The 72,089-nt window shown below is 37.1% G+C and overlaps 1 protein-coding gene across 2 annotated transcripts; it reads right to left on the bottom strand.

Moving 5' to 3' along the window:
* Window positions 1–15,272: 15,272 nt before the first annotated feature.
* Window positions 15,273–50,625, bottom strand: LYPLAL1 (lysophospholipase like 1). 2 transcript variants are annotated; one of them, XM_044266817.1, is made up of 5 exons: window positions 50,514–50,625; window positions 45,450–45,549; window positions 28,141–28,310; window positions 16,425–16,540; window positions 15,273–15,632 (listed from the first exon to the last, which is right to left on the bottom strand). In XM_044266817.1, exons 1-5 carry the CDS (start codon window positions 50,605–50,607, stop codon window positions 15,393–15,395), a joined length of 720 nt encoding a protein of 239 aa, XP_044122752.1. In that variant the 5' UTR covers window positions 50,608–50,625; the 3' UTR covers window positions 15,273–15,392. The 2 variants fall into 2 exon arrangements, with proteins under 2 accessions (XP_044122752.1, XP_044122751.1); XM_044266816.1 differs by lacking the exons at window positions 45,450–45,549; window positions 50,514–50,625 and adding an exon at window positions 42,178–42,670.
* Window positions 50,626–72,089: the final 21,464 nt, after the last annotated feature.

Below are 72,089 nucleotides of genomic sequence, written 5' to 3' on the forward strand. Positions count from 1 at the left end.
ACTATATTGCTCGAAAAAAGATGGACAAATGAGGATACTTTCTTGTGCCGTGGTTTCTCTGTGGTGTGAGGATGCACGTGTTCTGGTAGCCATTTTGTGACCACAGAATGAAAATGTCAGGAAAAAGGCCAATATTCTGGGCATGACAGAGTGAATAGACAAAAAAGGCTGGGTCTTTAATGATAGCATTGGACAGCTATACCAAACCTGCTCCTCCAACTCTCCTCTGTGAGGTTAGCAACTGTTCTTACCCTTTAAGTCATAGTTGCTCAGGTTTCCTGCAAATCTGATACAGGTTTCCTGTATCACTCTGTCCTGACAGACTCCTCCAACTCTCCTCCAACTCTCCTCTGTGAGGTTAGCAACTGTTCTTACCCTTTAAGTCATAGTTGCTCAGGTTTCCTGCAAATCTGATACAGGTTTCCTGTATCACTCTGTCCTGACAACTTGTACTTTGAATATGTTTCAGACAAGTGAGAAGCTATTTCATTATCATACCTATTTCTCCTTCAACATAAGAAACTAATGAAAGATAAACATTCAATTGAGCAGGCAAGCAAAAACAAAAGCTAAATGAATAATGGGATTTTAAAGAAGGGGTCATAAGAAACAGGTCAGAGATGCACTCAACAGAACCTGGGGGCTAGATTTAGGCAGATTAAGGTGAAGGGGAAATAAAAAAATGATTCTGTTATTCCTTGGTTGTAGGACTGGGAGGAAAGCTGCCCTCTTAGCTGTAGGAAGATGAACATTAGGAATAAGAGCAGAAACAACAACAACAACAAAAAGGAATAAGAGCAGAGTTAGGGGAAGTGATGATCAGGTTATCTGGCCTGGAGTTGGTGTTCATGGGATCATATCAACAATATCAGTGAGAAGACATCCAGCAAGTCACTGGAAGATTTGGTCTGGTTTTCAAAAATAAGATTGGGTGTCACAGTTGTAAATATGTGAATCAGAAACATAGATGGGAGAGTTTGACAATTTCCATGGGGTAAAGATTCCCACCATGGCCATTTCAAGCTAGTGGTTTAACAACCAATTTGCAAAATTTCTGAAAAATGTTACAATTGGGAGTCAGTAAAAGCTGGCTCTAAGACAACTCAGGAGTAGAACAATCACTATTATTAGAATTGGAGGTAAAGTATAAACTCATTACGTATATATGTATATATATATGTATATATTCTCTGTTATATATATATATTCCAAAATTTATGTATGTATATATGGATTCAAACAATATAAATATATGGACACAATATAGACAATATAGGGATAATATATAACAGCATATATGTGTAACAGTATGTAATAGTATACATAAATATACATATACATAAATATGCTTGTAAAGTTATGTATATGAATATTCACACATTTATCCCCATTTTTTTCCACTGATGGCCTGGGAACTACAATACCTCAAAAGAGTAAGTCTACCTAGTGTTTTGTTAATTGGAGTCAGAAGTCCTTGGAGAAATGATTGATTTAGGGATTGGGCAACAAAAGATAAGCCTGATAATTTTTTTGAGCTATAAAATAATGCAATTTTCAAGGAATGAAAAGGACATGTAAAAATGACACCAAAGCTAACTCAGAGAGGCTCTAAATAGTCAATTCTGGGATCATGTCGGTATCAAAAAATTTACAACATATTTCTGTGATATATTACAACCCACTGAATAAAATATGAAGCCATGAGTTGATTCTGATATAAGTAAATAAATTAAAACTTTCATGAAGAATTAGAACCATAGGAGACTCTTAATCATAGGAAAAAAAAAACTGAGTATTCCTGGAGGGAGAATTGGGGGATGGGTTAACTGGGTGATGGACATTAAGGAGGGCATATGATATAATGAGCACTGGGTGTTACATAAGATTGATGAATCACTGACCTCTACCTCTGAAACCAACAATGCTTTATATGTTAATTTAATATACATCACACTTAAAAAGATGTTGTATATTAACTTTATAAAATAATGCTGACATTGTTCTTCAAAAAATTAATTAAAAAAAGAATTAGATACTGCCATAGTCATCACAAAATACTTATTCATTAATTGCAAAAAGGAAAAGGATAACTTTATAATGAATAATCCTTTATAGTGAGGTCACCATACTAATAAAATGGTCAAAGTGAATATTTTTAGCAATGAGATAAATTGAAACCATGACTCACTTGATAAGACACAATAAAAAGTATATATCATCACTTCTATATTTCTGCATGAGAGGAATTTAATATAATCATAAGGAAATATCAGAAAAATCCAGTTTACAAAAATAACTGGCCTTTGAGTGTTAAGGTAATACAACTCCAAGAAAGACTGAAGAATTGCTCCAGACCAAAGGCAACTAAAGAAACAACAACTTAATACAGTGTACAATCTGGCATGGACTCTTTGCTGTAAAGGATATAATCTAACATTTGGTGAAAGTTGAATGGGGATCTAATCTAATAGGATTAGATAGCAGTAATGCATTATTTTGAATTTCTTGATTATTATAGTTGTACCACAGAACTTTAGAATGTTCTTGTTTGTAGGAAATATACACCAAAGTATTATAGCATGATAAGGCATTTTGTTAGCAATTTTTCTGCAAATTGTTCAGAAAAGAAAGTTCTTAATACTATGCTTACAACTTTAATATATATTTGGAACTTTAAAAAGTATATACCAGTATATCCTACCTTTCTAGTCATTATAACTCACCAGTAAGTCCTAAATTAGTTTTACATGTTAACTACTTCATTGTACATATTACTTCAACTCAATGAAACTATTATTTCTATATGATTCTAAACTTTCTCCTAGTTATTTCACATCCCTTGTTACATTTATTCTTATGCCAACCATCAAAAGTAGCTTGGAAATTACCTTCCCTAATGTTTAGGTAGAGAAAATGAGGCAAAGAGCTCAGTAATCACCATTCACTAATAGACAATTAATTGCTGAGTATTTATGTCATGGAAGACACCACATAAAGTGCCATCACATGTATCTCAGAGCTGTCAACAATAAAGTTGGACCGGAATTTCAGGTCATCTGATATCCACCCTGTCTTTTCTAATGACCTGTTATCCCAGTGGGATTCCTCATTGGCCACCAACTTCATTCAGTCGATAGTGGCTCTTGGAGTCCTGCATTGAGAAGGAAGACTAGCTGACTTCTCAGAGAAGAATGCCTTGCTTGATACATCTGCCGGAGGCTGGGTTGGAAACAGAATGCATACTGTTGGGTTTTGTTGTTGTTTGTTTGCTGCCTTTCCCCCACATTTTGCTGCAAAATGTTGTCTTCCTAAGCATTAAATGTAACCTCAGGGGAAGCTAACATAGAAGACAGGGCCACATTCCTAAGTCTTATAAAATACATCCCAAAGAACACCAAAGAAATCTTAGTTAAGAAGTCATCAGGAAGTGATAATTATGTTGTCTAATTTGTTACATGTCTATTGTGTACCAATCACGGTACTAGGTATTGAAGAGGAAAACAAATATATAGTCCTTGCCTTTGAGATCAAAATTTGGAATGGGTAGAGGACCAACATGTAAAGGAGCCATACAGAAACAGGGGAACAGAGAAACTTCTTCTGCCGAAGATAATTCGATAAGACATTGAGTTGCCCAAAACCTGTGTCTTAAACGTTAGGAGCTTGTCAGTTGAGGGATGAGAGAGCTTTCCAAATGGTGGGAATAACATACTGCAGGCAAGGTCTTGACAAAGGGCATGTCAAGGGAATTTGGGTGCAGCAGAAGCATTGGGAGTGTGTGTGTATCTGTGTGTGTGTGTGTGTGTGTGTCTATATATGTGCACTGTGACATGAGAGAAAAGACGGGCAAAAGATGAAGCTGAAATAGGAGGGTAGGGACCAGACTATGAAGGGGTTAACTGCACAGTTAGAAAATTAAAATAATTTAATTCTGAAGACACTGGGAAGCCAGCAGGATGTTGTGAGATAGTGGGGCAGACCAATAACTCTGATGCCATGCTGGAGAAAAACAGAAGAAACCAGAGGCAAGGAGACCCATCCAAAGGCACGATAGGAGCAGAACTAAGACAGAGACATTGAGGATGGTTTAAGGCCAAAGTGGGAAGATGCTTCTTCGATAGAACATGAAAGCATTTGTGAATTGACACGATGGAAAATTGAGAGGTGGGGACCAGTGAAGTACAACCGAGGACATTATAACGTAGAGGAAAGTCCTTTAAAAGAGATCACAGTAGGAGAAGCGGTTCAGGAATGGACAACAAAGCAATACTTCTCAACGGCTGTGTTGGGTTCTTCACATTAAATTTTATAACAACTCCAATTTACAGCTGGGAGAACAGAAATTGGAGAGATGGTGTTTCTTTTTTAACCCAAATCATACATTTGATCAATGTGAACATTTTGCATGGTTTTGAATATATTCAAGGTATAGTCCTATGAAGATATCAAATAAGATAAGGACTGAACCAGGCTATAAGATTCAGAAATTAGAACTCTGATAAAAACAGTTAATAATCTGAAAAAAAAAAAAAAACCTCTTAAATCTATACAATGACTTAAAAATTAGGTTGGACTTGCTATTACATTGGGGCAGAGGGAGAGACCGTTGCATTCTTCTAGCAAAACGGGAAAACTGGAACCCAAAGCAGCAGGCGTATGAAATATCTACAAAGGAAAGGAAATGGCTCTGGATCTAAGACATTTGAAATTTATGTGTATTTGTAGCTATACTTTCTGAACGCCAAAGCTGTAGCGTCGTGGCATGGTGAAAAGGGCATCAGAAAGAGGAATCACATTTGAGCCCTCTCAGTTCCTGTAAGTGTAAAATGATAATCTCTGAATTCCCTCCAGCAGTAAGGACTTTTTGATTCTATGGGAGAACTAAGACCATGTTCAGCAGCTGCCCTTGGGCACACTTCACATTTCACAGGATAATTAAGAAACCTTAAAACGAAACAAAACAAAACAAAAACACATTTCATCTACTATTTGAAATCGATATATTTTTTATTTGCCATTTTAAAACCCTGTTTTTAGACTTAACTAGAGATTTATTGCTATTGAAATGAAATTTTTAAAGGGAAGCATTTATTTGCTTCTGCCAGTCGCATGCCGTGAACTTTGGTTTTAACACTTCTCTGTTGTTACCTGATGGAGAAACTGGCTTCGTGCTTAATGCCCAGGGGAAAGACTTCCGTCTCTCATAGATACCCCCACCCAATTTTTCAATTTCAATAATTTCATTGGCAAAAGAAAGCATACCAGAAATGGCCAAAATTAATATGTCAAGTAACTAATATGTCAAGTGTATCTCTAGCTACAATTGGACAAGCCAACAACTCACTGGAAGAAATTAGGGTGGGAAGAAAGAGGGAAATAGAAAATGAAAACGGAGTGATTTTTAACTAAGGTAACACTACGCCCGTAAGAGTAGGTAGTGAAACACCAAACCAAACCAAACCAAAACCCCAGTTATTAATTAGTTATAACAAAAAATGAAGTAACAAGCTATGTTGATATCACTGTTAAAATGAATTTAAAATAAAATGCAAAGGCATTGAAATTTGCTCACCACTTTTTAAGACAGAGAGAAGAAAGAAAGAAAGAAGGAAAGGAAGGAAGGAAGGAAGGAAGAGGGAAGGAAGGAAGGGAGAGAGGGAGGGAAGGGAGGAAAGGAAAAAATATTCCAGATGCTGGGAACTAAATTATTGGCAAAAACATGTCTCTTATGGGCATTTTTCCCAAAATATTTCTTCAAAACAGGATGTGCACTATTTATCATAGAACCATCAACTCTAGTCTCCATATAAAAATCTTACATGGCTTTCACAACCAATCCAAAACAAAGGTCTATATAAACTCACAAAGGTAACGCACATAACAGCGTGAGGGCATCACAAAGAAAATATACTTTAAAATAATATTTTACATTTTTGTAAAAGTCCACTCAATATTTCAAATGAAATTTTACTCATTTTCTAAAATACTGGAGTGGTAGAAAGGAATGAAGGCTTTGCAGGGTGGTTAAACAGAACTTGAAGGAAGTCCATGGAAAGTGGTTGCAAACATATCAGCCAAATCCTGCGGTCAGTTGGGCAATAAGTAGTCTTCCATCTCTTTTCCTTTTAATGAGGAGAATTTAGGGAAGGGATTATAGGCTAAAGAGAGGGGTCGAAACAATGACCCAAATGCTGCCCTGTTTGTTGCTAATTCTCCTCCAAGTGGGAGGACAGCCTTGGGCCTACCCCTTCAGAATAACAAGTGCTAACAAGTGTTCTGAAGGGGCGGAAGGTTCTGTCCTTTTTCAGAAACAGTTACAGAGACACACACTTGCGTTGAATATGAAAGCAGGGAAATTCACCATCCCTACCTGCAGAGACACACACTTGCGTTGAGTATGAAAGCAGGGAAATTCACCATCCCTACCTGCAGAGACCAGGCCAATCTTTAGAACTATGGCCGATTCGCCTGGAACATGGAGGGCATTGGACAGGATGGTCGTTAAGGAGAAACAGAACAACGGGGCCATCTTATGGCTCAGCCTCTCCTTTAGTCTCTCATGCCAACCTAGATCCATTTGAAGATGGTGGTAAAAGGTCTCAGAGTTTTGTTTTTTTCTGCACTGGGTTCTACCTGCTTTAAGGAAGCTTTGGGCCTCTCAGAAAATTTCCCTGAAATAATTTCCCATGGGAAACCACAGAGAGGGCATTGGCTGGTATTAAAGCTCTTATTGTCCTGGATTTGGCTCACCATGATGATGAGGTTGATTCCATGAAGAGTGAGAACCTGAAAACTAAATAATTTTTTGCAAGCAACTGCCATGCCTCTCAAAACAGAGACGTGATTTGCTGTGTGGCGTCCTCTTCCTCTCTGCACCCCTGGGATCCATCCTGTCTCCTTTCACTGACCTCAGCTGGTTTAAGGAGAAAGGAGGCTAGGGTGACATCTCCTTGTTCCCAAAAGGGATGAAAGGCTACATTCTATCGAGTGTGCTGGGGAATGTTGGGAAAGAAAGGGATTCACACTAATGAGGCTCTGGTGGGTACCAACCTCTGAATTACCATTTTACTGGGTCCCATGTGGTGATGAGATGCCCAAATTCAACTGATGGGATTGGGGCAAGCTCACGGGGGGAAGGAAGTTAGTATGAACTTGGGGATGGAGACTCCATGTTAATGCATTGCTGTTCTGCTTTCCAGTGCTGAACGTAGAATTGGTATTGGTGTTTTACATGCTTATATGAAATACTCCTAAGTATGAAAGGGTCTTCTCCAGATTGGGAAGAGCCAGGTATAGAGAATACTAATACTTCTGGGGCCCTCCATCTTCAGCGATCGCTTTGAGCCACAAGTCTCCATGACTGACTATGTTGCCAACTGAAGCTTCTGGCAAAGGAGGGTAACCTCCCCCTCGGTGATGCCCCTTGGGGTTTGGACTCCTTGCCTCCTCAACATAGCTACCAGTTTTGTCCCTTTTGAGAAGCAGGTCTTAGTTTGAGAAGGGGCTATTGTTGAAGCCGAGTGCCTGACCCCTGAAAGAACTGTGACTACAACCTGACATTTCTATTTTGGGGTGGACTGACTCAACCTCAATGACTAACAGAGTCAAAAGGATCCAGTAATGGAAATGGTACATTCGAGAACGCAGCCGGCCTGGCCTCCGAGGCATCTTGGCTCCACACGAGCAAATGGCAGTTGTTCCGTGCCACCACCTGAAGCAAAATCACTGGCTCAGTGGGGCCCTGGGCTCCCAGCGTCTCCCTACAGTGCTGGGGCTTGCTTCACTGACGGTTTGGCTAAGCTGAAATCGGAGGGTGTCCACTGGGCAGCTCCAACCGTTCAGCCTCAGGGCCAACGGTTCAGACCTGACAATTCCACAGTCATTCCATTCAGTGGGCAGAACTCAAGTCTGTTCTTACAGCTCTGACAGATCCGACCCTCGGTAAACCTCATTGTATTTTTACGGACTCTGAGGTTGTTGCCATGGCCTATTTGGACTATCACTTGGAAAAGTATAGACTGGAAGATTAATGACACCCTCTTTGGCACTGCTCACTGAGGAAACACATAGTGACTGCTGATTGCATGCTCTGGGTCGCTCGTGTAGATGGACCTGTTGACACCGACTGGAATCCAACTGCTGGTTGAGTCTGCCCTACCCGGACTGCCACTGTTGCTTACCCGAACCATCATCACACCAGACGTGGTAACCCATCAACCATTCTACTGGGTACAGAGTAAAAGTTTCTGTTTGAAAAGCAGAGGCTACCATTACGTGCCCAATTCTGAGTCCTAACAAAATTTGATCCGGTTGCCTCAGGGCACGTAAACCACACAGCAGGGAGCATTGCCTGAACTTGCTCCCAACACATGAATTACAACTGATCTTTGACTTGTTCTTGGGGTAAGCGATGCCTTACTGCTATCAAGCCTTTTTCAGGTTGTGTTCCTGTTCCAGTCTGATAAGCCTATACTGGCTGTGCTATTGTGGCTTGTGAAAGTAATCTGAGTGATATTTTTGGTTTAGATTTCTGGACCACTTCCAACCTGACAATGGTGTGCCTTTTATCACAAAACAAGTCAACAATGGGCTGAAAGGTAAGTAGTTGATGGACTTTTCACATTCCCTGCAATTCACTGGGGTCTGGTCTTCCTGAGCATGGGACCTTCTCAAGAACTGACTGAAAAATGTCTGGCTCTACTTCTGTCACTTTCTTCCGTCCACACACCTTGGTAAGGCAGTTTGATAGATAAATGCAACAGTCCTCAAAAAGGGATAATCTCTTCTCTGCTGTTTTCTGAATTAGAGTCAAAATGAAAGTGTTGGGAGATTGTATAGAACAGTTTTGAAAATTCAGGATTCCTCCTGATCATTCCCGAGTATGATTCATTCTTCTTCTTTTCCCTAAAGACAACCTGAGGTTGACTTGTTTGGTCCACTCTCTGGGAGGCTGCTTAAACAAAGGGAGGCAAGGGATTCAAATTGATTTTGGCTCACAGATAGGATTTTTATTTGTTGCATTGATATGGTCTTAGATCAAAAAGATAATCACTAACTCTTTGAGTACAAGTGCTTACCAAGCCTTGCTACAGTGGTCCATGTGGGACCAGATTGGGGGTCTCTGTCAGTTTTATAAAAACGCCCTTGGGGGCGCCTGGGTGGCTCAGTGGGTTAAGCCGCTGCCTTCGGCTCGGGTCATGATCCCGGGGTCCTGGGATCGAGTCCCACATGGGGCTCTCTGCTCAGCGGGGGCCCTGCTTCCCTCTCTCTCTCTCTGCCTGCCTCTCTATCTGTGATCTCTGTCTGTCAAATAAACAAATAAAATCTTAAAACAAAAACAAAAACAAAAAAAACGCCCTTGTCCTTTTTGTACCCAGCCCTTCCAGATGAAAGGTCTGGGTATAAGGAGGGAACAACTGGCAAGTAGTGGAATTACAGCTACTGGAATAGGACATAGTTACATGTAAATGGAGGGAAAACAGCAATTCTGGAAACTGATAATACCTGACCCCAGAAGCTTCTACGGAAAAAAAAGATTTTGAGCACTGTCCTTCAGAACGGCTGGAGCTTTCCTGAAGATGGAGAACAAACTGTTACAAGCACCTTAAAATTTAACTGACTGCTGGTCCTGCCATTTCTCAACAGAGGACTCAAAATTTGATTGCCATTCTTCTTAAACATTACTAAGAAGACTCTGGAAACAGTAAAGGATGGCCCGGGTTCTAAATCCTTCCCTTACAAAAAATAAAAAACACCTATCAACACACCTTTCTTATTTCCCACACCCATTCCCATAGCTGTCTATGGTGTGGACAAATGAACCAAGCTGGTGATGTGCACAAACAGCACAGAGTGACTGCCCCCTGGGCATGGGCTATAAAGACAAGAACTAGACTCAGTTATTGAACAGAACTTGAAACTGTAAGGCTAGACAGCTAGACAGGAATTCACATTGGAGACACTGTCGCCTGTGCCCTTGACTGGTGGAGGTCCCATTTTAGGAGGGCTAACAATTGTAAAGTAGGTATTAACTCTTCTCTCTGGAACACATAGCAACTTTCATCCACGTAAGACATTTTCAAGAGTTTTCATGAGTAGCTCATATAGATCCCACATGACTGTAGAGATCGCTCCAAAATGAAGTTACCCCTGTTATTCGTGAAAGCTTTCTAGAGAGGATAACCAATTTTCTATTTATGTATAGCCTAAGGGATCTAATCTCTACAATGGGATCCACTCATCTAATTAAAAAATTGGGCAAGAAATTTGTTCCTATCTTTAGCTAAAATGCTCAAAGATTACTCCTCTTGTTTGGGGAAACATTCAGCGCCAATTCAAATCACGGCTATTGGGTTGTAGAGGACACGCTGTCCTAGATGATCTCCTTGTAGACCAAGATGGAGTCCGTGTAATTTTGCTCATGTATCCTGTGATGCCTTAATTCAGTGTTGTACGGAACAAATTTGGTTACAGCCAAATGGCAGAATTTAACAAATATGACAAGAGACAGCTCATGCAAGTTACCCTCAGTGTAGGAATATGCTAAGCTTACTTCAGAAGAGTTTACACACGTACACCCACAGAAACCTATTTTAAAGGAGCAAACTGGGACGGAAAATTAAAATATGTATGACAGCACATTTCTTCTCTGTAAATACAGTTCTAACTTTTCATGTGTTGGAATTACTCCAAGTCAGTCGTATGAACTAACTGACTTTATGTACCATATAATCTGAATTTTCTTGAAATATCTGCATGCTTTTGGCATTGAAATGTTTGCATGGCTTTGGTAATTCAGTCCTCATATCAAGAAATCCCTTTAATATGATAAAGACTTTTTGCCTAAATACATTCTGGCTAAACGATATCTGGACATTCTTTTTTACGTATCAAAGTACCACACATTATCCACAGCCAAATTGTCATTCTGCTTTATATTTTGCTCTCAGTTCATTTTGTTATACTTCAATTGAAATACTCAACTTCCTATAAAAAATACATTTAAGCTCCTTACCACTGATGATGATCTTTCTTACTCCAATTTCAGCTGAGAAAAAATACTACCAATAAATATTCGGCTTCACTTACAGATCATAAAAGTAATAAAGCACACTACAAAAATTCAAACAGAAGAGTAAAAAGTGCACGTTTCCCTCACTCCTTGCTTTCTCTCTCCTTCCTTGCAAAATTCCAGTCTCCCCAACATGAAGGTATATAATTTATTGTGGTGCTGATTTACATTTTCTTCTTCTTGCCATTTTTCTTCTCCCACCTAAGAAAGGACCACAGCTATTTCAATTCCTTTGCCTTCAACATGTTTCTGCGGGTAACGCAACAGCAAGGTTTGGGATGGGACAGGAAAGGAATGACTGAGTGGTTTCTTTAGGAGGACACCTTAAACCCTGGTGTTTCCAGCCTTAGCGTATTTTTCTCAGGCTCAAAAACCGGGCTTTAAGAGACCACTTGGATATGGACAACAGGGACCTCAAGATTAGTGAGTGAGAACTGGAACCTGGAGGACCTCCCCTGAACATACTGCTCAGGGTAACACAATGGGTATCTTACTGGCCCAATGGGGAGGGGACCAGAATTGGACTGAAAGTTATAGCCACATAAAATTTTAGATATATCCTCCATGCATGGATCTATTTGTGAAGCTGCATTTATAACCATACTAACCAGTACTAGTAATGCCTTGAATTTAATATATATATAATTTAATATATATTATATTTAATATAATATATATTTAATATAATTCATATTATATATATGTGTGTGTGTATATGTGTGTATATATATATATATATATATATATATATATATATGATATCATTTAGCCAGAATGTGTTTAGGCAAAAAGTCTTTATCATATAAAAGGGATTTCTTGAGGGGCGCCTGGGTGGCTCAGTGGGTTAAGCTGCTGCCTTCGGCTCAGGTCATGATCTCAGGGTCCTGGGATTGAGTCCCACATCGGGCTCTCTGCTCAGCAGGGAGCCTGCTTCTTCCTCTCTCTCTGCCTACTTGTGATTTCTCTCTGTCAAATAAATAAATAAAATCTTTAAAAAAAAAAAAAGGGATTTCTTGATATGAGGACAGAATTACCAAAGCCATGCAAACATTTCAATTCCAAAAGCATGCAGGTATTTCAAGAAAAAATATATATATAGCATGAAATATATTATATTTAATATATATATGTACATTATATATATATATATAATTTTATTTATTTGACAGAAAGAGACCCAGCAAGAGAGAGTACACAAACAGTGGGAGAGGGAGGGGGGAAAAGCAGGCTTTCCAATGAGCAGGACCCTGCGATCATGACCTGAGCTGAAGGCACACACTTATCTGACTGAGCCACCCAGGCGCCTCTGTTTAACTTATATTAAAGACTTTTACATAGACTATATAGCTTGATCTTCAGGCAATAATCTCAAAGAAGAGCATATTGTGGCAGAGGCTGAGGTTTATGCCAGAATACATGATTAGTAAGTTAACAGACTAAGTATTAAAAAAAAAAAAATCTGGATTTCTTTCCTTGCACTCTGTCTGGGATGTATACACTTGACACCTTTCTTTATGCCAGGTATATGTGGTACTCCCAGGGTAAATGCAGCCATAAGGGGTTTATGTGTGAGTCATACTGTGTATATTCAAGCCGAGGCATTTAGAAGTTCAAGGAGTTGAAGGTCATTAAAAGCTTGGGATAATTAAAACCCTGCACAGTCTTCTGTAAAGGGATTTTTGGATTTTGTTAAATTTTACCAGTCTCTTTCTCTCTCCCACCCTCCCTCTTCACATTTAGAGTTGATAACTTTAAATACAAAAGGAGTAAAGGGACTTTCTGCTTATGACCAAGATGGGGATATACAAGGACCAGATTTACTCCTCAACCTGAAACAGCTCAACAGCTAAACCACGTGTAGGCTTCCAGATCCCGGACACTGGCAGCACAGGGCGGTTCTTACGAAGCACAGGTGAGATGAGGTCTACAGATGCTCAGCTTACTGTGCGCAGGGAGCTTCTGGGCTGCAGTGTGAGGAGGGAGACCCAGAGGGAGCCAGGAGGGCCCGGAGCTTAGAGTTCACAGAGCAGAGTGTGAGAGAGCCACAGATCTGCAGAGGTTCAGCCCAACTCCAGCACTAACCATCAGAGAGAGGTGTGGGAGGGGAGGGCGAGCCCCTGGGAACAGAGGAAACAACCCCTGGGGCTCATGGAGGCCCGGGACATGTGTGTTCAACGAAACACACTGTGAAACCTCACAGTCCAGCAAGGGTCAGCTGGAGTACCCACAACACACTGCTTGAAGAGTGAGGCAAAGTCGGTTCTGGAAAAACAGGGCTCTGGAACCTCCTAAGAAAGCTTGAAGCCTGAAAGGATGAAACTATTTCTAAGTACTTTCCAGGTAATTTAATTGCACTCAGTGACAAAGCTCCTATTTATAGAAATGCAAATCGCCCACTCCGTAATGAGGCAGAACTTACAATGCTTGGGATCTAATAAAAAATCATGAGGCCTAGGAAGGAGGCAAGAAAATATCATCCTTAGTGGAAAAAGAGATCAATCAATAGAAACAAACTAACCAATGACCGAGATGACAGACTCAATAAAGAATAGAACCGTTGCTATTTATATCCCATATATATATATCCCATATATTCTAGGAGAATAAAGATATTAAATATAAAATGCAACTTCTCTTTTTTTAAATCTCAGATGCACAGTACCTTGGATAAAAAATAAAGTAGGTAGCACTAATGATAAATTAAACATTGCAGAAGATCAATGAACTTGATACACAGTAATAGAAACTATCTGAAATGAAATGCAGAGTGGAAGACCAAAAAAAAAAAAAAAAAAAAAAAGGAAAAGGTGGGGGGAAAAAGGAATAAGTACCAAAGCCTAAAGTCCCCTAAAAAAAAGAGAAGAGGAAGAGGCAGACAAATATTAGAAAATGCAGTGGCCAAAACGTCTCTAAATTTGATGAAAACTATAAATCCACAGATTTCAAAAGCAGAAACTCAACAAACACCTGGCACACACACACACACACACACACACACAAAAGGAGAAAACAACACCAAAGCACATCATAACCAAATTGCTTAAAACTAAAGACAGAAAAAATTGTAAATACAGTCACAGAAAAGAAAAAAAATGCAAACTAGAAGATGATAATGTAAGATCTTTATAGTAATGAAAGGAAAAAATACCCTGTGAACCTAGAATTCTATATATCGTTAAAAAATGAAGGCAAAATAAGACTTTTTCAGACATACAAAAGTCGAAAGAATTTAATAGCTGCGGACCTGCATTATCATAAATGTTGAAGTATTTCAGGCAGAAGGAAAATGATACTATATGGAAATCTGGCACTACCTTAAGGAATGAAGAGCACTGGAAAAAGCAGATATAAAATAATGTTAAAATAATAAACTTTAGGGCGCCTGGGTGGCTCAGTGGGTTAAGCCGCTGCCTTCGGCTCAGGTCATGATCTCAGGGTCCTGGGATCGAGGCCCGCATCGGGCTCTCTGCTCAGCGGGGAGCCTGCTTCCTCCTCCTTCTCTCTCTACCTGCCTCTCTGCCTACTTGTAATCTCTCTCTGTCAAATAAATAAATAAAATCTTTAAAAAAAAAAAAATTAAACTTTAAAGGATAATTTAGTGTCGCTTCCAGCCATTGATGTAACATAGGAAATGAATCTATTCTTTCATCTGAAAGAATAACAAAAAAAGGCAAAATACTGAAAACAAAGTTTTTCAAAGTACTGCACATCGGACAGTGAAGGACAATGGTCTCTGATGGAAGGAGCAGGGAGGGAACAAGGCGAGCCCTATGCCCCAGCTTACTGCCTTCAGAGACCTCCTAGGCCACAGAGCGGAGAGAAAACACTTCATGCAGAGCTCGGAGGACCATACTTATTACTCAGAAGGTCTCCAATCGGAGGGGGAGATGGACCTTGAGAGACTGTGGACTCTGAGGAACTAACTGAGGGTTCTGGAGGGGTGGCTGTGGGAGGCTGGGGGAGCCTGGTGGTGGGTATTGTGGAGGGCACGGATTGCGTGGAGCACTGGGTGTGGTGCATATACAATGGATTCTGGAACACTGAAAAGAAATAAAAAAAAAAATAAAAAAATTTTTAAAAGTCTCCAATTATTTACAAATGTATCTGAAAAACAATCCACAGATGTTTGTCTAAATTAATGTTTGCCATTGATAAGATGATGCTACTCTCTGTAGTGCTAAGCATTTCAGTGACTAGTAAATAAATCAGTACATGTGATATTTATTAATACTTTAATTATCATTTATCAAACTGTAATTTGGCAGTAAAAACCACTTTTCATGGAGAGACATGACATGTAGATGGGCAAATCTACCCTGACTCATTCACTTTGCGTTTCCACTTCTCCCGGAAGCTTTGTAAGAATCCATGACTTCAGTTTTTCGAGCTCGGCTCTGCTTAGCTCATGGTAAACACCCGGGAAACTGTGAAACTTCGCGTTCACTCCCAGGGACCTTAGCATCGAGTTTGTCTCCTCACCCCAAGAATGAAGAACTAACTCGTCTGCGGCACCGTGGCACTGAAATAATTCAGGGAGCACACCGTCGCTGTCCCGAAGAGCCTGACAACAGGATAAGGAAACGGAAATGTTTAAGAAATTCCCTAAAGGACATGATTCTGCGAAATCAGACAAGGCAGACAAAGGGCCACTCTACCCAAGCGTCACTATTCCAAGGGAGAAAAGAGGCGGGCGTGGTGCCGTCTGGGGCATCCAGCTGGCCGCAGGTACCACGGGAGCTACCGTTAGTTCTATGTGACCAGCACTGACCCCACAGAGGACTGTCTCAAACGTGGGCAGAGTATTTCCTGAAGAAACCGTGTAACTCGAGCAGACACACCTCTTCGCGCAGGGTGGCAGGACGGAGGAAGACGGGGACAATTAAGGGAAAAACTACATTGTAGGTTTCATTCCTGTATCTGCTGTTTCTGCAGTAGGTATGAAGTTACAGCGCTATGTACCGTATCCCTGTATTAGCCTGTTGCTATGAAACAGGCATCGGGGATGTGAGAGATTCTGTTTTGATTACATTCATGACATAAACAAACCTCGCTATAATCACCCATATTTTTATCATGGTGTAAGGGATACCTATGTATCATACATACAGATTCTTTTTATTCTTTCGCCTTTGACGCTGAGCTTAACAATAGTCTTTCTATGGCATTTCCTGAACATTGATGACCAGCTGGAATTACTATTTAATATAACTATATTAAAAAATATAATCGGGGATGGAGTCCCAACAGTGCTTTGTGCACTGATGGTTACTGCCTAATTATCAATTTCGTTTTAGTTTCAACACGTGAATATTTCATGCTTGTTTGTTTTTTGTTTTTAAAATCTGGAACTTACCTGGTAAACAGCAGATGTTTTATTCAGAAAACTAGAAAGAGCAAATACTCCTGCCACATCTTGATGATTTCTATATGCTAAGTGCATTGCCATGCACCCTCCCATAGAAAATCCTCCTAAAGGAAGCAAAAAGTTCACTTATCAGAAGAAGTTGAATAAATGCGACAATAATTTAAAACAAGATACATCTGTGTCAGGCTTCCATGCATATTGTAAAATATTTGGAGACCTTTACAGAGATACAGTGCTAAAAAGAAGTCTAGTCTACTTTCGAGCTCATTAAAAAAATACTTACAATGAGTAACACTGGTTCATCTAGGTCATCACTGGTAAAGAGACTTGTTAAAAGAGTTGGGGGGCACCTGGGTGGCTCAGTGAGTGAAAGCCTCTGCCTTTGGCTCAGGTCATGATCTCAGGGTCCTGGGATCGAGCCCTGCATCGGGCTCTCTGCTCAGTGGGGAGCCTGCTTCCCTTCCTCTCTCTCTACCTGCCTCTCTGCCTACTTGTGATCTCTGTCAAATAAATAAATAAAATCTTAAAAAAAAAGAGTTGGAATTAAACAAAGAAATCATGCTCATTGACTGAACATATTTATCATAATTCAAAATACGAGTCAGCACAAGTGTTAAACTTCTAATGTCCACTTACGTTTTGCTTATACTTGTATTAAAAGAGTCCTCCCACTGCCACCAGAATTAGTAACATGCACCTCTCTTACTTGCCAAGCTCCAAGCGCCATGAAGAGTTACATTTCTCATGCCTGCCTTATAAGAGATGTTTAGGTATCTTTTAGGGAAGATAATAAAAAATTTGGTGAGGGGCGCCTGGGTGGCTCAGTATGTTAAAGCCTCTGCCTTCGGCTTGGGTCATGATCCCAGGGTCCTGGGATCAAGCTATGGCTCGGGCTCTCTGCTCAGCACAGAGCCTGCCTCCCCCTCTCTCTCTGCCTTATGATCTCTATCTGTCAAATAAATAAATAAAATCTTAAAAAAAAATTCGGTGAGCTAGTTAAAACATCTCTGATTTACAACATTGTTTTGGAAACTGACTTATGATGGTATAATTAAAACGTACCTATACAAACTTTTTCAAAAGATTTAAAAAATAATTATTCAATTAACAAACTGTTACTGTCTTTCATGTGTCCGAACACTGTGCTAGCCACCGAAGATAGGCAGACTAAAATACACAGTCCCGTGCTCCCCTCGGCAGCACACGTACTAAATACACAGACCCTTGTCCTTGACGGGGCACCAGGGACATCACAGAATACGGAGATAAGTATAAGATGTGGGGGCCCAACTTCAGGCTCAAGACCTGGAACCTGGAACACTACTCCCTTGCTTGAGTGAGAGCTAAAAGATGTCTTATTTACATTTGTGAGAAATAAATATAGTAAGTAAATCACACAGCCACACACTTATGGAAATATAAAAATATATACTGGTGTGGAATCCAGATCTCCTCATTTCCAGCCTCCTGCTTTATTTCACTTAACAAAGTGTAAAGCTGAATGCTTAAAGAGACTATAAATTTAAATTTACTACAATCTCTTTTTATGGATGAAGTGAACCAAGGCCCAAGATTGGGCGACCTGTTTAAGGATGGCATCCCTAATTCTGGCTGTTAAGCTAGGACTTTTGGAATCCAGATTGTTTGTAACAGACCTTAATGTACTCTCCACTATCTTCTAGTATTTACTCAAATAGAACTGCTTTTAAATTTTGTTTTTATATTTTATTTATTTAATAACGTCTAATAATATTATTGGGCAGGGCAACAATATTATTTTGGACCCAGGATACAACGTATGAGTGAAGATTACTAAGGCTTGCGAAGTTTGGATTTTTAAGAAGTACATAATATGTAAATAATGGCAATGTACGATAAATATTACACCTGTGGTTTTCAACATACCAGAAAGAAATAATAGGGCCTCAACAGCAGAAGTTCACCATGGATGAGAACCACATGAAAGGCTCTTTCAAAATAACCCCCCACACCAGCCACAGATGCAGATACGTCTGAGAGATATGAATGGGCTTGGCAGGGGACAAGGCAGCACACACACCTTAAAATTGAGTGTGAAAGTTGCATATATGCATCAGATTCCCAAAAAGGTTAAAAACCACCGGACTGCATTACCTGTGGGTGTGTGCACTGATCAACAGGACAGGCCCTATTTGGATATGCAGAGCTTGCTGCAGACAAGATGAGTGTTTTCGGTAAACCCTCATTGTAAGTAAGCAGAGAGAATGCGAAACTTCCTGGGTTTTGCTACAGTTCTAGTTAGAGACTGTTCTTTTTCTTCTCAAGTTTTTCTATGTGATACAGTATGTGGGTTATAAAGCAAACGCTGTGAAAGAGAATTTTGGCCAAGTTTTAATTTAGCAACTTTAAGTTAGTTCTCTAGATTTTGAAATCCTTGAGGATAAGAACCGTTCTGCCTCCCATGATCACACTGTGTTGCGAGCTTATGAGGAGCTCAGCGAAGTGTCCTCGCCCCCTGGTGCGCATGTGCCCGGAGCTGCCTTCCTCATCTCCCGTGCCCAGTGGTGTGCACACTTCCTGGCACACAGTGGTAACTCAGCAAAAGTCTGTTTAGCTGAATTCTTAAAACCATATCTTACAGGATGAAAGTAACAAAAAGTTTATGAACGACTCTTAAATTTATCATATTTAAAGGCACATGAAATATTTTCTACTGTAAAGTCTGGTGGAAAGAGGACCCCAGGGAAATAAAGGGAAACTGAGTTTTAATCCTACCAGTGACACTCTAGGTGTTGCCTTGGGGTAAACTATTTAAGACCCAGAATCTCATTTCCAGTAAGATTAGATGGTTGGACTAGATGATCTTCATGGTTTCCACCAAGTTTTTATTTTTTTAAAGATGATTTTATTTATTTATCTGAGAGAAAGAGAGAGAGAGAGAGAATGAAAGAGCAAGAGAGAGCAAGAGCGAGCACAATTTGGGGGGGAGGGAGAGGCAGAGGGAGAAGCAGACACCCCACTGCGCAGAGAGCCTGATGTGGGGCTCAATCCAAGGACCCTGGGATCATGACCTGAGCCGAAGGCAGAGGCTTATCCCACTGAGCCACCTAGGTACCCCAGGGTTTCCAAAAAGTTTTTTAAACCTATTATATACAAATGCTTAATAATCACTTGTCAAAGTCAAACAGCAAGGACTTTCAAAGTTTAGAGCTATTGTAAATACAGAGTCTACTTTCAGTTTAAGATTAAGAATCTGTATCTCCCAGGATATGACCGCCGACCTCCTTCAAGCAAATCCTAGCAAACGATTACTTCCTTCATGGCTTCAGATCTCCCCTCTTTTTCCAATTTACTTACAAAATGAATTCCAGGTTGCTTATAAGCAAACACACTGTTCACAATAAAACTACAGCTTTAAAATGAGGGGAAAATGTGAGGGAGGGAGAGATGAGATTCCTGGTAGAATGAGAGGTAAAGAACGAAGGAGAGAGACACACACATAATATGGGGAGGCAGCAGCAATTACGGGTGCTTCTGGTCTTCCAACTGCTTCCTTGGAGCAAGGCAACATTCTTTAACAGAAGGAATCATGCCAAATCCTACTAGAAACTTCTACTGGCATTGAATTCCTGGGTGGAATTTATCAAGGAGATCTTTATTAAACATCAAACTCAAAATCAGACATCATACAGACCACCTCTTCTGCTTCTGACTTTTATGAAAGTCTGGGACATAAAGCCTTAGCATTTAGTAGTCTATAAGGTTCATGTGAAGAGGGATTTTTGTCTTATTCACTGATGTCCCCTCCCTATGCTTAGAACAAGTGCCTAGCACATAGCAGGCATCTAGTAAGTATCTCATCAAATAAATGAATAAATGTAGGTTGTGGTTCTATAAAATTATATCTAAAAGGGGACAAATTTGTATCATCAGGGAATGTGGCTCTTTGGCGATCTGATTGGCTATAAAAGTAAAGCTTAGAAAAAAGCAGGAGTGAATGGTTAGTGTCCCCCAGCCAGATTTCTAAATCTGGCTCCTTAAAATTAAAGATTCCTAGACTCAGCGCCAGACCATCTAACACAATCTCAAAGTACAAAAGCTCTTCTACCTACACATCAAATGTATGAGAATCACTGTCTTAGAAAAATACCAATGGCTGCAAGGGAGGCGATTCAGGATTAGGTATAATGGGGAAGAACAGAAAGTGAAAATATGGTCATGATTTAAAAGAAACCGTATGTTATAGATTCTAAGGCTATAGGAACCAAGTTTTTATTTTTTGGAGAAATTCAAGAGCTTGAATTATATTTTTGCCAAATGTACCCAAGGAATATATTAACTATGACCAGTGTGACTAAGGAACTACATGTTTAATTTTATTTAATTTCAGCGAGTTCAAATTTAAGCCTAAATAGTCACATGTGCTAAGGACTATCATAGCGGATGATGAAGTTTCCAGTAATCTAAGCTGCATCAATGATTGAAAAAAACCTCACAATTCATAATTGGAGCAAAAAGAAAACGTTTCATAAAGAGATGTGAAGGTAGGATCATTAAATGTGATCTTTTACTATGACAGATATTTAAAAATCACAAGATAAAAGGTGTATGAAACAGATGAGTAAGCAAAAACAACTTACAGTTATTTTAAAATCATCCATACTGGGAAAATTTTACAGATTAAATTTCCCCCTCCACCATTTCATTCTTACTGACCAGGGTAACCTAATCACTTTGTGTGGTTTCAGAGCCCCTTGAATGAAACCAGCCTAACAAGAACAAGACCAAAGGTAAGAAAACATTTCCCACATTTGAGACGTCATTATGAATAGATATGAGTGTGTCCTGCAGATACTGAACCTCAGGTTCGATACTCATAATTCACAGTAAAAATAAATGTACTCACTAAATCTTATTATTTAAAGATTTACTCTAAGCCCCTTACCCAATTATAATCTTGTGAGGTAATCTGCTATTTCTCACCAGTCATCTTTGACAATTCAATCACCTTTAGCATCACAACTTATTATGAAAAGGGACTTTGTGTATTTTTTTCTAATAGAAGGAAATTTAACACAAAAGACTAGTTATTTGAATTCAATTTCCATCTAAATGTCTAAAATGCAATATAAAATATACTGTTCAATAAGTAAATACCAAATAGTAAACTCATTGTAGGTAATGGTTACAATGTATATTTATAGTTGCTGGCAAAGTATTAAAACGTCAAGAGTTAACATTTCAACATACATTTAAGATTAACAAGCTGAATAAAACATGTTAAAAAATAATAAACCTAGCTTTTATGAACTCTTTAAATAAAATAAAACAGAAACAATGTATTAAAAAAAAAAAAAACCTATCCTGGGAAAACTAATCTATCTGAAAACAAAATCCAAAGGAAAAAAAATACTTACAAATTCAAGTTTGCCATCAATTAAACAGAACTTTTAGCATGTAATAAAATCTACCCTCCCTTCAAATTTCAACAACTCTTCCATTTAACTTATATATTATAGTTATTCAGACTAAACTGTGATAAAGTCTCAAAAGGTTTGGGAATATCTATTTGTCTATATTCTCTGATATTTACAGGGTAAACAAAATACTTATCATCTTCCAAAAAAAGCTATTGAAACAGGACTTCCAAGACTTTAAAGTTCTAATTGTTGTTGAAGAAACACAAGTTGTTTAATGAAGATATATATACATATATATATATATATATATATATATATGAAAAAGAAAGTAGAAGTCTGCTATCACTTCTCAAGTTTTAGCTCAAGAAAGAGCTAAAAGTTTCAAAAGAAACTTGTGTAAGGTCAGGACGAAGGGAGACAGGAAATTTTGGTGCTCATCTTCATCTTGGCTATTGCAATTGTCCCTTCATCTTTATTTTAAATATTATAAAATTAATACACTGATATATATCCAGTGTATAAAGTGTTTACACCATACAGGCAGAAATAAATGAGTCATCCAAAATTTCACTACTCATACATAATTCTGACATATTTTTAAAGTGAATTTTAATAGTTAAACACTCAATATATAATTTTTATACCTTTTCTTTCATATTATACTGACTTAAGTCTTTCAACAGAATTAAAAAAAAACATAACTTTATTCCTTGAACACACACTCATAATGTTCATTCTATGTGTACATCCAGTATTTAATAATTACATAATATTCAATTGTATTAAAAGACCATAATTCCCTTAACCATTTCTCTCATGATGGGTATTTAGAACATCCACATTAATTACTCAGGTGTAATTCCAGGATTACTTGATTCTCCCTGCTTCAAAATTCTGACAGTATGTTCATAGTATCAAAATTCTTGTAATCTGGTTATATCATTAGTCAGATTCTAGATGTCCTAGATCAAAGTTAAACCCTAAATTTTATCAGTTTTGTCTTAACAAATTGTCACCACCTAGTGGCCGAAAAAGGAATCCCATCCTGGTACAAAGGTGATGAAGTCAAAGGATCTGGGTTCTAGTCCCAACTAGATTTTATGTTAGCTAGAAAAACTCTTTGGATTTTAGTTTTTTTTGTTGTTGTTGTTGTTTTGTTTTGTTTTTAAATATCAGAAATTAGAGTAATAATTTCCTGTTTTACCTGTCACAAGGCTCAAAAGAGATACTGTGCATGAAAACAACCTTATAATTTAAACACTATCTGAAAATCAAACAATGTGTATAATAATGGCAATTTAAAAACTGTCAAGTGTAATATAAATGTGAATTATTTTAGTACTTTTACTACTACATGTACTTTTAAAGCACAGCAGTACACATGGGAAAAATTATATCCCTTTCTTCATTTTGATTTCTCACATTATACAGAAACATCCAAGAAGGAAATGAGTTTCAACGCTGCTATTAACGGAGAGGCAGAATGTAGTACTATGAATTTGCTTACATTCTGCACAATGGACACTCCCCACGTTAATAAAACAGGAAGACAGAATAAAATAACATTATTAATAATTTTCTCAGGCTACAAGATTGGAACCAACTGATTTATTATAGTAACTATATTACCAACAATCAGAAACTGATTTAAAGTCACTATTTTACTGCTCGTTTCCCCTAACTTTTATCTCACCCTCTGTAGAATCACGAGTGGTACAAATACATAAAATTAAATAAATAAGCTTTCTTATGCCCGATAGTCTTAATGTACAGAGTGAGGATTCACTAATGTCTCCAAGAACACACTGGTGTTCCTTGACCATCTCCTCTATCTGACCCCAGCACTAGGACAGTTAGTGAACTTTTTGTCTAGTTCTTCCTATCTAACCAAAGTTAATTTATTTTTTCCATTAAGAAAGCAATATAGTTCCACTGATGACTAGAAAATCAAGATTTGTTTTCACAGGTAATGCCTGCAGTGGACTATCCGGTCCTTCAGTAAAAACCTTATTCATCTTTGTGTTCCCTAAATCTGCAAACAGTGGGTGTGTTAATCACTGTCATTCTCTTGGACCTACTGCATTTGCCTCCAAGCTATGCTCCAGGCTTCAGACTGGCCTGCCCACCACCACACCACCACATTTCAGAATGCATTTCAGAAAGCTTGCCAGCATAAGCTTTCTGAAATGCACATTCCATCCCGTCATTCTCTGCATCTAATTCAATAATCCTTGGGGACTGGAGTGCATACTAAACTAGCATATCCTGAGAGATTCTGGTGTGCCCTTCCTTTCTTCCATGAATGTGCTTCCCTCTTTGTTCACCAGTCACTCAGCTGGTGAGTCCTCTCTTCTAAGAAACAGTGCCTAACTCTCCCAAAGATCATCTGTTTTTCCTGACTGCTCACAATGCACCTTGTAACACACTTTCACAATACATCGTATTAGAACACCTTACTTCTGCATCTCCCTCATTAGGCTGTACAATTTTTGAAGTTTTCTTGGTATTCCAAGACTTAACATTTTTATTAACAATTTGGAGATCAAATTTAGAATGAGAAGCACCATCTTTGACCTGATCAAGCTAGGTATACTATCCAAAAGCAGTTTGGCAAACATAAATTATTAAAACAGTTGTTTTTAAAACTAAGTTTTAAAATAATAATAAAAAAAAACACTCATCGAAATAAAACCACAGACAACGGATAGGCTCCCACCTACTCAAATAGTTGCTTTACAAAGCTACATCGGTTGCAGATATAATCTTAAAGTTAAGGGTTCCATGAGCATATACTGTATGATATTAAATCAGAAATTTTATCCCATATTAAACAAAATCAATAAGGATAACAATTTTTGTACCTATTATCTCCATGTTTTTTCTTTCTGATCCTAAAATTCTCTAGTTTTTCCTTTTACAATTTTTTTTTTTAAATTTTATTTATATATTTGACAAAGATCACAAGTAGGCAGAGAGGCAGGCAGAGAGAGAGGAGGAAGCTGGGTCCCTGCTGAGCAGAGAGCCTGATGCAGGACTCGATCCCAGGACTCCAGGATCATGACCTGAGCCGAAGGCAGAGGCTTTAACCCACTGAGCCACCCAGGCGCCCCTCCTCTTACAATTTTTAAAAAAATAACCCAACCTTACTGTGGTGCATGTGTGTGTGTGTAATAAAAATTGTTCAGCATCTTAAGCGCATTTTTCTTTGACTTCCCATTGAATCCCTCCTTCATTAACATGTCATGAATACCACTTAAATCTTACTTCACTTAAAATGTACCATAATAGACACACAAAAGTATAAAAACCAGTAGAAAAATATTACGCAGTAACTTCTGTTTAAGTAATCTGTGAAAAAGAAAGGGAAACACAGCGTGTCCACCATGGAGCAAAATGAAGACAGCTGATGGGGAAGGAGCAGTGAGAGCAGTGAGCTACCTGAGTCTCCGGGGCGGGCCTAACCCAGTAGGGCCTTTCCGCTGTTTGGAGTGACCCTGGCATACGGGTAAAAAGATTATTTAATAACAGCAAGAAACCTGTCTCAACATTATGTGCCAGACACGTTTCTAAGATGGTAGCAGTTGACTAGTTCAATCATCACAAGTCTGTCAGAGCTACTATTACTGTCATCCAAGCACAGAGGCTAAGGGGATTCTGTATCTACGACGTTGTGAGTCTAGGGTTGCAAACCTGCAGGCCGAGTCCAGAGCCCAAGCTCTTGCTTGTGGTATACCGCCATCAGCGGCAACTATGATTCACACAACGCAGGGATGCACGCACACACACTCGAACACAGCAGTGACACCGCTCCTTGTGCCACATTTTCAAATAGATGGGTGGTTCGGTTAGGTCCAGAAGACAAGCAAATAACAACCACAGCAAAAAGATCTCCGCAGGATTAGAATGGTACTTCCTCTCTGCATTAAGAGTTAACCCACGTGGGGCGCCTGGGTGGCTCAGTGGGTTAAAGCCTCTGCCTTCGGCTCAGGTCAGGTGCTGGGGTCAAGCCCTGCATCGGGCTCTCTGCTCAGCAGGGAGCCTGCTTCCCAACCCCATCCCTGCCTCTCTGCCTACTTGTGATCTCTCTCTGTCAAATAAGTAAATAAAATCTTAAAAAAAAAAAAAAGAGTTAACACACATAAAGAATCCTAGACACAAAAAAGGAGTTAATAACTAATATAAACATGTTTTATATATATATAGTTATGATAATATACCCTAAGTTTTATATAGATAACTATATGTGATATATAGTTATATTAATAACTAATATAAACATAACTAATGTTTTGTCATAGTGTAAGAGGTCAAGGATCATGTGAATTTGGGGGACATGTTTAATGCTACATAACCGTTCCTGAAGATTTATGTTCTTTGACTAGTGAAATGACAAACAATACAGGGAGCAAGAACAAACCGCCTTGCATCTGCACATTTGTGTCTCTTTCACATCTCAGTGTAGGAAAGAGGCTTTTTTATAAAAGTTAATCAGCTCAACTCACAAATTAAAAAAAATATCTTTTTTTCTTTCCCAGCTTTTTATAAAATAAAAATAAAATGTAATAATGTGTAAATATTTTAATATGGCTTTACCATAAATTTCAAGTTTTATCATTTTATAATGTAATCATCTACAAAGCTTTCAAAAATAAATATTGTTGTTATAAAGTCAATGGAGTTCTGAGAAAATACTGACTATATTACTGATCGCTTTATAAACAAGACTATTTTCTAATAAAGTTCTCTTGGTACTTCAGAAAATAACTAATACTTCCATGACATGGTAAAAAGAAAGCAAAATAAATTCCAGATGAATCAAAGAATTACATGTAAAAAAAAAATCACATTATAGAAAACCAGCAGAAAATTTATTTGAGTATTTACCAAGTTCCAGAGATTTTCTTAAACTGAGACCTTATTTGGAAAAGAAAAATCATAAGAGCAAAGAGTAACAGACAACTAAGAAAAGCTTTCCTGTGTAAAAATATAACAAAATTAGAAGGAAAATAACAAAGTAATCACAAATTAATTGCCTTATTTTTAGCAAATTTTTTTTCAAGACAATATTATTTCAATGAGGATATAATAAGACAGACATTCTAATAGGGGTGGCAGAAGTATCAATACGTACAATTTTTTCGTGAAAGGAATTTGACAACATGTATTAAAAGTCTTATACTGCCTCTCAACTCAATGACTGGTTTAGTACTTCAGTAATTTACAAAGGAAGTTTATTAATTTACCCAAATCTTGTCTATAAGGATCCCAATGTGCATTTTAACGTTATTTAGAATATGACAGAGATAGCTAATTTGCTTTATATTTTCATCACTAAATACAACTCGCTATAAATTGAATAGTTACATTTGAAAATAAAACTCCTTCACCAAAATATGTCCTGTACCATCTACATTTTTCTATGTATTACAGAAATAGAGATTTTAATAGCTTATGTATTTAATATTTTTATATTTGTATTTAATTATTATAAAATTTATATTATATTATATTATATATAAATATTAAAATATTTATAATATTTTAATTTATAATATTAAAATATTATAATATTTCTTTACAGAAAAAAGTAAAGGGCATTAAGTAGAAAAAACAATTTATGTAAAGGTACTTTATATCTCCTTGGAAACAGAAATTGCTGAAGGTATTTTTTTGTTTGTTTTTTGTTTTTTTTTAAAGATTTTATTTTTTTATTTATTTGACAGACAGAGATCACAAGTAGGCAGAGAGGCAGGCAGAGAGAGAGGAAGGGAAGCAGGCTCCCTACTGAGCAGAGAGCCCAGTGCGAAGCCAGGCTGGATCCCAGGACCCTGGGATCATGACCAGAGTTGAAGGCAGAGGCTTTAACCCACTGAGCCACCCGGGCGCCCCTGAAGGTATGTTTAACAGGAGTTTACAAACACCCTACTCCTCTGATACTAACCCCGAAGAGTTTACTTTTCATGAATTTGATATTTTGACGGCATATGCTACCTTAATCATGGCAATAGTTTAAACATATTTATAAAACTTAAGCTAACTAAAATATTTTAAAAACTAAAATGAATAATCTCTTAATTGAAAATTAAGCATGGAATTTGCAAATTATGTTATTATCAGAAAGAAAATAAAGTTTCATGAGCTGTCGTTTAATATTTTTGAAACCCTTAATATGTAAACTCTATTTGAAACTATAAACAGGTCAAATGATATACAAGTGTTTCTAAATAATATTCCAAGTAAAGTTTAATGTACAAGAATAGAGCAAATTGAAGGAAATTTAAATTACCAACATTTAACGGTCTTACCTACTAATATTCTACTCTTCTTGATGCCACTTTTTACTTCATCATCAATCAAATCTGTAAGCACTTGACACATTACATTGATTGACTCAAGGTGTTCTGGGCAGTCATTAGATATTTTAAATCTGTCAAACCATACATTGGAGATTCCTCCTTTCATAGGAGTATATGGCCTGTTTAAAACCAAAACAAACAAAATAAAAAGGAGAAGAAAATGAAGGGAAAGGGGATGTTATTAAAATGAATGTTTCAATTTCTAAAACACTGATGCGTTGAATAATTTCAATTTCCTCCAAGTTTTATCAGTTAAAGAGTTCATACTGAAAGCAGCCTCTTGCATATTGGATTAACTTGCCTATACTTACACTGATCCCATTAACATTTCCTAATGCCAACTCAGAATCCTTCCCTATTCACCCCATCTTTTCGGATTCATAAATTCTCCATAGAATTTCCATGAAAAAAGGAGTTATCTATGTAACACATAATTATAGTTATATAATTAATATATATAGGGTGCATGTGTTTGTTTGTTTTTTTTTTCCTGCTCGATTTGAATGACTACTGATCAGGTCTACTTTTTTTTTTCCTTTCAATTTGTTTTGATTTTATAGTCCCTTCACCCTCTTTAATGTAAGATCAATATTTTAGTATTCATAACTAATTGAATAATGTTTAATATCTCAAGAGTGGGAAAAAATGATTCACCACGATGTTTTTAAAAGGTGGTTAATTTGTAGCACTTAAGTATGGAAACATGAGTTGATAATTTAAGAGCTTTCTTAATCACATCCAGATCATCCTTAGAATGAGGCCTCAATTTTTTTTCTTAAGAACTTTTTTTTTTTTTGTCTTTTTAGGAACTTTCAAATGAGAATTTAATGGGGTACAAATAATCTTTGGAAGCACTCATCAAACAGCTCTTCCATACTGTTTGCATCACTGGGGTCCCAAACTGGGTGCATCATTGGACTTACATTTTATCAGATCAGATGCTCTGAACTGGGTGCTCTGTTGAACAAGACTGATCTTACAAGATGCTTTATATCTACATTTGAGGTGAAATGGTTATAGTATTAGTGACTCTTAACCCATTCGTTGTCTGTTTCTACTCTGGAAAGCTCTGATAGTGAGTAAGTGTGTGTCTGTGGCAAGGTATTCAAAATGTTCTGTTTTAACCAATTACAATGGGGTTAAGCGTTCCTGTGTTTATACACTATGTCAGTAAAGGTAAATGAAGGGGAACAAAAACAATCTTAGACATTCCTGTAAGCAAATACAGAAGTACAGCAGGATACAGAAGATAAACATGGAGAACGAAGGTTTTCCAAAGATGAGGGAAAGGAGGGTTCAATCAAAGAAACTGTTTTCCACGTGGCAAAGTGTGTTTTCCCCTTACGTGACAGTGAAAACAGGATTTACGTCCAATGCAAAAAAGACCTAGAAAACACAACCAGTGCTAAAAGCACCTATCATAATTTCAAAGAAATCTAAACCAATGATGACCACAGATGCAGAATTCCTCCTGTATTTCCTACTCTGACCAAATCAGAGCTGGATGTATTCTCTCACCATCCAAAGTCAGTGAAATAGGAGTATGAAATGTACAGATAGAAGGGGAAATAAGGGCTGAAAGACATCAAGTGAGATCTCACAGTGCCTCCCTGTACATGCTCTAGTGAGAAACATGTTTCCTGGGGAAAGACTAAGTGTAACTTCTGCAAAGCCAAAGAGCTAGTAGTCAATCCTACTCTCTCAACCACTGTTATCAAAAGGGACTCCACAGTCTGTGCAGATCTGCCCTTGAGCACCATCCACTCTAGGGGACCAAATGGGTGGTACAGGAGAGAGCGGAACTAATTTTTCTCTATTGATCCTACCACTCCAAAATAAATGGACTTTTTGTGCCTGGAAATCAACAGGATTGTATTTGGACAGTTTCTCAGAGAAACTGAAAGCAGAGCTCATCTACAGAGGATCTTGTTTGTTTATTAAAATAGAAGAATGTTACATTACTTTGCAGCACCTTTCTAAAATTTGAATGCCCTATAAAATAGCACATAAAAACAAATTTTCTTCTGGCTTATGAAGATCTATGATATTTTGCAAAGACGGGAAATTCTATGTGTGTGCTGTTGTGATGTTTTCCGGGGAAATCGGATTCTGCGCACCACCCTCCTCTCCATTGCTCCTGTCTTCCCCTACTCCTCCCACATCCTGCCTTTCACACTAGGTAAACCATGTTTATGTTTAGGATCTGGATTATATCCTTGAATTTTTTTTTTTTTGCATATACATTAGAACATGCATTTTTATAGGATTTTTTTAGAGCACTATTTCCTTTTCAAAAATGAGATCGCCTATTTGCTTCCCCTTTGTGCATCATGCTTTTCCCCCTTAATGGTAACTTATGGGTGTCCTTCCTGATAGTTTGAACCCATCCTTTTAAATGGCTGTATAATACCATATGATAAATATGTTCCACAGTTTCATCAGCCATTCCCCAAATAATGGGCATTTATTTGGTACACAGGTTTGAACCACTAAGAACAGTTCTGCATTAAACATACTTGCATACATGTTTTTATGTACTGGGACTCTGAGTCCTATGAACAGTCCAAGAAACAGGACTACTAGATTGAAAGATATTAACTTTTATCTTAGCAGACGTTTTAAAGTTGCTACCATTAAGACTATAAAAAATCACTTTTGTGCAAGAAAAGAGAACATCCTTTTGTCCACAGCCCTTAGAGCAATAGGTGCTAACATCCTTTAAAATACTAGCATTTAGGGGCAGCTGGGTGGCTCAGTGGGTTAAAGCCTCTGCCTTCGGCTCAGGTCATGATCCCAGGGTCTTGGGATCGAGCCCCACATGGGGTTCTCTGTTCAGCGGGGAGCCTGCTTCCTCCTCTCTCTGCCTGCCTCTCTGCCTACTTGTGATCTCTGTCTGTCAAATAAATAAATAAAATCTTTAAAAAAAAATACTAGCATTTAAGGGTATCAACTATAGTTTCAAGTCAACTTTCTGGAAGTATAATTTACATACATAAAAGTAAACACTTAATTATATCGGTCCAAGATCTGCCAATATAATCATCTCCACAATGATACGGAACATTACCTTTACTTCAGAAAATTCCATCCTGCCCCTTTGCCAGCAATTCCCATGTACTGCCCCAGGCAACCATGGAGTGATTCCTATCACTCCAGATGAGTGTTTCCTGTTCTAGAACTCTACATAAATGGAATTACCTATTTGTATCATTTGTTATTTTTGTCTATTGTGGTTTTGCTTTTCCTATTAGTTTAGGAGAGCACTTGGTCTATAACTGACACTTAAATAGTTGTCATTTGTATTTCAAGTATTTTTTAACATCATTTTTACATACTGACATTACATATTTACGGTGTCTTTTGAAAAAAAATCAGATAAAAGACACTGCATTTGATAGAATCTTTCCTTAAAAAGCAACTAAAATTTCTAGGCCTCCTGATTTAAGAGGCTCTTCCTAATCCATTCATTTTCACACATGGAGCTCAAAAATTTCTAAGATTTTTGTTTTCATTTTTAGATTACAGTTGTGAAATTTCCTGGAATTTATTTCATACATGAAGTGCCATAGGGTTCAACTTTTTTCTCCCATATGGATATTCAATTGTGTCCATACTATTACTACTAAAAGGAAAAAAAAAATATTCCACATAGGTGAAATTCCATCTTTGCCATATATTTAATTTCATAGTTCTGAATTATCTAGTTTCTCTCAACCTAGATTCTGTGAAAGAATGAAGCCCTGATGCCTAACACATACACTATTTACAATAAATGGACTTCTTTCCAGTGCCTCTAGAATGGTACTCGTTCTATGTTATCCTTGTGGAAATCAAGAAAACAGTAAGTGAAATCACATCCTGAGCTGTGCTTCAGGTGAAGAACTCTGGTTGAGAAAGATTCTATTTTGTTCTACTGACGTCTTTCTCTATCCTTGTGTTAGGATCATACTGACTGTATTGAAGTAGCTTCAGAGTGTACGGTCAGGTTGAGTAATGTTAGTTTCTTTCTCCCGACTGTCATCAAGACCAGTGTCTTTTTTTCAGACTCGTCCTGCCTATTTTAGGCATCCACTCATTTTTATCTAAGAAATTAATTGCATATTTAAAAATAATTTTGAAAAATTCTCCTTATAAGTCCTTGTGGAATTTTAACTAATATTGACTAATTTAACTAATAAATAATTAAGAAATTAAATAAATAATAATTTAATTAATAAATAATATACTACTAAATAATTGTCTGGGAATTAACATTTTATGACATAAAATTTAAGTGGGGGAAATTTTTGCAGACTGAGCTCTTCCTAGGATCTGCCACATTCTCTTGTGGGGCTTCTCTTGCATTATTTTCCAGGCTTTCAAGGAGTGCAGAGATGATAAAATTCCGCATCAGATTTCTACCAGGACTCCACAGAACCCACTTTCTCCCTCATTCGTGCAGGCCTTCTGACCTCAGAAGCTGCTTGGCTCAAGAGAGGTAAATAAATTGGAATCAGAAGGGGAGAGAACACAGAAAGCATTCAAGTCACCCATCTCCCAGAATCCCTTTCTCAGGATTAACTTTCTGAAAGTACTCTGAAAATGAAAGCAGGTGCTTTCCACTAGTATTAATGTCAGTGTCAGACAAAATGAAATCCGAAAGTACATTCAATTGGTCATTGGAATCACAATGTTCTGAATGAAAACTGAATATATAACACTAATTTTAAAGCCTGAATTAGACTGTTACTCTTTTTAATTATTTCTACTTTCCTCTTGATTTTATTTTGCTATTTCTCTAAGTATTTATTTGTCTGTCTAAACACTTAAGTAAGGATGATATCATAGGCTAAAATCTGAATCATTCTGGGAACTCAGCCATTAATAGAAAAAAATGACACTCACTTAACTTTTTGTCTTTGACAGTGCCTTACTTAATCAGACACTTATGCTCCACGGAGGTGCACTCCCGATGTAAATTTCACGAATACAGGAGTTTTTTGTTCTCTCAATCCTCTAAGAGAATTACATTTTGTTCAAAAGAGATAGTTGGGAAAATTTAATAAGACAAAGAATATTAGAACTTTTGTGTTAAGAAAATACAATCAAGAATGGAGAACTCTCTTAATAAGTTAGAATTAACCTTTAAAGAAGGCATAAAAATAAGGCTATTTTTTAAAAGAGCTAAACAAGCTGGCCCATATGTTATACTCATTCACCTTTTCCCTCAAATAAATCACTTTATTAGCTAGTATAAAACAGCTCAGACATTACCACAATAAATAAATATGCTTGGCAAAGAACATCTGTGTGGCTCCTAACTCAATCAATCAATCAAACACACTGGTAAAATATTAAGCTGGAATAAAATGTCCGAAGCTAAAAAACAAAAAATAGTTGACATTCAGTTTGATACCAAGTTCTGTTTTGATCTGTGTTCTTTAAAAGTTGTAAAATCAAAAGGTCATTCATAACCTTTACGATAGCATCACGTGGCTTCAGTCTTCCTCTGTGTCATTTCATAGAACTTCCCCAGCAATCACCAGGTCCAGGCACATTTCCCTTTTGTTCTCCTTCAAACAGGACGGTGTCATTATTGATCTAGAGGGTTTGCATCTGATACCCTCTCTACCTGGAATGCTCTGTGCCACACTTCTGCATGGTAGGGCTTGCACGGATCATTTAGGTCTCAGCTCAAATAGGGTAACAGAATATCCTATTTAAGTGTGTGTGTGTATGTGTGTGTGTTAGTGTGGAGGGGGAAAAACACTTTAAATTGTTGGTTCAAAGAAGTGTATTCCGTTATCCTATTTACCTGTCATAACAGAATTTATTACTATTTGAAATGAATATATTAGTTGCTCTTATATTTTCCACTTATCTTTTCCACAGCAATACACTCAGTGCCAAGAAAAAGTATTTGTTGAATGATCAATGTCAATAATCATTTGTGTCACTGGGAGTAATTTGGGTCGGCTGGAAATTAAAGAATATCTAATATTGGTCTATTTTGCTCTGATTACCTTTTGACTTTGTATAAAATCCATATTGTGATTTCTAGGAAAAGGTCAAATTTTTCTTTTGTTGCTTAAAAAAATATATTTATAAGTTCTTACACACTAATAGGCATTTAAGTGTGCTCTTTAAAATAAATACCAAAGAAGTAAAACTATTTCTTCAAAAGAGCTGTTTTTAATAGATTCCTTACCAGTTTAGTGTACTTAAAATACAGATCTACTGGTATCAGGAAAGTGATCTCCCAATATTGTGCTTCAGATAGAACTCAAATTTCAAGTGACAGGGCAAAAATGAATCCATTATTATCTGCACCTAAATCAAAAATACCTAACCCTGTTCTGGAATACATTTAATAAAAAATATAAACATACACTTCACTGGAAAAATAGTAATAAAAAAGTAGAGGCACTATGCAAATCTTATTACTGTTAAATTTTTCAAAACACCAAGAGCAATTTATATCATCATATAAGTTATTAATTGGCTTGTTAAAAAATTGTTATTATTTTTAAAATGGAAATTCTAATAGTAAGTCCAAACCAAGAAAACCTCTATTTACAAATACAACTAAAGTATGCTTTAGAAACAGAAATTTTTATTGAGCACTTCAATTAAATAGTCCAAATTAACAATGAAAAAAATGAGGCAATATTTTCCATTTAAATCAACATGGCAAGTTTATTGCTGACTTTTACTTAATATGCCCCAACTTAGCTGATTAAAAACATCTATTAAATAGGGTTGAGGAAAAGGAATACCTTATAGTCAAATGGCAATTTACAATTTAATCAAAACATACTGACATGCTGTAATAGACCACAACTTGGTAAATATAATAGACTATTGTTCTCCTTTTAAGTTCTTTAAAATATGTATGACTATTGAAAACAAAAATCATAACTGCGTCTTGATAGAGTTTTCAATGTATGTAAATGAAATACATATGACAAGCATAATGGGTTGGGGAGGAGATAAAGGAACCTATATGGTTGTATGTTTCCTACATTTCATGTCAAGTAAAAATCTAACTAGGTGAAAGGTTTGATATGTATCTTGTAATCCCTAGAACTAGAAGAAAAAAAAATAGATAGGTGAATGGAATATTAGCAAAATCCAAATTATCCATAAAGAAGATGGCACAGGGAGAAAGAGGAACAAAAAGCTGTAGACTAAAGTCAAAGAACATTATCACTAATTACATTAAATGTAAATGGTCTAAACAAAACACTTGAAACTAAAACATCAGTTAAAATGAAAAAAACAAAGCTCAGATACATGATGTCTGTAAGAAACCCACTTTAAATATGACATAGATTGGCTAAAAGTAAAAAGCTCAAAAAAAGACATACTATACTACTATTTGTTGTATGTAAGAATGCATTTAATTTTAGTATCTTATTCTTGCATCCTGCTATCTTCCTAAAGTCACTTATTTCTAGTAGTTATTTAGTAGATTCCTTATTTTCTTTGTGTAAACAGTCATATCATCTGGGAATAATGGCACTGTTACTTTCTCCTCTTCAATGTTATTCTCTTTATTTCATTGTCTAGCCTTATTGCACTTGTCTGAACTTCCATACATTGCTGAACAGAATCAAGGACCTCTTTCTGGCCCAGGATATGGGCTCCCTGCTCAGCAGAGAGTCTGGTTCTCTCTTTGACCCTCACCCCACTTGTTGTGTCTCTCAAATTAAAAAAAAAAAAAAAAAAAAAAAAACCAACTTTTTTTATTTTTTAAAAGATCTCTTTCTGTGTAATCTTTGAGGGGAAGCATTCAATATTTCACCATTAAATATAGTGTTACAAGTTTTTAAATCTATGCACCTTTTATTATGTTGAAGAAATATCACACTTTACCTAATTAGCTGAGTTTGATGAACTAGTTAAATGCTTTTTCTGTATCCTTTGAAATAAACATATTTTTTAATCTTTTGTTTTGTTAACACAGTGATTACACTGATGGACTTTCAAATGTTAAGCTAACTTTTCATTCCTGGAATAAACCCATCAGGTCATAATGTATTATCCATTTTATACGTAGCTGGATTTGATTTGCTAGTGTTTTGTTAAGGAATTTTACATATATGGTCATGAGGGTATTGTTTTGTAATTTTCTTGAATGTATTCGAAATTTGTCGTTATCAGGGTTATACTGGTCTCTTAATATGTGTTAGAAAATGCTCCTGTTTCTGGAATTGTGTTAATCCTTACTTCAATGTTCAATAAAATTTACTAATGGAATTGGCTGGACATGAAAGTTTCTCGTGTGAAGGTTCTGATAATGAATTCAATTTCTTTCATAATAATGTAGGTATTCTGATTTTTATTTTGCTTTTATGTCAGTTTTGTCATTTGTGTTTCTCATGGAATTTGTATCTTTTCTCTAATTGTTCAACTTTATCAGCATAGTTTGTTCATGAGAGTTCCCTTTATTCCCTTTAGGATTTGTGTTGATATCCTTTATTTAATTTCATATTTAGAAATATGTTGTTAATTTCCAAATATTTGGGAGTATTCCAGATATCTTATTGCTGTTGATTTCCAATTTCATTCCATTCTTGTCACAGAAAATATTCTGTACAATCTCAGTCTTCTGCTACTCATTGGTACTTATATTACGGTCTTCCTTCTATATACTCTCTTGGTGACTGTCCTACAAGCTTTTTCAGTAGAGTTCTATAAATGGTAATGTTCAAGGTAGTTTTACTACGATTACTTATCAAATATTATATCTGCCTAGCTATTCTTTTTCTAAATTGTTCTATTAGATCCTGAAGAATGAGTATTAAAGGCTTCAATTATGATTGTAGATTAGTCCACTTCTCTCTTTAGTTCTGACAGTTTTCTTTGCATGTGTTTATAAGCAATATAATTAAGTACATGCCTATGAAGGATTATTGTCTTCCTCCTTAATATTTACTTTTAGCTTACAAATGTTCACTTTTATCTCTGGTAATACCTTGAAGTATACTTTATTTAATAAAAATACAGTAGATCAGCTATCCTATGTTTACTGTTTATACAGCATATCTTTTCCTTTCCTTTTGCTTTGTTTTGATTAGCCTTTTTCCAAACTTAAAATTAGTATCTCAAATAATCTCAAGAATTTAATAATAAAGACATTTAAAAAGTTGTTTCCAATAATACATTATATATTAACTGAATTTAAATAAAAGCAAATTTAAAAAATAAAAAGTTATCTCTCGCAAAAATGTTTTTTAAGATTCCACTTTAAATTAACCTTAATTTTCCAAAGTAAGAGCTCTCAAATTTTGATGCAGAGTAACTACACAGGTAGGCAGATGACATCCAAACCTGCTTCAGTTTTCAGAGGTGGGAAGGAAAATTCTGTAATTTTTAAAATATAACTATGCTGGTATACTTGAGTACAAAAGGTTGGTAGACACTATAATCTACTTACATTAGAAGTGGTGCTCCTTAAATTGCAAATTATGAGCTCCATCTCATACCTGGTAAGTCAGAATCTAGGAGATTGTAACCTAAAAAATCCAGATTTTAATAGTATCCCAGATAATTCTTACTGGGAACAGTATATTTTAAAAACAATTATCTTTCAGTTTAAAATTTCAATTTCCCATTAACTGTAAAGCTAAAAAAAAAAAAAAAAAAAAAAAAAAAAAAAAAATCCTTCCAATTGGGTACTGACTCATGAACATTGGGGCCAGTATGCGAAGTTTAAAATGCCCCAAATAAAACACATTGCATGTTCAATATTCTCATAGATTCCTACCTTAACATCACCACCTTCTCCTTTTCCCAGATTTTCAATTTTTCCCAGTCTATGCTGTGTGAATCTCTCTTGAATTGAATGCTTGTGTTACATTTCCACCACAGTGACCCAGCTCAGACTTTTATGATTGCTACAGCGGTGGATCTCACCTCTGGCTGCATACAAGAATCAGAAATGAAGCTTTTAAAAATCTTTCTGCCTTGGCTACATCTCAAGCCAATTAAATCAAACTCTCTGGGGGTAACAACCAGATGGAATCGCAGATAAAATACAGGACACCAGTTAAATTTTAATTTCAGATAAACAATAAATATTTTTTATTTTATAAAAAATATACTATTTTTTATATTTATATTTTATATTTATACTATTATAGTAAGTATGTCCCAGATATTATTTATTTGCTAAATAAAGCTGGCAACCCTATACTCTAGCATCTGTAATACTTCAATCACTGAAATGTATGTACATGATCAGCAACCCATATATATATAACCCATTGTGAGTTTGACAATTCTGAAAGCTACTGCCTTAGACCAAGGGTCAGCAAACTTTTCCTGGAAAAGCCAGAGTAAATATTTTAGGCTCTGTGAACCATATAGTCTCTTTGGTGACTACCAAAATCCCTTTTGTAGCACAAAAGCAAGCACAGATAATATGAAAATGAGAGAGTGTGGTTGTATTCCAATAAAACTTTACTTATAAGAATAGGTGATTGGCCATATTTAACCCACAGGCTGTAGTTTGCTGACCCTATTTTAGACTATCAGATCATTTCAGATTTCCATTTTGTTGTTCAATATATTCATTATTTTTCTCAGCTTTATAACTGCTAGCCCAAATATTCCTTGAAAATACAACCCACACACATAGGCTTGGAAAATCTCTTCAAGGATTATCAGCAATTAATTCTTTGGATAATATTTCTACATCCTGTCCACAAGGATATCACAGATTACTATTAATAACGAACATTTATTTGATACTTATTTTATGTCAGACATCATGCTAAGGATTTACATATATATTCAGTAACATCACATATTCTCAGGACAACTCTTTGAGGTAGATACAATTATTAGTTCCATTTTGCACTTCAATAAAATGGGACACCAGTAAGGGTAAAATACCTTGCTCTCAAGATCTTATAGCACTTGAGAGAAATCCAGATGGAAGCCAGAGCCTGCTTAATCCAAGGATCATATTTTTAACCACTGTACCATGATAATTCTATGTATCTTCAACAGCCTACTGAACAATATTATATCTCGAATATTTCCCTTACCTATTGGTCTAACACTGTGACAAAAATGAGGAGTATTACAGTACTGGTTCTTACTTACAGTGCATAAAATCTGAAGGGACCTAAAATTCAAAAAGTTAATGACTAAAGGATTTTGGATATCTAGTCCAAATTGTTCATTTTAGACATGTGAAAATTAAGATCCAGAACTGATAAATTTTTCATTAACAGCCTTCACAATTTTATTTAAAATAAGAATTAGATGACATATTTCTAAAAGTCTTCACTTTTCCTCCTTAACTGAAGTACTCTCCAAGACTCCACATTGTATAGCATGTATCAGATTGCTGACTCAAAGTAATCAGAGGAAATCACAAGTGATTCATTGCTCATATCAACTATATTGTCACTCTGGATATGTATCACATAACTTTTACTAATATATAAAAAATATATTTTATATATATAATATATATGAATACATTTATATATATCTATATATAAATATATAAAATACTTAAATATAAATGGATATAAATATATAAAATACTTAAATATAAATGGAATGAAATGAATAAAATATAAATGTAACTATACATATTTCTAAACCTTATATCTATTCACTAAGCTTAGAAATAATCAACAAATTAGTACTCTGTTCCTGTTTTAATATGTCTATGTATTTTTCTTCTCAGTCTGTTATATTTTAGAGGTTGTCAAATTATAAAGTAGATATCATTGTAGAAGCAGCAATTTTGTGATTAAGAAAAAATACTTAAAGAATTTTGAGTGTACAAAGAAAAAAATCACATATCTATCTATATATATATTTTTACCTAAATACACCAGTAAACTGCTAAGCTGAATTAGTGAAACTGAAAGCACTGTTTATTTGATAACTGATAGATAAACCTTAGAAAACCTCAGTAATAAAATTAGAAACTGTTTTTAAAATAAATTAATGCTACTAAGTGTTTGGTGAAATGGGTATCCTGATACACTACTGGTAATAATGCAAACTGTCCATTCTTGGAAAACAATTTAGAAGAGTTAATCCCCTAGACAAAAAGAAACTGACTGTAAGGCCTCTGAGTACTTTCTAGGAATTTTTCCTGAAGGAAAATCAGAAATAGGATAAACAGATATACATAGTGGTAAACTGAGGATAAAAACTAAAACAGTCTACAACAGAATAAATTTTAAAGAATATTCTGTAGCTATTAAACAGGTTTCTGTATTTCAATACAAAATCATCATAGGAAGAAATCATCAAATACAGCATTAGGTGAAAAATGGAAGAATTTATAATTGTATGTTTAGTATGAACTCACATTTGCAAAACTAAATAAACCAGACATTACAGATATTAAAGAGAGGATGAGAGTCTTAACAGTAGCCATGTACTTTTTATAATACTTGTAGTTTACTCAAGTTTTTACTTTTAGTTAGGAAAATGCAAAAGGTTTCCAAAATGTTGTTCCTCTAGGATAAATTTTTATTAACTATATTTATATAAAATCACCACTAACAGTTCTAAAACCTGAGGGCATTAGGGCTGGACTGATTGAATAGCCTGGAAAAGGAATACCGAAAAGAGGCCAGATGGTGAACAGGAGTCATAATACCTACCCACCAAACAAAATTTAATGGGAAAAAAAAACTAAGAAACGACCATCTGTGGGACAGAAAATTAGGCCTAAAAATATGAAAACCCTTAAAATGTATTACATTTAATTCACAATGAAATTAAGGAAACATCATCACCAATTTCAATAGGACAAGAGAATAAAGTATTATCGAACAGTAAACACTATCTAGTGTCTTTACTACTTCAATGCTGCTAATGCTCCTGTATTTAAGTAAAAAAATAATCTGGAAATACATTAAAACAGCAAGGAAATAGCATATGCCAAAAGTACAATGAGATGTAAGATGAACTGAAACTGAAAAATCCTCAGTCACCAGAGATATGGTTCAAATTTGAAAATGAAAATAGTTCAAATCTTGTAATTTTAAATTACATATTAAATAGTTTCTAATTGTTCTGAGAGTCTGAAACATCTGGAAGTAAGACTTGCTGATTTCTGCACTATTCATAGGACAAAAGAAAATGATTTCACAGTAATGTTGAATTAGATTTTCTAATATAACAAAACACTGAACCAGTTCTTGCTTGTTATACTTGCCTGTTTTAAGATCCCTCCTGACATTTGGAAGATCATAAAATCGAAAGGTCTAGAGCCATTGGTAATCCTTGATCAGTACCATTTGATTTCCAGTGTGTGAAAGGACCAAAGAAATACAGCAGAGCTACAGAATGTACAACTTACTAAATATCTGACATAAAATAACTTTGTTAGGTCGATTGAGGGTTCTAGTATTTAGATTTGAAAACAATAAACATTTACAAACTCACTTGATTTGTATATTGACAGCAAATTAACTGGCATTACTATCCTTAATCATATGTGTTTCATTTCACTCTCTTATTTGATGCCTCTAATCAAGGACAGAGGTCTGAGATGTAATATTCCATGATGCAGATCTATAGATCTTACTTATAGTAAAAACATATATATACACGCTTTCTGAAAATTTTTGAAAAGTTCTTGAATTCCTGAATGGGAAACTGCAAAGTTTATTCAATTGTGAGGTTTTTATTTCTTCATTTTAGGAATCTTAGAGCCAGTGAAAACAGGGAAGCAAAGGTTCACAATCCCATGCTCTCAAGAGTAAATTTTGAAGGCAAGTGGAATTTTGTATTTAATGTTTCTGACCTCGAGTAATTAAATCTAAAAATAAAAAAAGCCTAGTACATAAAGACCTGTTCTTAGGTGCAATCTCAACTTCTTTTTGTATTGATTCGAAGACAATGATGCCATTCATACTTTAATTACCTCAGATATTTGTTTTTCTAAAATATAAACAGCTGACCACACTGCAACCTTTCCCCCCCGCCCACCCGCCCCTAATGGAGAACCAAGATATTAATCACCTGGTATGTGCAGGAATAGATGTGTAATTTAAAGCAGGGTTTCTCAGCCTGGGCACCACTGTGATTTGGGGCTGGAGAACTGTCTGTTGTGGGGGCTGTCCCATGCGGTATAGGACATTTAGCGGCATCCCAGGCTTCTGGCCGGTAGATGCCCGGAGCCTCTCAGGCTGCCTCTCCTGCCAGCCGTGACAACCAAAATGTCTCCGAAACACTGCAAATGTGCAAATGTTCTGAGGGAGAATCATCCTTGCTTGAAAACTACAATTTAAATCATCTCATCATTTAAAAAAAAAAAAAAAAAAAAAGGAAATCTTACAAGTTCAAGCACTATTTGATCTAGGAAAGTCTCCCTCACACATTATAAACGTATGGGACCTCCTTTTTTAAAAGTCTGAAATTACACTGCCCAAAATGGAACTCCTAGTCACATGGAGCTATAAAGCATTGCAACCTGTAGCTAGTTTAACCAGTTACTGAACTTTTACTTTTATTTTATGTAATTTTTTAATTGAAGTATATAAGTAACATACAGTGTTCTATTAGTTTCAGGTATACAACATGCTTCAACAATCCTATACATTACTCAGCGCTCACCCGATATAAGTAGTCACCACCTGTCAAATGTTATTACATTATTGACTATATTCCCTATTCATCTCTGTGACTTATTTATTTTATGATTGAAAATTTGTACCTCTTAATCCCACTTACCTGCTTCACCTATCCCCCACCCACTTCCCCTCTGGCAACCATCAGTTTGTTCTCTGTATTTAAGAATCTGTTTTTTGGGGGTGCCTGGGTAGCTCAGTCATTTGTCTGCCTTTGGCTTAGGTCATGATCCTGGGATGGAGCCCTGCTGCAGGCTCCCTGCTCAGCGGGGAGCCTGCTTCTCCCTTCCTCCCCACTTGTGCTCTCTCTCGCTATCTCTGTCTCTCTCTCTCAAATAAGTAAGTTAAAAAATCTTAAAAAAAAAAAAAAAAGAATGCTTTTTGGTTTGTTTCTTTGTTTGCTGGTTTTATTATATTCCATATATAAGTGAGATCACGTGGTATTTGTCTTTCTCTGACTTATTTCACTTAGCATAATACCTCTAGTTCCAACCATCTTGTTGCAAATGGCAAGATTTCATTCTTTTTTATGGCCGAGTAATATTCCAGCGTGTGCGAGTGCACACACATACACGCACCACATCTTTATCTGTTCATTTATTGATGGCACGTGGGTTGCTTCCATATCTTGGCTACTGTAAATAATGCTGCAATAATAAACACAGGAGTGCATCTATCTTTTCAAATTAAGAGCTTCTGCTTTCTTTAAGAAATAATTATTTATTTAATATAAATTTAATTGCTCGACCAGCATCCAAATGGAGAAGTGTTGCAAATGTAAAATATATACCAGATTTCAAAGATTCAGAATGAATAAAAGAATGTAATTTATCACTTTAGTAATTTTATATTGACTACATGTTGAAATGAAAATATTCTGGATATAATTGGCTAAGTAACATATATTTTAAAATGAATTTACTTGTTGGTTTTTCCTTTTTTTAATGTGGTGTCAGAACACTTAACTTTACATGTTAGCTCATATTACATTGCATTGGTTCGCATGGTCCAAAATGTTTCATGGTCTGTTCAAATACATACTGATGATGAAAATATATAATACCCCAAAGTTACCATGAATTCAGTAAAATATTTCAGTGATTTTATATTTTACTTAAACACAACAGCACCCACAGATGATACTGAGTATCCATGGAGATTTTTGGATTCTCAGAAATATTTTGGGCCTAAAGTTTGAAATCCACTGGTCTGGAACACGTATCAATACTGCTGATAATATAAAATTTATAAGCTGAAAGCATTAATTCTAGAATCTGTTTCCAATGATCTTCCATTCAATTTAGACAATTATGTTTATATTCAGGCTGAAATGAACTTATCTCTCCCATCTCCATAGGAATACCACTGTCCTTCTCCTTCCAAACTTCACTAAAATGAATAGCAAATGAGAAGCTCTTTTGACATTTCAAAGGCATTCAACTGAAACAACATAAAAATAACCCCTTGGTCAGTAGGTCTTTTATTTGCACCACCAAACTACTAAACTCCTTTAAAATTATATTAACATTTTTTAAAATCTTAAATTTTATGACATTATTTTATTATTCTACCTCTTTCAATTCTATCAACTAAGTAAGTAAAATCTTACTTATTTATTAAGTAAGTAAAATCTTAACTGCACATTAAAAAAGTCCTTGAAGGGGCGCCTGGGTGGCTCAGTGGGTTAAAGCCTCTGCCTTTGGCTCAGGTCATGATCCCAGGGTCCTGGGATTGATCCCCGCATCAGGCTCTCTGCTCAGCAGGGAGCCTGCTTCCTCCTTTCTCTCTGCCTGCTTCTCTGCTTACTTGTGATCTCTGTCTGTCAAATAAATAAATAATATCTTTAAAAAAAAAAAAAGGTCCTTAAAGTTCTGGTTCTGATTCTCCTTAAGACTAAGTTAACAGAAAAATAAGAACAAAATGCCTGTGTTTAAGCACACAGAATAATTAATAAGGATAAATCAAGAACAGATAATGGGAAATCAGAGGATGCAGAGCTCAGTATATAATTTTGGTTACCCAAAAAAGGATTCGCAAACCCCAGTTTAAAGTGTGTGCTCAGGATAAAAGCCTATGCAGATGCTAACTTAATAACTATAAAAAGCAGTATGACTTCAAAACTATACCAATCTCATGACTGTGCATTTTATTAAACACATTTATGGGTTATATAATCTAAATATTTATTAAGTAGTCAACTCCATATTCCCATTATGGCTTACAGATTAAAAAAACTTAACATTGTTTTTAAATCTTTTTAAGTGTAGAAAGAATGCCCCAAAACACTTTGCCGGAGATTATGAACTCTGGCATAACTAAATTATTAGAAAGCTTATACTTGTTGGGAGCTATTAGTTTCTTTTTGGGGTAAAAGAAGGGAAAAAAAGAGAATTTGAAAGATGAGCAATGTGCAGGGCCAGAGTGCTTAGGACAAAGTTTCAGAGCTTCAGGGAATGTTTTACAAAGAGGAAAGAAATGACTTGTCTCACAAAACTTGGCCCCACTGTGGAACTGGGGAGAAAAAAAAAGTTCTAGAAAAAAAGGTACCGCAATTCAAAATACTTTAAATACAGAATGAAGTTTCAAGAACATTTAGCTGGTGTATCTGTTTATATACATTCTGTGCCACAGTTACGCTGAGCAGTGAGAGAAATTACTACATACCTGGGAGGGGCTGTTGGATAAATAATTTTTATGTGTTGGAATGTTAACTCTTGATTTAAAACCTGCTGGATCCATTTTCTCAATCTTTGTCCAGAATCACCTGATGGATCACAAAATATCGATTAAGACAAAACATTTTGACAACACAGTGTATTTAAAAGCATTCTATAACTTTCATATCACACAGAGGCTGGAACAAGGAATACAAAAAAAAATCTCCATATGTAAAAATAACTGCACAGAAGCCAATTTATCAACATGAATTAATTGATCAGTCATTAATAACTAAAAATTATTTAGAAAGTTTTACTCCTAACTTCACCACTGATCACTTTAAAGACCTTGTTCAAGTTTGAGTTTCAAGTTTCCTTGTTTGTTTAAATGGTAAAACAGGCACAAATAGATGAAGTAAATTATTTTCCTAAAAAAATTCTGTATCTGATTTTAAACACTGTCATTTCTTATCTTACCTGTAAAAACAGTAAATTTCTGAAGCAAATATAAACTTTTGTAGATGGAACGATCTAAAACAATTTTCTTGGTTAAAATAACAAGATCTTTCAAAAGGGGTATTTAGCAAACTTTATTTTTAACTTGAAGAAATCTAAATTTAATTTTGATAACAGGTTTATGTGATGTAAAATAACGATTATACATACCAAGGCTAAAAAATATCCAAAATCCATGCAAGAATTAATGTATGGATATTTCCATTAAAAAATGGAAGGAAATTAGGTCCATGTTATATAGTCCTGAAGAGAAAATTTTAAAGGTAACAACTTTTAATTTTTTTAGATCAGCTCATTAGACATCAACTCAGAGTCTATCTACTGAATACCTATCCCTGTGTCAGGCACTGTGCTCACTGTCAGAGAGGCGGTGATGGCAAGATAAGGAAGAAAGAGACCCTCCTCTCACGGAGGACACAGTTTACTGTGAGAAGCACACACAAGCCAAACAATCATACATGAACATGAGAGACAAACAGAGCCACTGCGAAGACGGGACACTTGGTGCTGCCACGGTTTACTACGTTCAGAACTGACCCAGCTAAGGAGTTCGGGGATAACATCAGAAGACTAGCTCTGCAAAGCCAAGTTCAGTTTGTATTTTAGCCACTGAGTGAGTTGTTTATTTAATGCGTAGATCACAAATGACACAAACTGACCCAGTTTTCAAGACCTACCGGATGGTGAAAAGTTGAGGCAAACGAGAAAAGACCATTTTGGACCGAATATGGCAAACGCTAAGATCCTTTCCAGGATGGAGGAGGAGGATCTAAGAATGAGGGAAAGAGCCGTGAGCACAAGACGAGGCTGGAGAAACAGTAGGGATGTGGCAAAGCCTAACAGCAGGAAGTTACTTTTTGGCAGAAAGGGGGCTGTCTTCTAAGGGTCACTCTGGCAACTGTGTGATGACAGAAGGGACAAAAGATCAGTTAGGAGGTGACTGTCCAGAGGACAGGCTTCAATTAGGGCATGCACGGGAATAGGTGCAAGGATCCTTAGGAGAGAAAATAAACAGGTATTGGTAATAGATTGGTTATAAGGGCAATGGTGGAAGGTTTCAAGGATGACAGCGAGGTTTCTGGCCAGGATAACTGAATGAACAATGGAACTACACACTGAGATAGGAAACAAATCAATCAACAGGTCTACACTCGCTACACTGCCTACAAGGTCCTCTACCTGCGGTTGAGCAAACTATAGCCAGCTGGAAGACAAAAGCCAAAAGCCGTAAGCTATGAATGGTTTTTACATTTTTAAAGAGTTGCTAAAAAAATAAAGAAAAAGGAGAAAAAGGAAGGGAGGCAGAAAAGAAAAATGTGAAAGAAACCATATCTGGTTCACAAAATCTGAAATGGTTGCTACCTGACCCTTTACAGGAAGTTTGCTGACCCCGCCTCCTACCACCTGCGCCCGGATCCTCTGGATATCCTGGCCTACTCCTCTCCCACCAGGGAAAACGCCTGACTTGCTGTTCCCGTGAATGTCAGGGAACCTGCCTCAGGGCTTCTATCCTGCCTTCTCCCTTGTCTGCAACAGTCTAACCCAACACCCACACGATTCACTCACTCAGGTCTAGCTGCTGAAGTACCATCTTCATAGTGAGGCCTACTCTGACCATCTTAGCTAACCTATCACCCCCAATACCTCCCATCCTCCTTGTCTTGCTTCTCTTTTTTCCACAGAACTCACTACTATCCACTATACAGTATTTCCTCCAATGGAATGTAAGTTCCACAAGAGCCGCAACTTTTTGTTTGTTTCATTCATTAATATATGCCTGGAGCCTAGAACAGTGCACTGCACAGTGGCCATATAATAGATATTTCCTGAATGAATGGATTAATAAATGAACGACTGTGAGGCAGTTGGATAAACATGTCCAGAACTCAAAGGAAAATTAAAAGAGAGACACAAATTTATGTTACTATATAGAGGAAAACATAGAATCCTAGGCCATATGTGCACATTAGCCTGCAGAGAAAAATGCAAAATGAAAAGAGACCACAGAACCAAATTCTGAGAAGCCCCAACATTAACAGACAGAACAGGAGGAGACTGGAAAATCAATTATGTGGAGAAAACAGGTAGTAAGTACCAAGAAAGTCTTTCAAGAACATCGAATGTTGCAGATGGTTCAAGTAAGAAGATGACTGAAAAACGTTCCCCACATTTAGCAACACAGCGGTTACTAGTAAAGTTACTAGTAACTTCACTAAGCGCCAACTCAGTTCGCTTTGATTTACTACATGAGGAAAAAGCAAGATATGCATAATTTGGGTCTGTGTGAACCTTATAGCGCAGTTTGGGAATTACAAATTGAATTTGGGAATTACAAATAATGGATACCATTAAAAGAAGTGCCGTAATGTTCCAAAGGAACATACAACAGAGTGAATTAATCTAAGCTGGGAAGCTGAACGAAGCTAATTAAACTATTACTTGCTTTTACCATCCTGAAAGAAGGTACCTGTCTGGTATTTTAGGTGTAGGAATGGCTCAAATTAAGTTGGCTATTTATTACTCCCATTCCCATACTTTCTTCTATGACTATCATAGCCTAGCAGAGAACTTCAGCCTTTTAGGATGAAAAAACAACAACAAAAAGCAACAACAACAACAAAAACCTGCCTCTGAATTTACTTTTCCAACCCTGAAAAGCAAAACTTGAAGCTACAAAGTAACATCCATTCATCCATTCACAAGGCCCACTTTTTTAAAAAGCCTGCACTTTATTCTAATTCTAATTCTACTATTAAAACCGGTTGCCTGTATTTAGATTAAGCAGAACCCAAATACCTATAATATAACCACATATAGTAAGTCTAACGTAAAATTATACTCCTAGTACAGGTTTTAATTTACTGCAATGGAGCTCTAACTATACGGAAAGTGTATTGCATTTGCATAATTAGCAGAAGAATTCTTTGGATAAACTCTGTTCCGAAGTACAAAAGGAAAAATATATATTTAGGGTTTACAATTTATAAAAATGTAAGTAATTTGAAATTGAAGAGTAAGGATGGTACTTGAAGCAAAGTGGCCCACGGGAAAAAAGAAAAGTCTAGGAGTATTTCCTAACAATATTACAAAACACCTTTTTATTACAAAGGCTACAGTATCTGGGAATTTCTGGATGCTTATAAATGAACCCCCATGGAGCCCCAAATAGTACCAAGAACAGTCTCTTAGTTGTAAGGCTTTGGTGTCCTCCTAGACACCTCCCTTCACCATTCTAAATATATTTCATTAGCGAAGTCCTTCCCGTTGAACATCTTTGGCCCATTTCTTGCCCATTTCCAAAATGAAACAGCCTAGCTCAGAGTTTTTCCACCTTACCCTTCCGGAGTCAGGAAGATCTGGGTGCGAATCCTAACTCCACTACCACTCACAGCAACAGCCAAGTGACCTTGAGCAAGCTGTTCAACTTATCAGGGCTAACTGCCCATTTCCAGGTCTCCACCTTATACCTTTCCAATCCCCTCCACTATCCAACTACAAGTCTCAGCTCAAAGTCCATGTTCTTAAGTCAAATCGGTAAAATCTCAGCTCTTCATCTTCCAAATGCCTTAATATGCCTAACCACAGTTTTTTTCCTTACAATTCTCTTGGCAGTAAATCATGTACCATCTTGTGATCTCCCATCCACTGCTGACTCAAACTAATTGAATTGTTTTTGTTTTTAACTTTAGGTAGGCGCTCTGAGGACACCGGCTGCATCTCATTTCTTTAAAAAAATATTTCCCAAGAACTTACCCTAGGCCAAGCACTAGGGATGCAGAGATTAAAATAAGGGTCCTTCCTCTTGAGGAAGGGAAAGTGAAGGGGGAAAGCCAGGCTTAAGTCATTACAGAGGAGTGTAAGGAAAGCTATACAGAATGAAGCACACACACCACTAAGGGCAGGCAGTGGAAGGAAGGTATCTGCCCTGGGGACTGAGAGTGGACTCTGTGCTTGCATCTCGGGGGATCCAGGACAGGAACGGGAAAGCGGAAGAAGAAGGGAGTAGCAAGAAAGAGAGGAAAGGGAGAAAGTCCTCCAGGCCTGGCACAGCGCCTCGCAGAAAGGACATAAATATTAAGTTAACTGTCTCAACTGTCAACAGTGGTACGAGAGACTGGAAAAATAAAGTGGCAAATAATCTAAGGCGGTTGAAAATCCCGATCACTAACAGCTGACGCTGGAAAGTACTAAATCCTCGGTGTCTAGTAGACAACTTACCTTACTAACTTGCTTCCTTTAAACTCGAGGGAGAACAGGGAGGGGGATGGGCGGTAGCAAGGGTTGAAAATGGAGAGAGTGTTGCGGATGGAGGGATGGCCCAGTGGTGGGACGCAAGGGCCATCAGGGAGCATGATGGGCCCATGATCGATAAAGGGAATACAGGGTGGAGAAGGCCCTGTGTCCGCAGCCGCGGGGGGAGCGAGGCGAGGGTCGCCCTCCCCGCGTCCACTGAGCCCTATCGAGGCCCAGCGACTCCCCCACTAGGGCAACACTAGGGGACCCTAGGGGAGGACGATTCCCAAGCAGAAAACTAGGATGTAAAACTGTAATCCACCTGAGCCGTGCAGGAAGATCAGAGAGGCGCTGTGCCTCCCAGCCGGCGACACGATGCAACGCGGCAACCGCACGGAGCCCGACACAGACGCCATCGCGGCTGCCCGAGGAGTTTCGTGGGCCCCGCCCCTCCGCCCCTCCGCGGGCCCCGCCCCTCCGCCGCTCCGCGGGCTCGCGCACGTCGGCATGCAGGGGGCGCGCCTGGAGACGCGCATGCGCGACGGGGCTGATACGGTCCTCCCTTTGGGTCAGGTCTGAGCTGTCTCTTCCCTGAGAGTCTGGTTTTGCGGAGGGTTGTTTTGTGCAGGTGACAGCTTCGGTAAGGCTAGTCGGTACATTTATTTGCTGCAGGATTTTTAACTGCCACCGTGAAATTCAGGATTGCCTTTTTATTTGGAGAAATATTGGTGTTATTATGTTCACAGTTTAACAGATAAAATCCTTCCACTTCGGGCCTTGAACAGGATGTTTGTAGCTTTTTATATGCAAAATAAGATTATATAATATAACTATATTATGTGACTATATAATAACTGTAGTTTTAAAAAATAGTTTAAAAAAATAGTTTACACAGCAGATCTAAGGAGGTACCGTTTCACACCCATTAAGTTGATTGTTATTAGAAAAACAAAATAAATGTTGGTGATGATGTGGAGAAATTGGAACCCCTGTGCATTGCTGATGGGAATGAAAAATAGGGCAGCAGCTGTGGAAACAGCTTAGTTGTTCCTCAGAAAGTCAGATGATTACCATATGATTTAGCAGTTCTACTTTCAGTTATGTATGAAGAAATGAAAGCAGGAACTCGGACAGACATTTGTACAGCAGTGTTCACTATTCACAAGAGCCAAAAGGTAGAAGCAGCCCAACCAGCCACCAATGGATAGATGGAAAACAAATGTAAATATGTACAATGGAGTATTATTCAGCCTCAAAAAGGAATGAAATGCTGATACATGTTACAACACACGTGAACCTTGAAAACAGTATGCCAAGTGGAATAAACCAGATACAGAGGATGGATATTGTATGACTCCACTTACGTGAGATACCTAGGATAGACATATTCCTAAAGACAGAGAGCAAAGGAGCAATTATCAAAAGTAAACGGGAAGGGGAAATGAGATGTTGCGTGGGCGTAGGGTTTCTGTTTGGGGGAACAAAAAATTTCTGGAAATAGTGATGATGATTGTACAACATTGCAAATGTACTTAGTGTTACTGAACTCTACACTAGAAACTCGTTAAAATGGTACATTTTATGTTATGTAAAATTTATCACAATTTTTAAACTACCAAAAATGAATGGAATTACCTTCTATATAAAGACCTCACCATAGACATCTTTTAATGGGAAGGACTGTAGACCCAGGAAATGACTCTTTCCTCATGTAAAATTTATCAGACAACCAAGGAGAACTTTAAGTGCCATTAAACACCAGTCTTCTGTTCATTGTAGTATGCATCATGTTTAAGCAATTCCAACTTATCTTTTCTTTGTTGATGGTACTCACCCTACTCCCAAGTGACTAAGTTGCTTAACATCATGGCTCAGTTGCCAAGATAAGGTCTATTCTATCACAGTGTTGGACCAATGCTGTCTATGGGAATGGTCCTACACCCTGTTAGTTCACCAGATCCAAAAAGAGCTCTGAGTCATTTCACTAAAGCCTCTAGATCTTCAGCTGAGAGTACTGAGAATGAAGTCATTCTAGAGGACAGGCTGGGGAGGACTGACCTCTGATAACCAATTCTTAAAAAATACTTCTATCTGTAGGTCTATCTTCCACACATGAATTCTGGATCACTTGTAAGAGCCAGGTGAGAAGAGGGCACTGTCATACTAAGAGAAACCACTTGGAGATATGCCAGGTAAGGCTTGAAGTTCTGCTCTTAGAACTCCATTACTGCCAGAGAACCTGGCAGCTCATCATCTCATGCTTTGAAAAACAGCAGAAAATCAGATACATAAGTATTTGCTACTATACTATACCTAATACATACTGTTAATACTGATACTACATAGCTGAAAATCATTGGGACTTAGTAAGTGCCAAGTGTTGTCATAAGTAAGTTTCCGTAAAATTCTGTACTATCGGTTTCTGTTCTTGCCAGTGAAGCTCAAAAGGGTAAGGAACTTGGTCCAAGAGCATCCTGCCAGTCATTTGCGGAACCTGGGCTCACATATTAGGTCTGACTCTGAAGTCCAGGTCCCTAACTGTTACACATTTACACGTGAGCTCACAAAAATAAGACAGGGCATGCCCCAACTATTTCATTTCAAAAGCAAAACAACAATAAAACCCAAACCCCCCAATACTTCTGGGATTTGGACTGTAGCCCTTTAGAGTCTCTACTGATTAGGAGTTCTTACGTTCCTTGAGATATCCCCCAAGTCTCCTGGTATTAGTTCCTGGTTCTATTTCTCTACCTGAATGAAAACCATTTTGGGCAGATAGAAGAGCAGTCCTGGAAGTCTGGGATTCTGAGTTTCACCTAGAACTTGAGTCTTCCCAGATTCAGGATCCTTATTAGGATAAACCAGATTTTCCCAAACCTAATCAAAGTGCTCTTTTATTTCCAGTGATTTAAATGCTTAGCTATTATTGCTGTTCCTTTCATCTTTATTTATAGAACAAACAGAAGGTTTTAGATTACTATATTTAGAAGTGCCATCTGGTAGGCAAACCATTGAACAAAAATGTTTTGTTCCTTTCATGTAACTACATTACTTTGAAATGTAATTAAGTTTCACAATGGTTGTTTGCTTCTTTTATAGTGGATCTTTTGCCCTATTGAACTGGGGGAAATTCTTCCTGGTGGATTTTTATTCATGCATTCTTTTACTCTTTGTGTATCTCTTAATATTTTTGTTGTTACTCATTTGCTTTTTAGACAGTCATTTGCCCATCATTGATGTACTCCACTTTTGGTAACTTCAGTGCCTAATAAAAGCTAGCAAACAAAAGAAAAGTTTAAAAAAAAAACCCTCCCATTTTGTAGGGTTTTAATATCTACTGGAATCTAAAGATATAAAGACAAGATCAGAATCTAGTTTTCTCTTCCACTCTGTGTTTAGAAACTCTTTAGGGCACACTTGTTGACTTAAAAAAAAAAAAAAGATTGAAAGATCAGTCATTGACAATAGTAGTATGTTTGGTACTTTCAAATGATTTCAGTTAAGTGGAGTTTCATTCATCATACAGACAATGCACAGTTATGCATCTTGTTTTCCTGGTTCTTGAGCATCAAACTGTATCCTTTCCATTGGTTGGTTTTTATCTGTTGAATTACTTAAAAATATAGAGAAACACATGGATGGAAATAACAGGTACACATTAGACACAATGTCTCAGCATTAGGTAATTTTAAAAATTTTATAAATTAACAAAGAAAGGTCCTTTGTATCTTCCCTTTATCCATTTATGAAAGAAAAACTAGAAAAAACTGAAAGGTCCTGAATTCTTACAAAACAGTAAAACTCAACTCTTTAGAAAGGAACAGTTGTATGAGTTATAAACTTTAATATAGCCATTGCTTCAGTTCTAGGGAGCTTAAACTTGCATTTGTTATTCTAGACACAGCCCTTCTAGGTACAGATAAGAGGAGTCCCCCTACTTCTAGATATGCAAGGCATAGTTGGGGTCTTTTTAGAGCAGATAGGTCACCTGGGACATTGTGAGCTGGACTAAGGCAGCACTGGGGAGGTGGGCACACGAGACTCAGATAATGACCACATACAGTTTTGGAGCCTGGGTATTTATCACTCCTGCTGCACTGTTAACAAAGGGATTCCCACCAGTACAGTGTGCAGGCCCCGGATGAAGACTGCAGAAGTTCCTCCTCTGAGCATAGGCTGGGTGGTCAGCATCAATACGGGGACGCCTGCCTGTGCTCTCCACATTGTCACATGACTTTTCTATAGGAAAAGGATTGTCTTCCTGTTGAGCACCTTCCATGGTCAGTTCTTATCTTCCCAGGCTACTCTTTTATTCTCTTTTCTCTAAGTTCTTGTAGTCGTCTTGGCGTCCATCTAGAGACCTTAATATTGCCTGGGTACTCTACGATCCATTCCTTGCTCTTCTACCACCGGCCTTAATGGAGAGCTCTTCAAAGTCACACAACAACTATTGGCAACTCCTACCCAGCTCCTGTTTCCTTGAGGGCAGTGAAGGTGACATCTTCAAATCCTCTCATTTGCTGAGGGGACTCTGTCGCATTCCATACATCTGTTACAAAGAAAAGGAAGAAAAGCAAAAAGAGTAATTTCCCTATCAATATAGTATGAGCATCTGTATCTTGCTATGTGCAGTGAAGCGGAGATGAAATATATACATTATCATAATAGTATGTAATAAGAAGAATTTTGAAATGATACTAGGGGGTTCCTTCTCCAACTTCAGGAATTAGAGGCTGGCATTAGACCAGCCATTGGTCTCTTGAATGTGTTTCTTCAACTGTGAAATAAGGGAATGGGGCTTGATAAGCTTACAAGTTCCAGGTTTGATGATTCTAGGATCCACGAAAGTCTAAATATGGAAACTTGGTATTTTTGTAAATGTACCTCTGATATTTAACTCTCCTCATAAAATTATGGCTCTGCACTGTTAGTTGTTCTTCACGAACTCCCATTTGGTAGTACAGCAAGAGCAGCCGGTATGACTGTCCTCCTTCCTTGTGTGACTGCCTCCGGCAAGCTCACTCTCTCTTCTTACTCTTTCCTGGTCGGTGAGTAAAAGCCAGAGGCTGCAAAAGAGTTGAAAAGGCTCTTTAAAAAAATAACTAGATAATAGAAATCAGTCTCTGCAATTTAAAAAGTAAGTGTAATTTATTCCAAAGTGGATTCTTTCAGAATATGTACATGTAAACACAAGTGTGTATATCTGTGTCTCTTTATCTATATCATTGACCAATAGACAATATTTTATGTAGAGTATGACAGTGGATTTTCTATTGTCATATCTGTATTTTATTAAGAAAATAAAAGAGCTTTGTAAAATTCTCCTTAATTTACATTCTAAAAGCAAATAGCATTCCTTTGTATTATTATACTTTCTGAGAATTTACTATCTTATAAAATGCTGGCAAAATGTCAGGTTTTAAGAGCAAATTTTCATTATATAGGTTAAAAATAGATGCAAGTGTATATATACAAAATAATTGAAAGCAGGGTCTTGAAGAGAGATTTGTACATCCCTGTTTATAGTAGTGTTATTTACAATAGCCAAGTGATAGAAGCAACCCAAATTCCATCAAGAGATGAGTGGACAGATAGACAAAGTATGGTATATGCATACAATGGAATATTATCCAGCTTTAAAAAGCGGGGAAGGGTGCCTGGGTGGCTCAATGGGTTAAAGCCTCTGCCTTCCACTCAGGTCATGATCCCAGGGTCCTGGGATCGAGCCCTGCATTGGGTTCTCTGCTCAGCAGGGAGCCTGCCTCCCCCTCTCTCTCTGCCTGCTTTTCTGCCTACTTGTGATCTCTGTCAAATAAATAAAATCTTAAAAAAAAAAAAAAGGCAGGGAAATTTTGTCACATGCTAAAACATGAATGAACCTTGAGACCATTATGCCAAGTAAAATAAGCCAGTCATAAAAGGACAGATACTGTATGTTTCTGCTTGTATGCTATATCTAGAGTAGTCAAGTTTATAGAAAGAGAAAGCAGAAGAGTGGTTAGCAGGGGAAAGGGGGGGAGTTATTTAATGGGTGCAGGGTTTCAGATAGAGTTTCATATTTAAGAGATGAAAAGGTTCTGTTTTACAACAATGGGACTGTACTTAACACTGGAATGGTACACTCATGAAGGATGGTAAATTCTGTTGTTAAATGCTTTCTGTCCCAGCAGATAAATGGATGAAAGTGACAAAATAGGAGTTTCAAACAGTGGATTATTCAGAACGTTAATTTAGTATTCTTTGTACATTTTCATTTGTATACATTTGTTTCATTTGCCTTTACAGAGGTTAACAGAGTAAAGGAATGTGAGTGAGAATAAGGATCTTTATTAAACTGTGTTGAAAACCTGAAATCCCACAAACAATACTGAACTAATTATTGACGAAATTGTCAGTGTTCTGGGAGGACAGGTGCAGTGGATTGGAGACAGGGAACCTAAGTGTGAATCCTTATTCTGCCGGTCCTGTGATCTCATAATTTGCACTTTCTAAGGGCAAGAACTCTTTTATTTATCTCTGTAATCTCTTGAAATACCTACGACAGAATTATAACCATTACTTGTTGGAAATTAAAGTATGCTTTTAATTGAGTTATTTCTTGAAGAAAGAGAGTGTATGAAGAGTGAAACTCTACACTCTTTCAGGCACCTGCTTGTTATTGGCTATATTGGCAGGAGCTAGAGGTAGGCAGGCCGAGACTTGGAGAAAACCAGACAGGGCCAGGGTCAGGATCACAGTATTGGGACTGGATGCCACCTTTATTTGGGAAGCAGAATTCTTTGTAAAACACAGAGCCCATTATCAAGAAATCTTGTGCTGGGAATCAGACAAAACTAGGACATGATGCTGAGTGAAAAGAATTAGGTCAAAAAGGACAAGGAAAAGAAAGAGCCTTAATCCAGGAAGATTAGTTGCTTAAAATGTGACGTGTGTGATTGGAGCACTGAAGTCAAGCAGCCCATGAGGAGAGGCTGTTGTTCTGTAGCAAGTCTGTCGATTTGATGATAGTGAGGGTGGTGAGGGTATGTTTGTGGTGCGCTTTAAGATTCAGCTTAAAGTTATGGACCATCTTAAAAGAAAGGGACAGATATCAGCACATAGACACGCGCACGCACACACACACACACACACACACACACACATCAAGCACACTTTAAAGGTATCGTGAACCCACCAAAGGACTCTCTGGAAATGTGTAAATCTCAGGCATGACCCTGCTCCAGGCTTCTATATTTTTGAAAGCAACAACACATACAGTTACTGGCATAGGTTCATTCCAATTCCCAACAAGCAAGGCTTTTAAAGGCCCCTTGTCTTAAATCCTCAACCAAACCAAAGCAAGGCCATTTAGCTGGTTTAGCTACTATGTGTCATCCCGTTTAGCTGGTAGAAGAAAAATAATTAACTTCTATAGCGATTGTCTCCAAAATTTTTCCACTAGATGCCTCATCAGTCAAACATTTCTACCAAATTTCTTATATGTGCATATTTATTGTTTGTAAGTTTTATGAATGTCCTATTTAGTGATATATTCTGTACATACAAAACAAATAAAAGTAGAAGTTTAAAAGCATGGGATAAAAATAATATATCAAGAAGTTTTAATATTTTCTTTCCATATTCCAGAGGATTGTCTTATCTTACACACTCTTGAGGTAAAGTTAACCTATTTAGAAAACACTGTTCTTTAGTTTTAGTCCTTTAGTTTTGTTTTTGCAAATCCACACATGGAAACAAGGAGCAAATGGGATTATTTTTATAGTAGTGCCTCATTTTAAGAAAGTATGATACACATGTCAAAATCTAAATTTATAAGATATAAATATGATATAATTTCTATTTCACCGAGTGTCTATTTCTTTGAACTTCTTGAAGGCTAACTGGATTTTTTACAATCTTTATATTCCCTGTACCTAGACTATATAAAAGGATTCTTCACAGAGTTTTTTTTTAAAGATTTTTTTGTAATACCTAATAAAAGGCTTGATCTTACAAAACCAGTTTTCAAAAAAAACTCTTAAGTTCCCTATGTCCAGAGACAGCCAGTCTCCTATTCTGTTCTCTTTTTGGGGGCGGAAGGGGGCTTAAAAAAATTTTTTTTTCATTGAAGTATAATATACATGTAGTGTTATATTAATTTCAGGTATATGATATAATGATTGAACAATTCTAGACTTTTTCAGTGTCATCAAGACAGGTGCTTTCTCAACCCCCTGTCTCTATTTCACCCATTGCCCCCTGGCAACCAGTAGCCTGTTTTTCTGTATTTAAGAGTCTGGTTTTTAAGGTTTGTTTCTGTTGTGTGTTTGTTCGTTAGTCCTATTCTAGTCTTTCATCGTGTTGAACTTGAAGGATTCTTCAGAGCAGCGGTGCTGCCTCTTGCCCCAGTGCCTTTGGCCATTCTGATCTCTTGGCAAGGAGCTGCTCTCCCCTGTGCTTTTTCTTGGCTACTTGTCTTTCAGAACTGAAGGCCAAGTAGCCAAGTAACCACTATCTTCACTTCCTTTGATTGTCTTCATTGAGCGCAAGTGCCCTTTATCCCAGCTCCTAGAGTAAGCTCAGCCACCACTAACCCAGTATTTGCACATCTGACCCTTTACTTTTCTATTTTTCCAACTTCCCACTCCTAAACTGTGGCCCTAAAAAATAGTATTAACAAAAATAAAGAGCTTCCGGGGCGCCTGGGTGGCTCAGTGGGTTAAGCTGCTGCCTTCGGCTCAGGTCATGATCTCAGGGTCCTGGGATCGAGTCCCGCATCGGGCTCTCTGCTCAGCAGGGAGCCTGCTTCCCTCTCTCTCTCTCTGCCTGCCTCTCCGTTTACTTGAGATTTCTCTCTGTCAAATAAATAAATAAAATCTTTAAAAAAAAATAAAATAAAGAGCTTCCATTTAACGTTGCCACTAGGCTACTTTCTTTGCCCTTATTCTCTCACTTGAAGGCTGGCTGTAGTGATGCGTGTGTGTGTGTGTGTGTGTGTGTGTGTAGAAAGAGTTTTCACTTAATTTTCCCCCATATTCTCTACAAGTTTATATTTATGTGGTATTATAGAATGCATAGTAGAGGATGTTCACAAATCTCATTAACTACAGCTGTGTCAATAGGGAACCTATGGGATGAATGAGCAATCTACTCAATTTATATTAAAAAAAAAAAACACATTAAACATCAGCTTTCAAAACTTTTAAAATGACAATCTCAACTTTTGCTTCAGTTTGCACCAGTGATGTTCTTTGAAAAACTGTTTATCAGGGTAGTTTACTACTCTCTTCTAACAATTTGTATATTCTTCTTACTAGCATTGAAGTCTAAATGAAAAAACATTAATAATATTTTGTTTATGAAGACAAGTGGGTTGACTCTAATAAAAATATTGATTCATGTCTTGCTTCTCAGTGAGAAATGCCACCCATGAAGCCTGCTGGCACTTGCTTCTAATAACAATATAATTTCAAGAAAGCCAGAAAAAGTACATACTTCACATGCAAAAGTGTGAATTATTTATTTTTCTTCAGCCAAAAGAAATGTAAAGTGCATCAGTGTTCAAATTTAGCTGAAAACAATTTAACAGCAAATTTTTACTTAGAAGTTTATAAAACATGAAAAGGGCTTGCTGTAGCTTAACAGACTGTAAGAATGTATATCCCTTTCTATAAAGCATGAAAATCTAAAACAAAAAAAAGGTAAAGTGTTAAAAAATAATAATTAGCTTTCATTTAGTCAGCTATTTTTTTTCTTTTAAAAAATGAGTAGATTTACGTGTGCTATACAGATTTAAATCTTCCTCTTCCCCACAAAAATAGTATCCTCTTTATGTAGGTTTTTTACATCATGCAGGTGGAGCTTATAGACAAAAACAAAAGTGTGTTTCATTGTTAGTAAAATCATTGCATAGACTAAGTTTCCCTGTCTTGCCAGTCTCCACAGAAAGGAACTCTGTCTAGTCACATGCTTAACATCTGGAAGCCAATCAGGGTAACAGCTACCTCCAATTTGTTGCCTGTTCAGAGAAGGCATGCGAGGAATGGTGGTAGAGAAGGCAAATCCCATGTTTCCTTTGACACACACAATGTAGATTCTAATCTCGTTGTCTGAAGCCATTCAGTAGACCAAGGTGAAAATAGAAGTATCAATAAATCTTTTTTTTTGTCTTAAAGCAAACTTCCAGAAAACATAAAAATGCACAGCAAGGGGCACCTGGGTGGCTCAGTGAGTTAAAGCCTCTGACTTTGGCTTGGGTCATGATCCTGGGGTCCTGGGATCCAACCCTACATCAGGCTCTCTGCTCTGTGGGGAGCCCGCTTCCCCCCTTGCCTGCCTCTCTGCCTACTTGTGATCTCTCTGTCAAATAAATAAATAAAATCTTTTAAAAAATGCACAGCAGATGAAATCTCTTGATTATTTCAATTCATGCAGGACACGATTTTGATTTTGACCTGACGTCCCAGCCGTAAACACAAGATACACGAGTTTTTTTCAATTGTATTTTTTGGATAGCAGCAAGTTTCTCTCATTAAAGGGACTTATTTAGGGACACCTGGATGGCTCAGTCAGTTAAGTGTCACCCTTTGGCTCAGGCCATGATCCAAGAGTCCTGCTCCATGAGGAGTCTGCTTCCCCCTCTTTCCCTCTCTCTATTCCTGCTCATGCTCTCTCTCTCTTACTTTCATTTGCTCATTCTCTCTCAAATAAATAAGTAAAATCTTCAAAAGGGAGGAGGTTTATTCATTTTTGAGTAAGGAAAATGTAGAATGTGATAGTAGAAGTTCAATCAGACTCTTTGTACTCAACAACAACCATTTCTTAACTGTGTTCTGCAGATGTTTGGGATATTTCGAGTAGGATCAATCGAAGAAACTTCTCCAAGGACTTCATTTAAAAGATTCATATGAGCTCAAAAAAACCTCCCCAAAACACAAGGCAAAACCCAAAAAACAGGACAGAAATACTGTAGAGAACAAAACACTTTTTTCTTTTAAATTATATCACAAGCTAGAAAAAAAGAGCATTCTTTACTTTCAAAGTTATGCTAATCATGGCAATTATTTGGGGATCTGAAGCTTAAAATGAAGCCCTTTGAAGAAAGAGCTTTAATTTGTGGCTATGGCTGTTGTTCTCAGAGGTTGTCATTGTTTATAATTATTGTCTTTTTTGACCTGTGGTTGACTAAATTTTTTCCTCGAAAGATGTCCCCACATTCCACATTACTACATTCCAACTTGTTCTGCTGAAGTTTCCCACCTCCACATTATTTGAAGAAGTGCTTTATTGCCTCTCTCAGAGTGTTTCTCTCAGGACCTGCTATTTGTGGTTGACTCACTTTACCCTCACGTAAGCCTTTTGGGTATTTTGTGCCTAGCCCAGTAACATTGTATCGTGATGACCATCATTTGAATTCAAGTGGATGAAAAAAATCTCATTGTAAGTGATACAAAATTGGTGATTACTCACATATCCAGGTGTCTCAGATTAATGTAAAATTGTCCAAAATTCACCACTTTCCAAATTTGAACAGTCCGAATCTTTAAAAAAAAAAATAAAAACCAAACCAAAGTGTAATAATCCTCTCTTCCAGAATGAAATGAGAAATCAGTGCCACCTTCCTAGATATGTGATATGGTGATATTGTGAAGTGTCTTCTCATTTTTAGTCATCCTGAAAGTTTGACCGGATACCAAAACTTAACTATTACCCAAGGATTGGTAGTAGAAACTTTCCTTAAACTTAACCAGATTAGGTAAAATGTTAATAGTACTGATAGACTGACAAATCCGTATTCTTAAAGACCATATATTTTCATTTTTGTATCTCAGATTATATAGCAGCAAGATAATGAGAAAAAAAGATACATATTATGGCCATTTGCTTAATTGTTAGAACCTATTATAATTAACAAAAATCCTTCTTCTTCTTACCATTTTTGGGTATGTAATTGTAAACCAAGCAGTAGCTCAGTAGTAATAATGACAGGGTAATAGGTTCATTCTTGAAAACCATCTGCCATTTGCAGAATTTGCCTTTGTTTGTGAGGAAAATACTCCAGTGATGTCTTTTATTGAATTATGGAACATAAAAATGGTAAAATGACTCAGCTTATGTAATTGTAGGTTTCAATTTACCCTATAAAATATACTCAAATATTTTGGGGAGTTTGAAGGTCACTTTTCAGTGCCTTCTTCATGTAATTACACATTTTAAAAGCTGTAATCAGAATTTTCTCATTTCATCCTATTATTTGTTAATCAGCATATGATTTAGGCTATTCAAATGGTACTTTTCCCAAATGTTAGGCATGCTTTTTAGTTTTCTCCATTAGCACTTTTCATCTTTACCTGGGACTACAGTAAGTATTATCTGATGCTATGAGTATTTGATTATATAGAATATCCACAATGCACTATGCTAAATGCTATTGATGAGTGACAGATACGTAAGATGTCCTACCCTTCAGAAGTTTACATTTAGTAGAGAGACAGAAGGTGAATATATTTATAAGATAAATACTAATAACTACTATAAAAAAGTTGAGGGTAAAATTTTAGCAAGATCAGAGGGGGAGAATATGTTTCTAGGTGTGGAAAATCAGGAAGGCATAGGTAGAATAGGCAACCACAGTTCTCTAAATATTATAATCAGAAATTCTCAGGCACTAGACTCTTAGCAACATGTAGAAGCCTGAGCATAGGGCCTTGAGCTACCTTCTCCTTCCTTTTTCACTGAAGTTCAGTCTACGTCTTTATAAGGAAGGAATGTTCCTGACAAGGTACCCTCTTGCCTCTCTTTTTTTGCTTACTTTGTTCCAATTGTATCAGGGGGATTTCTAGTCCTCGAATAAAGGGATTTCTTCTCATGATAAATTTGGGATATCTGTTGTAATGGCAGAGTTCTCATGATTTAGTGGGCCTATATGACTTGGAAATGGTAAATGTACAATAGGTATTTGCTGACTAAGTACCACATGGATGGCTAATGAGTGACGAGTGAGTAGGTGAATGGCCACCAGCTAGGAAACAAACCAGCCCAAGAAAAACAACTTGATCCTGGTTATATTATTTAATGTAAATGACACAAGAGCACTTAGCCTCACTCTCTGAACTTTATTATAGTTACTCAATAAATATTTGTTGAATTCTACAAAATGCTCATTTTGTGCATTCATATTATGGTATTTATACTGTTGGGGAGAGCTCAGTCTCCTTGTAGGAGGGATAATCCTGTTTCACTACTGGGTAAATAGATCATTATGCAGTGTTTCCAACAGCTTTCCTAGAAATGACCCCTTTGAGGTTCAAAAAGGAACAAAAAGTGATTAGGTTTTATAAATGTTATGCCACTTCTTATTACATATAGTATTCAATAAAAAGAAAATCCCGCAAGACAACTCTGTTTGCCCCATGGGTCTAATACCATAAAGTCTCATTCTTACAGCATCTACATTTTGGCATTTGTTTGTCGAAAATGGGGTGGAGGTAAAAGTAATCTTTTTGCCAGTTTATGTGATGCCATAAAGCAGCATTTTTCATTTTTCAACACTTATTAGCTCAGCTCCCCAGCTGTGTAGCACCACGCCCTGGTGTGAAATTGAGAGGGAGAACTCTGACAAGTTTATATTGGCCTAAATTTATAGCTTTTCTTTAACTTGGGGGAAGGGTGTCTTTTTTTTTTTTTAAAGAGGACATGTAAGATTTTGTATCCCAAAACGTCCATAACATGGAAAAATGTCTTATGATAATGATTATCAGTATAAAATTTGGCTTTCTTAAACAAATGTTGACAGCTATGTAGTTAGAGGAAGTGAAACAGAAAGGTAATTAAAAGTTAACCAATTAGTTAATTAATTGATTGCTTTTATAGCCTGCAAAATATAGATAGCTCAGGGCCTTCCTTGACAAATATGCTTGAAATTTTGAGTCAATAGAGAAATATACAAGCCCAGAATCTACTTAAATAGTGGTATTTTGATGTAATTATTAATAAAGCACTTCAAATCTTTATTTCTCTTGTTTTCTAGAAAAGTTTCAAAAAGACAAAGTAAGTTGATTTCACAGAAAGTCTGCAATGACTGGGACAAATGGGTTAAAACAATTACTGTGGTATGATGTAGCACATTAAAACGAAATGATTGACTACAAGCTAAAAATTTGAAGATAAACAACCTTAATCCTTGGCTGCTTCTTTCCTGCTCTCACACACACCCTAACACATGACAAACCAGGGGGAGATTCTTAAAGCATTTTTAAGATCCATCTTGAGTTAGTACAAGTAAACTCAGATAACGTTCTCGGTATTTATGTTGTGCGAAAGGCTTAAACGTCAACACAAAATCAGGCTTTCAGTCTGCTATGAAGTAGGGCTTTACATTAAGAAGGTAGAGTGGAAGAACGGCCTTTGCACATCTTAAACAAGGTTTGAAAAAAGATCCTCAAGGTCTCCCAGCTATGGTGGGAGGGGAGAGCCATATGTTAAGACTTGCCGGATGCCCAGACTGGCACGGACAGTGAATAAGCACCTTCATGTGCTGTCATTGTAAACTGGAAGCAGCTTTAATTGGCTTGATGGTTTTGTTTGCACATGTAAAATGCAAAGTAACAATTGTAAATCTTTGAAAATAAGCCTGAAAATCCAGGATCATCTTCAGTTAGGTGAATTCCTTTAATACTTCTCATCTTATTATTCCAGCTAGAAAGCTAGGACACTAGACACTGCAGCAGACATTGTAAAAGTGACATTAATTTTATAGCCAAGTGAAAATACTTTTGCCGTAGATGTAAACATCATATCTTTAAGAGAGCTCACTGAAGCCCAAATGCCATCTTTTAACCATGACCATGAGATACAACTGAACTGCCACAATAGGCAAATGAATCAGGTATGTAACCACTGATGAGGAGAGACCTTTTTGGAGCAGAGGGAATTGCATCTGGAAAGAGGAAGAAATGGTTTCAAGATGGCACCTGGTACTTTGAACAATGGCAAAAAATAGGAACCATCTCTCAAATAAAAACCACGTGTGCAAACGTTATACACTGTTCTTCTCAACAAACCTTTACATATAAACCTTATTTTACCTTGGAAAGATAAAAGACAGGGTAGCCTTTAGAAACGTATTTCAGATCAGAGTTGATTTTCTTAAATAAAAAAGTGACATGGTCATGTATGTAACAAGGTAGCTCTAGCAACATGAAAAACTTTAGGGCTGGTATATTGGGTAGATTGAAAAAGGGAGACATGCTTTTAAAGGAGGGACTCATTAGATGTCTTTTTCAGTAGACTGGGGAGATTCAAGAATTACATGAATTTAGGTTTTTAGGATGGGAGTGAGGGAAGATTGGAAAGGTAGAATGGGTTAAGACTTGGTTACCTACTGGACTTGGAGGTGTGGGATAGGAAATAGTCTCAAATGACTATCTCTAAATATTCTGGAGAAGCTTTTAACAAACATAAAGAATACAGAGGACCAAGCAAGTGTCAAGTGAAAACAATGAGTTCAACTTCCTGTAGGCTATGTGAGATGTCAGCAGAAATTCTTTCACTTAGCATAATGCCCTCAGGGTCCATCCATTTTGTTGCAAATAGCAGAATTTCTTTCCTTTTTTATGGCTTAATAGCATTCCTCTGTGTATATACGCATGTTTTTGAGAGTAGTTTCAGTAAAACAGTAGGGTAGGACTCAGATTGCTGTGGCTCAGACAGGGAATCAAGAGTAAAAAACTGAACATGGTTATTCCTTCAACAAGTTTACTTGTAAAGCCAAGAAGGCCATGGGGACATTTTAAAATAAGGGAATGCTAGGGTGCCTGGGTGGCTCAGCCGGTTTAGTGTTGGATTCTTGATTTCAGCTTAGGTCATGATCTAATGGGTATAAGATTGAACTCCACATAAGGCTCCATGCTCAGCGAGGAATCTGCTTGAGATTCTCTCTCTCCTCCTGCCCCTCTCCCCATTCATGCTTGTGCGTGCTCTCTCTCTAAAATAAATAAATAAATAAATCGTTAAAAAACATAAAATATGGGATGTTTTGAACATGTAATAAGTAGACAAAAGAAGCCAAAGGAGAGAGTGAAGTAGAAGAGTGGAACCTGGAGAAGGTGGAAGGGGAACGGAGTGATAGCCATGGGGAGTAGTGGTGCTTGTCCTTGAAGACTAGGAAGAAATATAGGCAAATCTGAATGTAATGATAGTGACACCGAACAAGATTATACCTTCTGATATCCATTTGTTAAGAATGAAAGGAAAAGGGAACAGGTTAGGCTGTTAAGAATCCCTATAAAGGCTTAAAAGAAATGGAAGATGAGTAAGAGTAGAGAAGATTTGCTAAGATTAGCTAAACAGAAATGCATATGGAAAATTTAAAGGAGTTAAACTACATTGTCATCAAATTTGTACTAGTAGCTACTGAAAAGAAACAGAAGAAATAAACAATTTATTAATCAGTATTGGAGATAGCAAGGCTGAAGGTCAAGGTGAGGTGAGACTACAGATTAGATTGATGAGAATGGGATACTGTATAGACTGAACAAGGAAAGAATTAAGCCAAGAAAGGGCAGATAAACTTGGAAAATAATAAAAGGGTAAAGCCTACAGGTCTCCACCCAGGTGTCTGAGCCAATTTAGTTGAGCATGAGGGAATGTGAGAGATGGAAGGCCAGGAAGATATATATATTATAAATATTTATAATATATATAACATAATATAATATATATAATGTAATATATAATATATAATATAATATATAATATATGTAATATTATCTATTTTTATAAAATACATATATATAAAAGGCAGGGGTTAATTATTTCAGAGGTGGAAAATTATTGTGTAGAGTAGTGTGAAAAGACTCCCTGAGGAAGCAGGACTGAGCAGGGACTTTAAGAGTAAGAGGACATTAAGAGGTAAGAGGTTAAGAGGAAGGACATTCTCTGCCCAAAGTCAAAGAGGAACCTGGGATTGAATGAAAAAGTAATCATGAGGCCTGGAGAAGGAAGAGGTACAGCTAGAAAGGAAGTTGTGTGGACACTGATCTGTCTGGAGCAGTATCTGTGTTGGAGTTTACAAGAAAAAGAGAGATGAGCACATAAATTGAGCAGCATTGTAGCAGGATCCGAAAACCCATTGTGGAATTAGTGCTTTCATCTAGTGGACAATGGGGAACCAGAACAAAATATTAAGCAGGGGAATGCCACGAAGGAGGTAATGTTTTAGGCATATTTGCCTGTGGGAGGGATTCCAGTGGGGGAAGAGTCTGCCTGCCCCAGGGTGTCATGGAGAAGATTCAGGTTGACAGGAAATAGGAGATCTGAGAGCTGGAGCTGTGACCCAAATGGGCACTGCTTCAGTTAAGGGGCATTTTGACGATAAATTAGATACAGGGAACACACTGAAGGAAGCACAAAAATGGTTTTGAAGTTTTCAGGCCAGGACACCAGTACATAGTCCTACTACTGAGGGACGTGGAGAGATGGGGAAGGAGGAACAGAGTGGGGAAGGGAGAGAGAGGTATGTGTGCAGAGGAGAGAAGCTCTGCCCCAGTGCTTCCTGTTTGTGCTGTGAAAATTAAATTTCTTATGGAGTCACAGGATGTCAAAACCTTAGAGTTATTTTTATGTTATTTCCTTTATTAAAACTGACATGGGTACACTATTGAGAGATGTCAGTAGCAGGCATCAGCCTGGCAAGAAGAAGTCAGAAGTTGGGTGGCTCCTTTCGTCACTGGGAGCAAAGACTTCTGGTGAACAGACTCTGTTAATGATGGCTGTGTTCCAATTAAAAAACCTTTAAGGGAGAATAATATGAAAAAGACCGTTTAATCACACCTTGATTTTTTTCATTCACAGCTGCACATGGGTAGCAGGCACCATGCTGGGAGTACTACCTTTGATTGCAAAGCATAAAATTTTTACAGGCTTTTTTTCCCCTAATAAGTGAAAATTTGGGGTCTCGTCTATGTTTCATTTGGGTAATAATCCAGGACAAAATAGTCCAAAATGCATAAATGGACTGAGTCAAAATATGTTTAAAAAAATCATCTTTGATGGTTCTTAGTTGTTTAGGTTGTGGAAAAATGTGGATTAGTGAATATTTTAAATGAACTTTACTGTGTAATAGATTTAAAACTGGGCTAGATAGATCAGTAGTAACCAAAAGTAATGAAAATATGTCTTGAAATTGCTGTTTGATGGCAGAAATATGAGTGTTTTATTATATTCTTGGAATTAACTTTTTTCTAAAGTATTTCCTTTAAGTTTATTTTTGTAGGACATGTTTTTAAAGCTCATGCTATATTATAATTATGTAGAAGTATGCTACACAAGGGAAAAATGTCTCTTGACTGTAAATAGATTTTGTTCTCATTATTGGACCATCAAAAGTGGAAATAAATGTTGCCAGTAATGGCTTGTGTTTTCTGTATGTGAAATATGATTAACATAATTTTTTCCCCAGGCAGAGTATGATTTACAGAATTTTAAACTGAGTCCAGTATTCTTTGGTGAACTCTAAAGTCTTTGACATACCTTGTGTAATTCTTTATAGAAAAAACAGTTGGGGGTTGCCTGGGTGGCTCAATGGGTTAAAGCCTCTGACTTCGGCTCAGGTCATGATCCCAGGATCCTGGGATTGAGCCCCACATCTCTGCAGAGCAGAGAGCCTGTTTCCTCCTCTCTCTCTCTCTCTCTCTCTCTCTCTGCCCGCCTCTCTACCTACTTGTGATCTCTGTCTGTCAAATAAATAAATAAAATCTTTAAAAAAAAAAAAAAAAGGCTGTAGGAAGGATACATTAATTCCTCAGGGCTGCTGTAACAAATTACCACAAACTATGTTGCTTAAAAAGACAGTTTATTCTTCACAGCTTTGAAGGCCAGAAGTATGAAACCCAAGTGGGTGCCATCTTCCCTCCCAAGGCCCTAGGGAAGCATTCTTCCAAGATTCTTCCAGCTCCTGGCAATCCTTAGTGTTTCTTGGTTTGTTCTGCAACACTCCAACCTCTGCCTTCATCTTCCCATGGCATTCTTTCCTACATCTCCATCTCCTCTGTGCCTGGGTATCTCTGTGCCCAAATCTCCCTGTCCTTTCTTTGATAAGGACCCCTGTCTTCAGATTTCATGTTAAGCCTAAATCCAGGATAACTTTATCTCAAAATTTTTAATAAATTGCATCTGTACAGGTCCTATTTCCACATAAGGTAACATACCGAGAGGACAATATTCAACCTACTACAAGTGGTCATGATAATGTCTCAGGCTTGCATTATTTCATGCCTTAAAAGTTGTCAGCCAGGCAAGTTGTAGAGGGGAGGTCCTCCTTAGGTCCTATCTAGGGTGATTGGCTAAAAATGTGGAGACCTCAGAATCTGAAGCAGGAAGTGGTTTGGCAGTGGAGCCATTTCTTGGACTTTGTATGACATGGCAGAATCATTGGATGGACCCATAACAGTCTTATGGCCTTGCATGTCTTGCAGCATCTCCTGACTCTCATAGGCATGGGAACAGAATGAACAAATTCTACCTGATATCAAAACCAAATCACCACCTGCTAGACTAGACCACAGAAGGGGTAAAGCAAGAGTGGGAAGACCAGTCTAGTTGTTAATTTGAGGCATTTGTTTCTTAACAGATACCATTAATAGCCCATTGCACCTGTACAAAATGGGTTTTCTGACTGACCCTCACACACATCATTGAGGTCGGTGGGAGAAGTGGGATTCAGAGACATGTGAAAGAACATGCTGCTCATCATTGAGTTTGACTAGTGAGTCATGAATTCATGTTTGGTGTTCTTGGCTCTGGCTAGGAGGTCCCTGAAACCAGAAACAGAGTGAAGGTTTGCTCACTACTGGTCCAGTTCTAGTAACTATATCATACGCCTTATGAAATAGTGACCCTGTCCCTCTATTGGCCTCTCTGAGCCTCAGACATTTGTAATAGAATGGGAATAATAAGAGGAACTCTTTCATAGGCTTGTGGTAAAGGATAAATCAGGTTACACAAGTTTAGAACAGTGCCTGATATTTCAGTTGATAAGTATGTATATAATCCTTAACCTCAGGAAGATGATTATTATTATTAATACTAACACACTTGTGTGGTACTTGTAACTTTTGAGAATCTTCATACAATCTTTCCAAAACCCCTTCAATCTAATCAATACAGTTAGGCTAGAAAAAAATGGATGTAAGAGAACTTAGGGGACTTACTTGGGTACACAGAAGTAATGGCAGAGTCGTGCACTGAAATCTAGTTTACTTGGCCTATAGGCTACACCTTATATGTTAAAGGAGTGGGGGGAAGTTGGTAGATAGTAGCTTTATACCAGGCTTTAGTGATATGAGAAACTGAACTGAGAAGCAGCCTGTGTAATAGAAAATAGACTGATTTAAAAGTCAGAAAAGCTGTGTTTTAGCCTCTTCTCTGCCATTTGATCTGGAAAATGTTGTCCATGCTTTTGCAAAGTGTACTGACTCTTAATGACATGAATCCTAACTCCTCAAATCCATGTGATGTATTTCAAGTGGTAAAGTGCTGAGTTGTAACATGCAAATCCCTTCTTCATTTGCTGAGTTTGCACTGTAGTCTGGCTTGCGGAGCAAATGTGTTTGTATAATGCATTGGTTGCCATGTGTCCAGGAGATGTTCCCATGTGCTGTTGTTGATGTAGTGGGAATGGGGCTTTTAAATGTTGATACTATGAAAATGGGACTGGACTTGGACAGGTGCCTGAACCAGACCACCCATCATATTTATTTTGCTACCAAACAGGTCAAACACATTCAGTTGGAGGGCTTTGAACTTTCTTGATAGTGAAAAATTCACATTTCATTTTGAATGCATTGCTGAGTTATATTGAAATATTTATGCTGACAGTGTATCTTTTCAAAGACCTTTCCCCTGTGTCAAGTTTATGTTTAGTATTTGCTTTTAAAAAAATCATCCCACCTTGTTGAGGGAAAGAGAATACAACTTTTCTTCTCTCTCTCTCTTTAAAACCTTCCCTTCCATGGGAATTTAATCTGGGCAACGGCATCCCTCAGAAGAATGATCTACTTTATGTGCTTTCCTGTGTTTGTTCACCAGAACTAGTGACCAGAATCCGGGTTATTCCCATTATTTCTCATCCTATTAGATACTTTTTTATGTGATTTGCAGGAAATTCTCCCACTGGAAAATTTCATACTTGCCATAGAGCAGGCATTCAGAAAACTTGATGACTAGAAGTATGTGTCCATCTCAATGCCACACGTAATTCTGGGTCTTAGTTGTCTTCTAAACCTGTTCCCCTTGACTACTGAGGTCAAGATTCCTCATATATTATTGAAAGTAAGCAAAACATCAAGAAGCTGCCTCAGAAGGACATACTTGCTGTACAACTACCCTAAGCCAAGTCAGTGACTTTTCCCAACCCCAGGAAACTGCATTCTGTCTAAGCTGGTGAGAATGACTTGGTCTGGAGTCAAAATTTCCATATTCCTTTCATTTTGATAAATCTCAATAATGTGGACCAGCATCAAGGCTTGTAATAAGTTCTTTTCTCCCACTTTGTAATGTGTCCACAGTGAAGAATATATTATGTTTTTTCTAAAATTACATTTTTATTTATGCTCTATAAGAATCTTTAATTCCACTTAGATATCTCGTCTTTTGTCTAAACTTCCCTGTAACTCCTGAACTTTCTACCACACTATGAACCCACGTCCCCTGGGTGACAGCTCATACTAATATCAGCCAGAACCATTAACTCCAAGAATGACATATGTTGACAGGGGTGTAGTGGGTGTATGAGGAGCTAAACAACTGCTGTTCAGGCAAAGGCTATCAAATCATATCTGCACAATGGCTTTTAATGGCTCACAGTCACCAAAGAACATCACTAGTTTTTTCTCAATGAGAAGACTTTTTTTTTTTTTAA

The sequence above is a fragment of the Neovison vison genome, chromosome 10 (genome assembly GCF_020171115.1).
Source record: "Neovison vison isolate M4711 chromosome 10, ASM_NN_V1, whole genome shotgun sequence".
Classification (NCBI taxonomy): domain Eukaryota; kingdom Metazoa; phylum Chordata; class Mammalia; order Carnivora; family Mustelidae; genus Neogale; species Neogale vison.

Coding starts and splice junctions, on each gene's coding strand:
- LYPLAL1 (XM_044266816.1), bottom strand. CDS start 42,422: ATGATTCTCCCTCAGAACATTTGCACATTTGCAGTGTTTCGGAGACAT. Junction 28,311..42,177: donor TCTATTCCTGCACATACCAG/GTGATTAATATC, acceptor GGTTTTAAACAG/GCCATATACTCCTATGAAAG. Junction 15,633..16,424: donor AAACATCTGCTGTTTACCAG/GTAAGTTCCAGA, acceptor TCCTGTTGTCAG/GCTCTTCGGGACAGCGACGG.